At 27.2% G+C, this 72089-nt stretch overlaps 2 protein-coding genes and 1 long non-coding RNA gene across 5 annotated transcripts; 2 read left to right on the top strand and 1 right to left on the bottom strand.

The window, feature by feature from the left end:
* Positions 1 to 12966: 12966 nt before the first annotated feature.
* Positions 12967 to 30846, bottom strand: LOC135924773 (exosome complex component RRP43-like). 2 transcript variants are annotated; one of them, XM_065459880.1, is made up of 9 exons: positions 30818 to 30846; positions 30735 to 30771; positions 30610 to 30673; positions 30281 to 30412; positions 30129 to 30237; positions 29913 to 30055; positions 29344 to 29569; positions 15246 to 15349; positions 12967 to 13143 (listed from the first exon to the last, which is right to left on the bottom strand). In XM_065459880.1, the coding sequence occupies exons 1-9, from the start codon at positions 30823 to 30825 to the stop codon at positions 13043 to 13045; spliced, it is 924 nt and encodes a 307-aa protein (XP_065315952.1). In that variant the 5' UTR covers positions 30826 to 30846; the 3' UTR covers positions 12967 to 13042. The 2 variants fall into 2 exon arrangements, with proteins under 2 accessions (XP_065315952.1, XP_065315953.1); XM_065459881.1 differs by having other exon boundaries at positions 12981 to 13143; positions 15268 to 15349.
* Positions 30847 to 46845: 15999 nt separating this feature from the next.
* Positions 46846 to 57343, top strand: LOC135923678 (polyadenylate-binding protein 2-B-like). Of its 2 annotated transcripts, none has more exons than XM_065458564.1 (8): positions 46846 to 46919; positions 47056 to 47214; positions 47263 to 47359; positions 47411 to 47484; positions 47526 to 47632; positions 47778 to 47865; positions 53959 to 54110; positions 57115 to 57340. In XM_065458564.1, the coding sequence occupies exons 2-8, from the start codon at positions 47062 to 47064 to the stop codon at positions 57143 to 57145; spliced, it is 702 nt and encodes a 233-aa protein (XP_065314636.1). In that variant the 5' UTR covers positions 46846 to 46919; positions 47056 to 47061; the 3' UTR covers positions 57146 to 57340. The 2 variants fall into 2 exon arrangements, with proteins under 2 accessions (XP_065314636.1, XP_065314637.1); XM_065458565.1 differs by having other exon boundaries at positions 46867 to 46919; positions 47059 to 47214; positions 57115 to 57343.
* A 5953-nt stretch (positions 57344 to 63296) lies between these two features.
* Positions 63297 to 63828, top strand: LOC135925018 (uncharacterized). Its single transcript, XR_010571498.1, has 4 exons — positions 63297 to 63381; positions 63422 to 63477; positions 63518 to 63605; positions 63647 to 63828. It is a non-coding gene; the product is annotated as an uncharacterized LOC135925018 (long non-coding RNA).
* Positions 63829 to 72089: the final 8261 nt, after the last annotated feature.

Here is a 72089-nt window from a genome sequence, read left to right as displayed (position 1 = left end):
TTGATTTTTGTATATAAATAAATAAATCTATTTTTGTTACAATCAAAAAGTCTTTTGATTTTTTCGAACATTTTTTCAAGTGGGTAAATGGTCCCACTGTTTTAAACTTTTAAACAGAAAATGATTAATTTTAAAAGAAAAATATTCACCATTTTTTTTAGGAAATATGAAAATTTTTGATAATTACCTTCGAAGGAATAATAAGGTGGAATGAAGATACAGAAAAAAATTAACACGAAATTTTAATAATATTATAGACAGCACTATTAACACATTAAATCTATCCGATAAAATATTTTTAAATTTGATAATCTCGTTGTTTAATTAAAATGATTCTAGGGCTATTCAGACTTTAGCCACCAGTGTTGTTAAAGTAGCGTGCTAATTTTCAGTAGTGATAGTTTTCGATTTTTTAAAAAAATGCGGTAGCTCACTACTAATTTAGAAAGTAGCGAAGTGCTACTTTCAATTTTATATAATAAATTACACATAAAAATTATTAAAATATATTTATAATTTATTCTAAAATCATAATATTTTTATTTAGCTTAATTTTGAAATTTATATTTGAAAATCTGTATTGATAAAATTTAAAATTTTATATGTCGACGATAGAGATTGATAAGGATAATTTTGGTACAGATCATTTCAACAAAGTAATTTCCCTTCAAAATGTTGATAATATGGAACTTCCTTTTCCTGAACTTGGAAAATATTTTAATCTCATTAAAAAAAATTAACACATGGTATAATTATAAGATTTGTCGGATTGAAGAAACATTTAGAAGTAATATATCAAACAGATATAATATCAATGGGTGGCCCAATCCATAATCTTTAAAATAAAAATTATTAAATCAAAGCTGTATCTATGATAGTTTTTGAGCTAGAAATTTATATGAAAGTTGATTTCCTAGCCCAATTCAAACATGGTATGTTTCATCTGTCTAAAAGATATTATTCAAGAATTATAGTATAAATCAAAAATTACAATAAATAATTAATATTAACATTTCATTTTATCATCAGACTCATCTATTTAAGGAAATAATTTATAAATTATTATCCGGATGTTAAACATTCTTAAAATTAACTACTCATTCATATATTTATAAATTTTACCAAAACATGCTAAATACTTGTTTCTATCCTTTCACATTTTGACCAATTTTAAGAGAAATTGATTTACTAGGTAAAAAGTTAAAGGGTGGTGGCCTGGCCAATCAGCAAATATGGCCATTTATACCACTTATCCCTTACATAGTTTTTATTGTAACTATTACTATCATAATTTTAGACTGACGTTAGCCAGATCAAAGACGCCATACTAGATGATTTTTTTGAAATAAATTATAAAATATTATTGTAAATCCTCTAGATTTTTTTAAATCTAAAAATACTCAAATGAAAATTTTTGATGATTTTTCTTATATAAAAAATATGTATAGTCAATTTAATACTGCATTGTCCTCAAGTGCTAGTGCTGAGCGATTACTTAGTCATGGATACTTTCTGATCGTCGCTCTAGACTTGAGATGACAGTATGGAAATTTTATTAATACTAAAAAATAATATATATTTGAAATATTAGTCATATTTTTTATTCGTGGAAATAGAGATACGTAAAATATATTTTAAATAAAATTCTAAAGTAGCGTAAGCGCGCTCTTCCGGGCAAATTCCCGAGCTAATCCTTCCGTCGTTGAGTGGGAACCCATCATGGAAATATTGTTACTATTTTCTAGCGGCATCCTTCCATTTCGCGATGGTAATTCGCACTGCCCAATGAGATGTTCGTCGACCTAGCAATTGAAACATCGCCTTTTTCTTGCGGCCGAAGATTGAATCATATTTTCCTTTTGCCGACCAGAACCGATGTTTAATCCATTGTTTTTTGGATTAGCGTGAGTTGGACATAGTACTCTCCAAAATCCACTAGTCGCGATTTGGTTTCCATTGACACCATTTAAATTACAAGATCTTTTTTACAAAACAAAGTTATGAAAGATTTTTTTCTTAATTAAAAATAAATTTATAAGAGTTCTTCTTTTTTTTTAACCGAAAATAAAATTATGAAAGTTTTTTTTGTAATTAAAAAAATATATATAATTCTGAGATTAAAAAAATATATAAAATTTGGTTGGGGAACAATGAAACAATCTATACCGTGAAAAAGAAAAAACTTTCCTCCCTGTTGTTTTATTTTTAAAAAATCTAAAAAGGACATGTGCATGTGCATCACCATGTTCAATTATTAATCAGTAATTAAACATTTAAAACGCACTTCCGTCTTCTCTTTCCCTTTACGGCACAATTCAAAATTATCAAAAAAAGGGAGAGAGGAAAAAATCTGCCTATTTATTGCCTTCACTGTAGTACCATCATAACGACATTATCACAAAGATGTTTTTCCTTCTAACAAATGCTATGGATAACCGTAATATACAAAGGTCATCTCCAAATCGAACTCATCAAAAGGGAGAGAAAAAAAATCTTCCTATTTAAGGCCTTCAAACTCATTATACCGACATTATCACAAAAATATTTTTCCTTCTAGCAAATGTTATGGAAAACGATAATATATATACAAAGGTCATTTCCCCATCAATTAACTCACCAAAATATCAAAAATACATCCTTCAATGGAGTTCATCAAACGCTCCTTTTTCTTTCCTTCGTTTTATTTACGATATCCACATCAGATTACCCTTTATCACTGGTTACTCCCGTGGTCTAATATGTTCATTATGTCTCAGGACACCGACCCCACTCTTCAAATTTATGAGATTTAACCTCGTTTCCCTATTCTCCAATATAATAACCTTAGCCCATTTTTTGCTCCTATGATCAAACAAGCGCGTCCACACCCTTTTTCCCACACCAAACCTAATTATTTGGTCTCTCTGGACTATATCACTTTTATTCCTTACTTTCAATAAATCTAACTGAACCTTGGTTCTTCGACCAAGAAATAATTCCGAAGTAGTAATACCTTCTCGATTTCAAGAATTAATATAATACAACTGAAATAATTAAGCCTCGTCCTTATTATTTCCTGATTTTCTAATCCAATTTTAATGGCTACCATCCTCTCAGCTTGTCCATTCGAGCTGGGATGATATGGCGGAGCCAGAATGTGTTGAGTCTGTGACTCCATACAAAACTGTTTAAAATTATCACTTACGAAGGCAGGACCTCCATAAGATACTATTGTATCAGGTAAACCGAACCGTGCATATACACGTAGTTTCCTAATAACAATCTTTGTGGTATAACCGTGAATCTCTGCATATTCTATCCACTTTGAATATGAATCTACCACTAAAAAGTAGGACTTTGTTTAGATCAAAGAAATCGATGTGGAGACGTTCCCACGGTTTCTTTTATCTGAGCCACATTTGACCTACTTCTTTACTGGGTATAGGTGCACAGGTGTTACATGGAACACATTTCCTTGTAATCTTTTCAATATCAATACCCATATCAGGCCACCATACATTTTCACGAGACCAAGATTTCATCTTATCCCTACCCTAATGTCCAGCATGTAATAAATTTATAATTTTACCACGTAATTTCAAGAGAATTACAGCTCTATGTCCCCGCATTAAACACTCATTCACCACGGATAATTCCTTTTCAATTTTTCTATAAACTATAGAATTATTTCACCACGATTTTTTACCCGTTAAAAATAATTTTAACTCAATTCTTTGTCCTTTAACGTACTGAATTTAAGATCCTCCCAATTCGTAGGAACACCCTTTAGCATATGCGAAAGAAAACAAATCAATGCTTTCTCATTATTTATTACTTGATTTTTATTAAATTCAAGGTCTTCTTATCCCGATCCCAACCTGGATAAAATATAAGGCAAACAATTTTCTTTGCCTTGAAGATATCTAATTTCCACATTAAAACTTCCCACGAATAACAACTAACGTTGTAATCGGGAAGATAACAATAATTACCGTTTATCCTTTTTGAAAATGAATCAATGGTTTGTGATCGGTATAAATTACAAATTTTTTCCTGATTAAATATTCCCTACATTTGGTTAAACCAAAAATAACGGCGAACGCTTCCTGTGCTCAATAACCGAATACCGCGTTTCCACTTCTCGGAAAACTCTTGAAAAGAATAAAATCGGTTTTTCTAAACCATCAAATAAATTCAATAATGCACTCCGAACATCTTTGTTAGATGCATCCACTGCTAATATTATTTCTAAATCGTTGTTAAAACATACTAAAAGAGATTCTTTCCCAATTTCTTTTTCAACGATTCAAATGCAATTTGTTTTCCCTGCCCATTCAAAAAGAAACCCATTTAAAAGGAACTCCCTTTTGTGATATTTTATATAAAGGAGATTACAACTCCGACCCATCATTAATTTGATGTCCTAAATAGATAACTTCGGTTACCCCAAGAACACTTTTTTCTCTGCTGGCCCTCAGACCTTTATCACGAATTCTCTTGAAAACTTCTTCCAATCCAGTGTACCGTAATCAACACATCATCTATATAATAAAAAAACTCCTTCTAGGCCCTTGAAAACAGATGCCATGGTACGTTGGGAAATAGGTGCCGGCACACTCAATCCAAACGGTATCCTACAAAAGACAAACATTCCTTTAGGAGTCATTATTGTTAATAATTTATGTATTTCCTCCCTCAAAGGTAACTGTAAATAAGCTGAAAAAAAATCAACTTTGGAAAAATATTTTGCAAACTCTAAATTGGCCAAAATTTCTTTAATTCTGGGTAATGAATACTTAACTTCCACAACCCAACGGTTTACAGTTAATCGAAAATCGGCACATAGCCTCAATTTTCCATTGGACTTCTTCACGGGAACCAATGGTATGGCCCAATCACTATATTCCACTGGAAAAATAATGTCATCTTCGACCCAGCGGTCTAATTCATCCTCGATCTCCTTTTTCCACTCAAAAGGAACTCGTCGACACACTAAAAAAATGGGCGAAGATCCCTCTTTTAATTTCATATCCCCTTAATGATCATTAAGACATCCCAGAGTGTCTTCAAAAATTACCCTTCACACATTTTATGTAATTTATTAACTTTGATAGCAACAATTTGCCTTTCATTAATTTCAATATTATTATCAACCATAATTCCGAGGAAATTTCACATATATCAGCATTAATGAGGGTGTTAAATCTGTCCTTTTATTTCACCAATTTTACTTCGGACATTTTCGACCATAATTTTTCGGTTAGCCTTATATATAGCCAAATTTATTGCAAAAATATTCCAATAATTATTGTGAAGACCGAGTTTGGTAATCCATCCCATCCCATAATAGTTTCAACATTTTTCTTTACCACTCATAAATTCAGGAAAAATGTTGTATCAATAAGAACTCCTCCCAATTTGGTTTTACCCAAAACCTCTATTTCAGACCCATCAAATTGTCTGACATATATAAACTCCTTTTCGAGTGTACCCTCAAGACAATATTTATAATTCCGTAGACATTATCGAAATACTAGCCCCTGTATCAAATATATCAATGTATATTTGATCAATCCTCACCCTAACCTGAGAACAAGGACATAGCTCATTCAGTTTTTTTTCAGTCATTAAAATTTCATGTTTTCAACGGCTGATGAATATCCATTCTATTTGAAATATCAATTTCATTAAAATCTACATGTGAACATAAATTCAACTCGGAATTTAGAGGTTTTTAAATAATATTGATATTTTTTTAACATTATGCACAGGTAGTGATGTTAAATGGCTCGTTTTGAGCCGATTGCCAATTCAATATTTTAGCCAGATAAATATTTCATAAGCCTCGAGATTTCGCTAATAGATGTCCAAACCTTTGTTCCTTCTGCAAAGAAAATCTTCAGGCTTGCGTAATACTATTCTGGATGAAATATTGAGTTAGCCGTTTTTAAAAATCGGCTCAAAACGAAGCGTTTAACAACACTAACCACAGGATTGAAATTATTATAATTCCTTTTACCTGGATATTTAACAATACCCATAGCATACTTTTCCCATTTGAAATTATTATAACTCCTTTTATTTGAATTATAATGATAGCTAACATTTTTAATTTTATCATCATGATAAAAAAAAATTTCTCTTCCCTCCTTTCGTGAGAATTATATCTCATTTTATCATGATTATATAATTTATTAAAATTTCGACTTCTCGGTCTCCTACCCACTATATGATTACATCGGCAATTATATAGTCATTGTAAATTACCTGACATTTCACCACAATGCATGGCTACATGTCCCGTCTTTTTACACTTAAAGCACACTCGAGAATCATCATAATTTAATTGTAGTATATCAAATTTATTTGTACTGATGCCCGAAATTTTTCTAATATTAGAATTTTCTAATATCGATTTTTAAACGGAAAACCTCCCCGAAAATTTTGTTCTTTAACAATATAAGTTTCTACCTTGTGTCCCTTATAATCACAGCGGGTACATTTACTAAAATCTTCACGAAATTTTTTGTTCTCTACCAGTTTTTTCATCTGAACCATTCTTTTGATTACTATTATTCCGGCCACATGTCTGGCACTTCACTGAACTTTTGCTCACATTCATTAACACATTGATGATTTCTGTTATTTCCTTCAATTCTTGGAGGAAAACCACCGATCTCTCCACACAATCAGAACTCTTGATTTCATTTATAACATCTTTTAAACTACTTTTCAAGTCTAATATTTTCTTAACATAATTATCCAGCACCACAGTGTCTTTCTTCAAATTACAATATACCACTGTCACTTCAACGGTACTTTTTTTTATTAAAAATTTCTAATACATAGTTTATATATTTCTAACAAAAATACTACCGTAAATAATTGATTACCTATATCCAGTTCAATAAGGTTTTTATGCAAAATTTTATGACCCAGATCCTTATATATGAAAATTTTATCAAAAAAACGAGGCTCATTATTATTAAAATATAGACCTATGTCATATGAAATAAATTATAGTTTATAAAAATCTTATATATAAAAAAAAATAAAATTTTTTTTAACCTTTATAAACCGAATTAATCAAAACTTTCGATCTGCTAGTTACGGGCACCACTAACAAAGACTTCGAACTTAGTCTGATATATAATTAACTAAATTAATTCCCGCTTAAAGATGCTTTATAATTGACACTTTAATTTGATTTTATTTGAAATTTTTTCATTAAAAAAAAATGAATTCCAAATCAGAAAAATCTAGTGTTGTTAAACGGATCGTTTTGAGCTGATTTTTAAAAACGGCTAACGCAATATTTCACCTAGAAAAACATTACGCAAGCCTGAAGATTTTGCTCATAGAAAGAACAAAGGTCCATACATATATTATCGAAATCTCAAGGCTTAGGCTATATGCTAAAATATTGAGTTAGGCGTTTTTAAAAATCGGCTCAAAACGAGCCCTTTAACACTAGAAAAATCATCGGAGATAACAAAAATAATCATTTCAAAAATAATAATTATTATTATTTTCATAACAATATTTTTTCTTTTAACATTTATGATTGACATTCCATATATATAAATACGTATAAGTATTAAAAAAATAAGAAAAGGCTATGACATTGGGGATACCAGTAGGAAATGTTATTATTGAGATGCAATAAAAAATTAATTATATTGTAAAAAAAATTTCGGCAGCACTTGTTTGGGACAGGTCTTACTAAAAATAAAACAAAAATAGGGCAGCACTTCCGTACTTCAGGTCTTACTGTAAAGATATTAGTGCGAAGGTCGCTTACAAATAAGAGGACTCTGGTTAACTCCCTTTTTATATTCCGCCTCACTTAAGAGGATTTTGGGTAATCCCTTTTTTAGATTCCGCCGCCTCACTTAAAAGGACTTTGGTAATCCCTTTTTTTATATTCCACCACTCAGTTAATATGACTTTGGCATTGGCGTACTCAGCGGGGGGGGGGGTATCACATTTATCTACTAAGTTATTTTATCAATTAATTTCGATTTCAAGTTTTCCGGCGTAATATTTACTTATTATTTTCAAATTTTTAGTGGCGTAATATTTATCTACCATTTTCAAATTTCTAGTCAAATAATTATTATTTCTGAAACTTCTTGTCCAACAGGGAAAAAGAAATTGCAACCTTGTCCAACGAGATAGAGTCTCTGCCATCAAGCAGTAACAGCTTTTAAGGAGTTAGAAGACCAATTATTTGCTATTACTGAAATATCACAATGGCTTGAAAGAAATATTTCCTCAGAAGCAAGAAAATTATTGGATTCAATGCTTATTCCGAATTTTATTTCTCATTAGAATGTATTATTTAATTATACAACTATTTTAAGTATTACTTTTCAAAAACATAACATTGACTTCAGGGGCCCCTACAACGGGGGGGGGGTCCGAAGCAACTGCTTCAGTAAATTTGAGTGGGGGTACTTTTTTTTTACATCCATCATGATCATGTGATTTCTGGTTTATAAATGTAACAATAAGACCCCCCCCCCCCACTTAATATTTAATTTAATATATTGAGGGAAATTTTGGTCGATGTTTAGTAAATTTGTTATCCGAAATTTCTTGTCATAAATTATTTTTCCAATTTTAAAATATGCCTAAAAATATTAACCAATATTGACAATAGCAAAATTCCTAGAAATTTGATTACTTATAGTATTAAAATGTATAAAGTTTTTTGCTTAACATGTCTCTTATTTGGTGGTCCACACGCAAAAAATGGACATGTGAAGGTCTAGATAAACGTGATATTATTCTGCATGAATCTTCACAGGCACATATGATGGCCGATTATGGAAGGCTTTCTCATAATAAAAATTCGATATTAAAATTCGATATTAAAATTTATAACACCTCAGAAAGAATGTGTAGATAATAACCGTTCTATTATAAGAATTATAATAAGATGTTTAGATTATTTAATATCTCGTAACCAAGCCTTCTGGGGTAACAGGCAACAAGAAGTCAATATGATGGCCCTTATTAAGTTTATTGCAGATTCTGAACCTATACTAAAAATGTATATACAGCAAAATGAAGAAAGAAAAAAGGATTAAAAACGAAATTATATTCAAACCTATTATCATATAATAACATAAACATTCACATTGAAACCATGAAAAATATGGTTATAAAAAAAATTCAAAATGAGATTACATTTAACAGGTGCTTTTCAATCATGCACATACGATGTTTCGAAATCAGAAGCAATAGCTTTGATAGTAAGATATGTTGAAAATAGTGAGATGCCGAAGCCTGTTGAAAGACTGATTGACATATATTGTAGGGGAAATACCACAGGTCTCCATAAAAAGCATAATATAATATCCAAACTTGGCTCGATGAATTTACCTCTTGAACAACTATTTGGGCAAAGTTATGATGGCGCCTCAAACATGAGTGGAAGAATCAATGGTGTGAAAGCCTTGATTAGAGCAGAGGCGCCAAAGGCAGATTTTATTTGGTGTTATTGTCATTGATTAAATTTAATCGTTGTTCAATTATGCCAATCAATTAAAGAACTTCGAAATGTTCTAGGAATACTAGATGAGATTTATGTCTATTTTAATGGTGTAAAAAGATATGAGGTACTCAAAAAATTTCAGTATAATGATCTGAAAAAATCGAACGATTTCTACGCATCAATAATACCACTCGGTAATAGTACCTTATTTATTTAGATTTAAAATGTTTTTTTATTTAGAAGCTGGTTATCCTCATATAAAGCTATTGTAAATTTTTTTCTACTTTATGATGCCTTGAGGGCAGAAGGATTCTGAAGATCCTGCCACTTCCACTATGGCTAGTGCTATAGTCTTTAGAATAGAAAAATTTGATTTTATCTTATCACTTTGTGTTTTGGATAAAATATTGTTGATAACAAGTTTGACTTGTACAAAATTGCAAACCATTTCGAAGGATATATGGTATGCAATAAATCAAATTCAATTGGCAAAAGATTGCTTGATTAATTTGAGAAGTATAATAAAAATTATTGTCTTAATTATTTTTTAATCTAATAGATAATAACACTGAATTTTTGGATGTTTTTTCAAAGGCGCAAGATTTTATGAAGGAGAGAAATCTACATTTTTGATTAGGTGTGTTTAATGCTGCACTCGATTTAATTATTATGCAGTTTAACGAAAGATTTAATAATGATTCCATGAAATCTCTACATCAAACATCATTTTTTACGCCAAAGGGAATGGCAGAAAAATCAATTATTAAAGAAGATATCGAGGATATCTGTGAATTTTACAATTTAAATTCAAGTAAAATTTTCGAAGAAATGTTGAAGTTTAGAAATATTTATAAGATGGCCAAAATGGGGAATGTAATTATTACTCATGACCTAGAGGTTCAAGAATCTAAAGATTTGTCAGATTCTGAGAATTGTAAAGTTATTTAATTAAAATATTTTTACCAATACATTATTTAGCTTCTTCTGATGATGATGATAATTCAGGGACTTACGATTCAGATTGGAAAAACTATTCATTTATTTTACCTTATCGTTTACTTTAAAATTTTTCTGCTTTCCCTAATTTAAAAATTTTATATAAATATTTATTAACCATTCTCACAACCTCATGTACTGCCGAAAGTCATGAGTAAAATTAAATTAATTAAAACAAGACTGCGCAGTACCATGAATGATTCTTTTCTCAATAATTTAACCATATTATCAATGGGAAAAATTTTATTTAAACAATTAAATACTGATGAAATTATAAATTCTTTCGCTTTCTCTTCCCCTAATTTATCTAAATTATTAATTTAAAATAATATTTATAAAGTTGTATTTTTTGCATGTTATTTATATTATATATTATAAATTGATGCAATAAAAATTATTTTTGAAATTTATGAGTGTCATAATTATCATTTTTTCGAAGGGGGGGGATACTTTTCAAGGGGGTACTTTTCATGGGGGTATTCTGCTTCATTCGCTCAAAAAGTGTAGGGGCCACTGATTGACTTGATTAAGAAGATGAGAATAGCGGAGAGCATTTTATCATAACTCAAGGAAATTAGGGCTAATGTTGATGAAGAATTTCATATTTTATTGTTGAGTCAAAAGCAGAGCTATACGTGTTTCTTGAGCAAGGCAAGCTCATCGTTAAAACATTAATATAGGATAAGTAGAAGAGTATATCTTAAATACAGATACATTTATAACCCAAATAAATGAATTTTTAATTCATCACGCAGCACTTACTAATCTGCAAATATTACTTCCACAAAAGCCTTCCCAACCTTTTTCAGATGGTGATAGAAAAAAAAATATTTGTTAGATTTTTATTAAGAAGATGTTAAAGTATCTTATAATGCCTTACTAGCTGAATAACTATGTTTATAAGATTAAAAATGGTTGATATAGTCCCAAAAAATGCTATGGATGCTCTGCATTATTTCAAACACATTTTAGAATAAATTCCCAATGTATTAAAAGGGTTTATAAACTCTTACCATTAGTAAACTAATGAGAGAACATTCTCTTTTTTAAGAAGAATAAAAGAGGCCTGCAGATATACCATTTGCAGGGCACGGCCCGGATTTTTTTTAAAGATTTTTTACGGCCCAGCCTGGTTTTTTTTTAAAATTATCAGGCCCGGTCCGGCTTTTTTTAAAAAATTTTTAGGCCCCTTTAAAAAAATTTCAAGCCCGGCTCGGCTTTTTTAAAAATAAAATTTTTAGGCCCGGCTTGGGTATTTTTTTAAAAAAATTTCGGGCCCGGCCAGGGTATATTTAAAAAAATTAAAATACTGTAAAAAACATACCAAGAAGTACATCTTAAAGTAGATTGAAAGGTTTGGATCTTTTGAATATTCATAGGCATTTGACGACAAGCAAGGATGAGATAATTGAAAAATTAGCTCAATCACAACGAAGATTGGATTTTACATTGTAAATATATAAAATATAAAATGCAATTATTCCTAAGAAACTTTTTGTGTAAAGGCTCAAAAAATTCAAATTTCTATTTTGGGTCATTTAAGTGATTCTTTAAATATAATTTTTTTATAATTCACATAAATTTAAAATTGTGTATTAGAAATAGTTATTAGTCCTAATAAATATATGCTTGATATTTTTAAAAAACAATATTTCTTAAAAAATTTTATTATCCCCCCCCCAGACCAAATTCCTGCGTAAGCGCCTGGACTTTGGTAATCCCTTTTTTATAATCAGCCGCCTCACTTACAGGGTTTCCTATTCAAAAAAAAAATCCCAATCTAAATAGGAAAGGTGTCGATCATAAAAGGAAAAGATGTCGATCATAAAAGGAAAAGATGTCGATCATAAAAGGAAAAGGTCCGATCAAAAAAGGAAAAATGTCAAACAAAAAAAGAAAAGGTTTAATCAAAAAGTAAAATTTATTGTCAATTTTCCTTAAATTTTTTTTTATTCCTTCCTATTTTATTTCTAACTTTTTGCGATTTCTTTAAGTTTTTTCTTATCTTATTTATTTTTTTTTCTCATTTTTAATAATTCATTTTTGTCTTTTTAAAAATAATTTATAAATTTTCTATTATTTTTCTTCATTTCTCTATTATTTTTTAACAATTTTTTCCTCTTTTTTCATCCTACATAATAATATTTTGACTTTTTATGATTTTTTCTCCTTATATTGTTATCTTTTAGACATTTCTAACTCTTTCAATCTCTTTAAGTTATTTTTAATCTTTATATTTCTTATCTTTTCTCAATTTTTTTATCTTCTTATTTTTTATCATTCTTTTTTGTAATTATTTTTAATTTTTATTTAATTTTTCTTTCTCATTGCCAGAAAATTTTTATTTTACCCAGATTGTCTAATAATGACTCAATGGAAAGTCACATATTCTTACTGAGCACGCCTAAATTTGATGATAAATGTCAAATAGAAAAGTTTTATAAATATTTTAGCACCTCTGTAAAATTGTGTACATATATTTTTTTATTTTTTTAAAAATTGTCAATAATAAATCCAAATTTTTTTTTATTAATCTATTGTACAAATTATGATTTAGAAAATTTAGTTTTAAATCTCCATATTTTCTAATTTTTCGGACATTGCTTCAAAATGTTGCTTTGCCATTTGTATACATTCCTTCCTAGTGGTTTCATTTAAAGGCGTGCTTCCTGTAAAAAAAATGGGTTTAATAATTTACATAACATAAATTTTCAAAAACTTTTTTTTGAAAACACAATCTATTCTATATACGACATTTTAAATAAACTGTTTGCCAACTAACCTTTCCCAGTTTTCCGAAAGTAAGGTAACTAAGGGATCAAATATGATTGTTTTTTTTAAAAGAATGAATTATACACATGGCATTAACTGTAAAAAATAAACTAAAACGATTTTTCGTCAAAACTATTAAACTTTCTCCATTTTAAGTTATTACGTGACTCGGTCTACAGGGGTTAAGAGTTCAAGAAACCTTAAAAAATGGATTTAGGCCTTTTCCTAATTATATAATTATATAAAGATGCAAAAAGCGCGATTTTTTTTACAGAATTACATTTCTTTCATTAATAGGTCAAAAATTACTAATTTTAGAAAAATATACACTATAATCAATTGTTTTATTTCAAAGCAAATTTATCTTGTATATTTGAAATTTCATTTTATTCCGGAAAATGGTTCAGAACCCCGCACCGAACCTATTTTTCAAGTCCGACCGATTGAATTCAATAATTTTCCTCAAGGATCCAAGTCCGATTTTGTTTTATTAGACTGTTAAAAAAATAAGACCTTTCAACTAAGACAGGAAAATTCTAAGACACTGAAAAGGCAATATAAAAATTTGGTAATATTCTTTAAAACGATCATAAAACTATTGGAAAAATAAAATAATTTAAAGTCCGAATTCGATCCGACTCGGGATTGGTTCGTGCAGAGCTCCAATATTAAAATTAATCCATATTTAAATCTAACAGGTAATATTTCTTATGTTGAAAGTAAGAGTGTATATAAAGAAAATTAAGATGGATAATTATTAATTGCTACCCTGAATGGTAATAAAAAATCAAAGACCTGCAGGCCCGGTTCTAAGCTCGGGTACACGGGGGTCGTGTTTTAATTTTTTTAAATATACTAGGACTGGGCCCAAAATTTTTTTAAAAAAATATCCGGACCGGGCTGGGCCGTATATTATAATTCCAACTATTTTAAATCGCAAAAAGAAATAAAATATATTTTAAAAAATCCAGGTCGGGCCTGAAAACTTTTTAAAAAAAAAATCCGGTCGGTTCTAAAAATATAAAACCAGGGCCGAGCCGATAAGAATCCGAACCAAGCCGGGGCGAATAATTTTTTTAAAAAAAATTTGAGCCGGGAAGTGCAAATGGCACCTATATAGGTATCTAAAAAAAATACGGCAGGAAAAACCCCATTAATTTTTTTTTACTGTGCAATAAAACAACTAAATTCCGAAAATAAATTAACTGGAAATAAAATTACCATGAAATTGAAAAAACTGGCTAATCAGTAAGATCAATCTATTATTAATTTTATTGACTCTTGATCCGAACTAAGGTCTGATTTGGAGTATAGCTTAAACAATATTTATTAAGTTTTGCTTAATTTTACCGAAAAAGGGATAAAACCTGGCAGGTAACTGAGTTGTTTTCTTTCCTTTCCTGTCATTCATTTTTTGCGCCTATTTCTCAAATTTTTAATTTTCTTTAGACCTGTCGTATTTTAAATATACCTTCTTAGGTCCCCAAGACACAATTTTTCAATATTTTAGGGGAAAAAATGTACAAATCAATGGGGATCATGGATCTTCACTTAAAATTATATGAGCAGCCCAAATCGCGATGTTCCAAGTCAACTTTTATAAATATCTTTTTTAAGGATATTGCATGATATTTTGTGTTTTTAAGTTTTGAAGAAAGTTGCCTTTATTATAAAAAAGATTTTTATATATATAAACGAGTTGTGTTTAATTTATAATGTTATTTTTATATAATTAGTATTTTAAAATATCAATTTTTTCTTTCTTTTTCCTATATTATATTATAGCAACGTTTTGGTTTTTTATTGATAATAATATAGATGGTAGTAATATTTAGGAAGTTTGCGACTAAAATCAATAACTAGTTTTATGCTCAAAATGTTGAAAGCATTTTGTTAAATAAAAATTAAAAGTGCGTGGGCTTTTTACATCGTAGGAAATTTTTCCTTGGGGGTTTTCCCCGAAACTCATCTTGATATATTACTCTTTTTTTTAAATAACCTGTTTTATAAAACCATATTACGTTCTGTGAATCTGAAAGTATGATAGAAATTTTCCCAGTGGCTAATTGCTCTTCTTGCGATGTAGGGTCGACAATTATTTGCCTTTTTTTAAAAAAAAAATTGTTATATTATTATATTACTAAAAGATAGCCCGTCAAAAATGACGGGGAATGAGAATTTTCTTCTTACTTTTATGATAATTGTTACCTCTTATTTGAAAATAATATCCAATTATTATTCTTTTAATCCCCCCCCCCCTTCATGTCAGATTTAATCATTAAAACTAAGTGTAAATACTATGGTTTGTAAAATTAAATTTAAAGCTTTTACTTGATAATAGCAATATTATTTGATAAATATTACTGATCATTTATACCTAATATTTAATATTAAAAAATTCCCAGGCAAAGTACAAAGCCATAATAATTTTGAAAAATTCTTCCAAGCCCAGTGAATATAATAATTTTGGTAGTTGAGAAATGAAATAAAATATTTAAATAATCATAATGTTAAAAATACAATCAAAATCAGATTTTCATGGGCCTAGGTTTTTTGATCAGGCCGAGCCCAGGCCTGCATAAAATTTTTTTTAGGCCAATGTCTGACTCATAGTTAATAATGAAAAAATTCTCAAGAATTCTAGCTCATAATATTTTTGAAAAATTTTCCCCAAGCCCAGCCTAATATATTTTATAAAAATATTTTTCAAACCCAGCCCAACCTATAAAAATTTTATAAAAAAAATTTTCCCAAGCCTGGCCAACCCATAGTAATTTTCAAAATTTTTTCCCAACCCAGGAGATAGGTAAATCTCTAAAAACCATATCTATTTTTTATTCTATTTTAACCCAGCTCACCCCTACTTTAGACAAAGGTCAACCCATTAAGACTGAAAATGAATACTATTTTTATAAAAATATATTTAAATTAGCTTTTACCTGAGGGCCATATAAATATTCTGTGTTAAATATTACACCTATGCTAATATTAAAAAAAATTCACAAGCCAGGTCCACGTACTTGGGAAAATTTTCTCAAAAAGATCATAATAATTTTGATAGTTGAGAACTGAAATAAAATATATAAAAAGTCACAATGCATTTAAAAATACAATCAGAATATGAAAGTTGCATGGGCCTTAATATTTCATCAGGCCTGGCCATGTTTCCAAAAGAAATTTTCAGGCCAATTTCTAACCCATATTTAAAATTAAAAAATTTTCAGGAATCTAAGACTATATTAATTTTAAAAAATGCTTCCCAAGCTACTTCCAAGTCCATATTAATTGTGAAAAATATTTCCCAAACCCAGGAAAACCCAGAATAATTTATTTTTTTCTTGGATCCAGAAAAATAGGTGTGATGTAGGAGATTATAAGAATCAAATCTGTCTAATATGTATATATTTTTTTTGCCATTTATATTATTGGGAAAATTTTTCAAAATTAAGATCAAATGAAGGGGAAATATCTGATTTACCTATCATTCTACTGGTTAGCTCCTGCCTGGTATTTATATGAAAATCATGAATACATATTAAAGTACCATGCTAAAAATATGTTCATTCTAATTTAAATTTTAAACAAACCACCACCCTTCCAAATGATTTATTACTTAGTTACAAAATATAAATTTAAATTTAAGATATTGTTATTAAATTACAATAGAAAAAATAAAAAGATATTCTAAGTTAACAAATAATAGGAGGTTAACTTTAATCATAGTCAAATTATATATAAGTTAAACAAAAAAGTTATACATTTAATCAAAAATGTTATAATAAGTTATGAAAAATATACATTCTACAATTAAATTATGAAGTTATGAGAAAATAAACAAAACTATGGAATGGATGTAGAAAGGCCAATTTCAGAAAAGATAAGAGAGATGCTACCTAATTAAGAGATATAAAGTTGTATAAAATTCAATGTGGAATGGATCCTTCTTAAGGGTTTTAACATAAAACTCTCACCTGCAAGAATAAATTTTTAGATTATAAAATACAAATGAATAAAAATTTATTTTAAAAGACTTTTTAATTGTACACATAAATTAAAATTATAAATATATACTTTATTAACATATTTTATAAAAATAATGGAAAATTTTAGAATAACCCTAAATAAATATAAACTTTTAAATAACACCTCATAAGAGAGGAAAATTTCTGATTCATCCCTCATCAAATAAAAGAGAAAATTCTGATTCCCCATATAATGGTTTAAATTTTAAATTATACATAAATTCAAGAAATAAAAAAGTATTTGAATAAATCTCGTACTCTTTGAATCGTATCTATTTGATTAATTTTGTCAGATTAAAAAAAAAAATATTTTACCAGATTAAGAAAAAAAACATTTGTCGGGATTCGAACCCAAGTCCAATAATCCAGCGAAGTTCTTGCCCGATTGGGCCACTGGCACTTTTCAAAATTAACGATTTTTGGAATATATATTATAAAGTGGGACATGAAAAGTGGGACATGAGAGCGTAAGCTATTTTTGTGACATTTTATATATTATAGATTATAAATAAAAATTGCCGTGTAAGAAGCTTTAATATAATATGAGTTGGTTAGATCCTCATAGTAATAAAATTAATTAAAATGAGGTTTCTATCACATCACAAGGTTGATTTTTGAAACTATTATCTATATCTATATAACGCGGGGATCGTTTATTGTCATTTCAGAATTCTAAAATAACGATTGTTAACAAATGCGATTTAAAAACCAAGAAGGACAATAGAGTAATAACTAATGTCTTGTATCCAGAATCAAAATCAGTGGAAAAAAATTTAGACTTCGTTTTTTTTTTAAAAAAATTATGAACTGCGTTCCTTTTATTTTTAACGAACTTTGAATGTAAACGCGTTCCTTTTTTGATGAACGCGTTTGTGTTTTACGTTGGTTTTCAATTTTAAAAAAACTTTCTTATTTTTATTCATTTGAAAATAAAAAATATTGATCCTAATTTTTTAATAATCTGTTTCCTTTATCACATTTGAATTTTTTAACGGGCCACTATTTCTGTCCTATAATAGTATAGTCAAGGTTGGGTTGTAACTAGTGTTGTTAAACGGCTCATTTTGAGCCGATTTTTAAAAACAGCTAACTAAATATTTTTATAGGAAAAATATTAAGCAAGCCTTAAGATTTTGCTCATAAGTGGGGAAAAGGTTTGAACATCTACTAACAAAATCTCGAGGCTTGGACAAGATTTTTCTGGCTAAAATATTGAGTTAGCCGTTTTTAAAAATCGGCTCAAATCGCGATTAACAAAACTAGTTGTAACGCGAATACTTGTATTTAATATACTAAATATAAATAGCTTTATGTATTTGTATTTCTTATTTGAATATTAACAAAATTTTAAATACTAAAATTAAAAGGTATTTTATATTTATTACGATATCAAACGAATACTAATACTTTTTAAACCGTGTTGTAAGGCAAAGCCTAAACTTATTTCCAGTTAATCTTCTAGCTTTATCATCCTTCTTTTATTTCTCTCTTTAGCTTTATCATCCTTCTTTTATTTCTCTCTTTAGCTTTATCATCCTTCTTTTATTTCTCTCTTTAGCTTTCACCTTTTCTGGTGGTAAGCTCCTTCAACATCTCTCTCCACTTTATGTTATTCATACAATCTCTTTTATCTAATTTATACTTCTTTATATTGGCTCTAACTTTATGGCCCCATTGAAGTTTTGGCCTTCCTCTTTTACGTTTGCCCATCACTTTCAAACTCTCAACCTTATTTCTTATGTAGTTCATAGGCCTTCTCATTGTATGCCCATACCACCTAAGTCTGTTTACCATTAACTTAGTCTTAATGGGCACTACCTTTAAACTACATAGTATTCTTGTACTGCGCACTTTATCCTTTCTTGTTACCCCAGCAATCATCCTCAGCACTCTCATCTCCATAGTTTGTAGACTTATCTCGTCTGATTCTTTGGTTGGCTATGTTTCCGAACTATATAGAATAGTTGGTTGTGCTATGGAAGTGTAAATTTTTTCCTTTAATTTGTGTGGTTGTCAAATAGCACTCCAGATAAAGATCTCCACTTAAACCACCCTTGATTAATTTTACTCTTTATCTCTTTTTCTATTGTGCCGTTTGATTGTATAGTCCCAAATATTTGCAGCTTTCAATTGCCGATATCTGCCATTCATTTATATTAATACTTTCTGTTTCATCTCCTCCTATCACCATATACTCCGTCTTTTCTCTATTTACTTTTAGTCCGTGCTTTTCTAGGATATTTATCCAACTCACTAATCTTTCTTTCATTTCATCCTTGGAATCGGCAAGTATCAAAATATCATCTAAAAATATCATATTTCACGGGACTGTTTGAGGTATAGACTGTGCTAATACATCTATTACTGTAATGAAGAGAAGTAGGCTGAGAGCCGACCCTTGATGAACTCCTTCGGCTATTGTGAAGCCTGCTGAAGTACCTGTTGTGCTACGGACCATTGTTGTATGGCCCATATACATATCCTGTATTATTCTTATATATTTTTCGGGAACCTTTTTGTGGCGTAGCGCCCACCAGATAAGTTTTCTTGGGATTCTATCGAAGGCCTTTTCTAGATCGAGAAAGACCATGTATAGCTTTCTGTTCTTTTCCCTGTATTTTTCACTCATTTGCCTAATTGCGTGGATAGCATCAGTTGATGATCTTCCAGACATAAAGCCAAACTGAGTCTCTCCTATTTCGATTATGTCTCTTAATCTTTTTTCTATTATTTTTTCGTATAGTTTTAGACAGTGTGACATTAGTTTTATGCCCCTGTAATTTTGACAATTGTGTGGATCCCCTTTATTTTTGAAGATAGGAACTAGATAGCTCTGCCTCCATTTTTGGGGAACCTCTTCATTTCCAAGTATTTTATTGCACAGTAGTGAGGAGATGTATTCCATCATCTCCTAGTGCTTTAAGGCTTTCTATTGGAATATCGTCTGGACCCCTAACTTTGTTGTTTTTCATATGCTTGAGGCATGTGATTATTTCTTTGTTATAGGTTGTACAAGGTTTTAACATGGGGAGTTGTTCGTCTAGATGTGATATGTGGGAATTAAAGTTGAGAAGCTCCTGAAAATATTCTTTCCATTTATTCATTATTTCTTTTTCCTTTATTATCAATTTTCCATCTTTATTCTTGATTACTTTCGGAGCTCCGTTTATATCGCTAGAATTCTTTTCTCGCTGTTTGGATAATCTGTATATTTTATTTTGCCCTTCTTTGGTATGTAGTTCTTCATACATGTCATTGTATGCCATAGATTTGGCCCTAGCCACCGCCTTTGTAGCTAATCTCTTGGATTTTTTGTATCTTGTCTTGTCATCTGGGTTTTTGAATTTGTACCATATTTTATAAAGAGCTTTTTTCTCCTGTATAGTGGTTTGTACCTCTTCATTACACCACCATAGTTCTTTGTATGATTTGTTGCCTCCCCTTGTCAAGCCTAATGTCGATTTGGCAGTGTCTATTAAACTGGATGAAAGGTCTGTCCACATTTTTTCACTGACTTGTGAGGAATCTATTGTTTCAATGTTTGCATTGATTGCAAAGGCATCTGTCATTGTTTTTAATTTGCCCCATTTGATGCATTGTTCCAGTTTTATCTTGTTTTGAGTGGATTTATTTGAGATGTGTAAATCCATGACTAGTAGCTTGTGTTGCGCGGCGATATCTTCTCCTGGGATGACTTTGCAGTCTATTACATCTTTTAATCTTCTGCGAGAGATTAGCATGTAATCTATCTGTGTTTTCCTTGTACCACTTTCATATGTTATTAGATGACTGTCTTTTTTCCTATAGTAGGTGTTAGTTAAGGCAAGGTCGAAGGCTTGCATAAATTTCAGTACATGCTCTTATTCATCATTTTTTTCTCCATATCCAAAACCACCATGATGCCTTTTGTAGCTATCTCTTGCTTTCCCCACATGCGCATTTAAGTCACCATCAATTATGACTAGGTCATCCTTAGGGATTTCCATTACAGCTTCCTCAAGGATAGCTCTAAAGTCATCTTTCTCTTCTTCCTTGCAACCCGTTTGAGGAGCATATACTAAAAGGATGTGTAGTATTGATTCAATGCAGAGTTTTATCTTCATTAGTCTATCAGAGATCCTGTTGACTTCTACTACTGAGGAGGTTAGATCTTGACTGAGGATGATGCCGACACCGTTCTTATTGCTAACAATTCCATTGTAGTACGATTTATACCCATCTCCAATCATAAAAGTTTTCTGTCCCTTCCATTTCGTCTCTTGTATGCACGCTATATCAACTTTTCTCTTGTTCAACATTGATGCCAATTCTCTCGTCTTACCTTTAAGCATCCCAATATTCAACCTTGCTAATCTTGTCTTCTTTGCTTTGACCTTTATTTTAATTTTCACAGGATGGAGGTCTACACCCTGCGCGTTGCTTGGAGGGAACTCCCTAGCTTTCATACTCATATTTCCATTTGTTTCCTTCATTTTTGTTTATTGGACAGGTATCCTTAGCACCCGGCTGTCCAGGCCTGTCGGTGACCGTGGTGTCATCTCTAAGCTCCGAAATTCATCTTACCATATGTCTTTACACATCAGTCATCGAAGAAAAACTTGAAAGTATTTATGCTCCTTACCAGGATTGAACCTGCGTCCTTCTGTTTCTAAGCATATACCTAACCCATTAGGCCACCCCGGCTATTAGCTTTATCGTCCTTATATCCAGATTAATAAAAACTATATAATCTCAAGCTTCATACCCACCCCCCACCGACTATTGAATGGCGCAACAAACAGACGGGAAGCCAACACACCCCCAAACACTCCTTTCCCATCAATCAATACCCACAAATTCCTTTTCACACCCTTAATATTCAACCTCTAATCAACTTTATCAGTCAATCCATTGAGAAACTATATACAATTTCTTCAATTAGAAGACAGATTTGGTGGTCAAGAATTGCTAGAAGTCCTCTCTAGTCGTAACTTTGGTTGGTAATCTCTTATCGATGAATTATTGAGTCGCCATCGGTTTACGCCTTGGTGTGACATCGTACAGTCTCACAATTTACTCCAGTAGATTCGAAAGGCAGACTGCCTGAATTGTTTATATAGTCATGTCATCAATACTTGACAGTCGCTCACTTATCTAACCACCTAGAGCCCACCAACCTAACCCCCTCATACGGATTAAGACCTGATGGAATGACTACAATTCATTAGACTCTCATAAATTGTTAATATAAGATTTTTCATTATTTCTCCTAACACAAACATATATTAACCCAAGTCAAATCAAAAAAAAGATTAAAAATACAAAGATCTCAACAATTTTATATTTATTCAAATACATATCTCCACAAACGGCAACTTTCCCCTTAAACTTAAAAATTTTTAAAAACCATAGGCCTCAAAATCAGACATTTTCACTAACTAGGCTAGGGAATTCCTTTTTATCCGACAAAATATTTAACTTGAAATATCGACATAACTACAGTTTCATTTTGGGAGCTCAAATAGTCGATATTTTTAATTAATTATAATATATTCTTTTAAATATATTTTTATTTTAATTTTTAAAACTTTTTCAATAATTTTATATTAATAAAGATTTATTATAATAAAATATATAATAATAATACGGAAAAAAAATTCAACAATAAAAATTTAATAAATAAAAAAAAATGAAGAACTTTAGTGGTTGATCTATTTATAAAATTTTAAAAAATATAATATATAATAAAGTAAAAAATATTTTTCCCATATTTTATTAACAAAAAAATTGCCTTTTTCTGTGAGTGTCTATATTCATTAATTTAATGAATGATTAAAATGCGACTATATATAATAAATCTAGTTTTAAAAAAATGATTATTACACTTTATCTTCAGAAAATATAAGCAAAAAATTAAAAGGTTATTTTTAAAAATTTCTAGACCTCTTATTCCAGAATAAAATTTGAAATCCTGATAACAAAAATTGTAAAATCGATTTTTATGAAACTTTAGATAAACATTATTATTACCATTCTAAATGTGTATGAAAAAAAATATGGAGCCGATATGACTTCATAAACAAAATCGATAAAAACCAGTAAAAAGTGTAAAATATATTTTTACGCTTATAGATCACGTTTAATTTTTGTGAGTCTAAAATTCCTATTTTATTTCAATATAATAACTTCTCTAATTTCTATTAAACAGGAGAAGTATTTTTATAATATACTATATTTTATTATGAATTTATTATTTATATTTTAATTATATTTTTATATAATATCATATTAACCTATGTAATATAAATATGGGTATTAATTAATTATTCATTCCTTGTTTTATAATATAAAACTTATTACATATGAATTAGAATACAGATATATCTAAATAATCAATTAATGCTTACTTATGTCGCATGCAAACTTTCCTGATAGGAAGATGTGTTTAAATAGTCGACGTTGATGGTGAAACTGTAATTAAAATTTGCACCCTAGAGAGGTAAAGAGTGTTATCTATTCCTGGAAATGTAAAAGACTCTTTCATTCTTTTCCATGATCAAAGTCAACCACCAATTTGAATCATATATGCAAGTCACATTAGCTTGGTATATTTTCAAATGTAATATTTCCGCCTCTGTACCCCAAATTTTCTAATATAGTTTCTGCATGCATCTTTTATGTTCTTGGGATTTGTCTTTCCTTCAAAAATGGCTATTTTAGGATAATTTCCTCTGCATTATACTCACTTTGTGTCATGAATTCAAACTTGATGCCCTTTATATTATGTTTTGCATATTCGTACAACTCCATTGGGTATGTTATTTGATCAGTATACAACCTCTGTAAACTGGCTCTCATGATAGCTCACTGTGTCTCCAACATTATTACATAATTTTTCCATGCACAGTGGCTGAAAAGTGACATTCTAATGGAATGCTAAAATCTTTCGCGTGATGACATATATTTGAAAAGTTTTTTCGATTTTTGACTGAGCTACCGACCTGTCAGAAAAATTAAAAAAAAATTGGGTATTTTTAATGAAATTTACAAGACAAGTTTGAAAAAAGTACAATTCAACATATCATAACAAACAATAGTGTGATATCTATATTATATATATAACAAACGGATGAATTGTTGCCACAGTGTTGGTCTAGTAATAACTTTGTGCTGCATCCTGAATAACAAGGCTATAATTCACTGCAAAATTATACAATTAATAATTCATTGTCTGCCAATAGCTTAGTTTTTGCAAACTTTGATTGCCAGCTATTGAAAAACTTTCCATTCATATTGAATTTTCTTTTTTTAGCCATTGATGGTTAGGAATATTGACTAGATTACAGAACTTAGTGTTGAATTAGGAAAGAAGTAGAGAAGTTATTATATAAAATTAATCGTAAAAATACATTATTAAAAATAATTAGAAAAATTAAATGCCATCTAGAGTATAAAATTTATTTTTATTTTTTACTGGTTTTTATCGATTTTGACAAGTCGATCGGCTCCATTGTTTTATAAACTCATATAGAATGGTGATAGTAATGTTTATCTTAAGTTTTATATAAATCTATGTTACTCAATTTTCGTTATCAGGATTTGAATTTTTATTCTGAGAATAAGAGGTCTAGAAATTTTTTAAAATAATTTTTATTTTTTTACTTATATTTACTAAAGATAAAAAGTATATTCTTTATGTTATATTTATGTGTTTTATTTCATTTTTATAATTACGCGGTAATTTGAATATTTGAACCAGAATTATGTTGTAAAATTATTTTTGTTTTGAATATTGTTAATCGAGTTTTCGACGGTTGTAATTTAATATTTAGACATATTTGAATATTTAAGTTTTTGAAATATATTATTATATGATGAACTTTAATTTACTTTCAATTTTTTTTTGCACATTAAAAATTTATATATATACACAAAAAAATTTAAATAAAGTAGTGTTTTTTGATTTAGTAAATTTTTAGTGTAAATTGTTGAAATCTCGTTGATAAAATCTTTTTGGTAAGTCGTAAGAATTATTATTTAATTAACTAATTATATAAGCTTTTTCTTATAATTTATACAAATTAATTAAAAGTTTCATTTTTATTTTTAGATATAATAAGCTTGGTAATTTGTCTTGGAGCTTTTAGTTAGTCTCCCTTAAATCCTTCGATAAAACTGTTACAATTCTGTTGTAGTTGTGAATTTAGAATACAAATAAATAGCATAAATAAATTAACTACTAATACTTTATTAATTAATATAAATTGTATTTAAATAAATCAAAAATAAAACAGCAAAATAAAATCATATAAGAAAAATTAAAATTAAAAGATCAAAAATTATGTTCGCAAATTCATAATATCTTTTACAAGTAAAATATCCTCGATTATATATACTTTTCTATACTATTCATTTACATAGTCTGTACTCAAATAATATAATAATTCGTTTCGTTTTTCTGTTTAAAGGTCGATTTGAATATTACTTCCTTTTTCTCGATTTTATTTCTTACATATCACAACACACTGTTACAATTCCTTATAATTGTTATATATTTATCGAAGGATTTAAGGGAGACTAATTAAAAGCTCCAAGGCAAATTACTGAGCTTATTATATCTAAAAATAAAAATGCAACTTTTAATAATTTGTATAAATTATAAGAAAAAGACTAATATAATTAATTAATTTAATAATAATTTTTACGACTTTATTCACGAGAGATTTCAACAATTTACACCAAAAAGATTTTATTCACGAGATTTCAACAATTTACACTAAAAATTTACTAAATCAAAAAACACTACTTTATTTAAAATTTTTTGTGTATTTATATAAATTTTTACTATGCAAAAAAAAATTGAAAGTAAATTAAAGTTCATCATATGACAATATATTCCTAAAACTAAATATTCAAATCTATCTAAATATTAAATTACAAACGTCGAAAACTCGATTAACAATATTCAAAACGAAAATACATATAACAACATAATTCTGGTTCAAATATTCAAATTAACGCGTAATTATAAAAAATGAAATAAACACATAAATATAACATCTCCTCCCTTGAAAACTAACTTTCTACAGCGTTTTTTGTCTTCTCCCCATTTTCTCGCACTGGTAAAGCTGCGTTATTATCCGACGTTTCCACTGCGATGGGAAATCATAACTTGTGCATCCCTCCACAAGATCAACATTCTAAACGGCTTTTCTTTACCAAAAATTGTTCAGTTTTACGTTCATATCATTGTCTCCTAGGCACCTCCTGCAGTAATTCTGGATAGATTGTCAACAGGTTTCAGGTTTAACAACAAAAATAGCTTTGACGAAAATAAAAGATTTTGCAGGTAAATATGGATTAATGGAAACTTTGGTATCGGATGGAGGCCCAGCGTTTAAAGGTAGAGTTTTTGACCAATTTTGTGATAGGTAGAATATTAAGCATTTATTGTCTCCACTACATTACCCGTGAAGTAATGGGCAAGCCGAGAGAATGGTAGCTATTGTTAAAAGTTGGCTAAAGAAAGAAAAATATGGAGAAGGAAAATGGTGGTTATTATTATTAGATTACAACAACTCTAAAATAGCCAAAGGAAAGTCACCCGCTTAGATATTTTTAGGTAGGAAAACAAGAACTGAATTAGAATTTTTAAAGGAAAAATTAGAGAAGCAAGAAAGCCCATATAATAATAAATTTAAAATTGGAAGCTTAGTGTGGATACTGATGATTGATGGTCCAATAAAATGGGGAAAGGGTGTAGTAAAAAAAATGTAGGAATAAATAGAGTAGAGGTAGAAATTGAAGGACAAAGGGGAACCTGTACTAGACACCTTAAACAAGTAAGACTTAGAAGCTTAGGGCAATAAAGGGATATTAGATATAATTATATTAGAATTATTAGAAGAAATAAATTGATGATAGACCTATCGACCTAATTATGAGAATCATATTTTCTGATGAAATGAAATTGATGATAGGACATAATTATGAGAATCATAACTTATGAAGGAATAAATTGATGATAGACCTAATTATGAGAATCATAATTTCTGATGAAATGAGATAGATGATAGACATAATTATGAGAATCATAATTTATAAAGGAATAGTGATGATAGACCTAATTAGGAGAATCATAATTTTTGATGAAATAAAATTGATGATAGACCTAATTATGAGAATCATAATTTATAAAGGAATAAAACGGTTACGAGAATAATAATGTTGATGGAATACCATGGATTATAAAGGATCATTAGAAGAATGAAGAATATAGATATATTTATATAGTAATTTTTTTTAGATGGCTTCCTACTTCCGAATAGGAAATAAAATCATAAAAATTGAAATTAGAGAGGTGGATGGGTCGTTAGAATCAAACAAATGGATGGAAGCTGCAAGAACAGAAGCCCAACAAAATCACTGCAGGAGGTGCCCAGGAGACAACGATATGAACGTAGGACTGCACAATTTTGGGTAAAGAAAAGCCGTTTAGAATGTTGGTCTTGTGGAGGGATGCACAAGTTAAGATTTCCCATCGCATTGGAAACGTCGGATAATAACGCAGCTTTACCAGTGTGAGAAAATGGGGAGCAGACGAAAAACGCTGTAGAAAGTTAGTTTTCAAGGGGGAGGGGATGCTATATTTATGTGTTTTATTCCATTTTTATAATTACGCGGTAATTTGATATGTTGTAAAATAATTATTTTCGTTTTGAATATTGTTAATCGAGTTTTGACGATTGTAATTTAATATTTAGACATATTTGAATATTTAGGTTTTTGGAATATATTATTATATGATGAACTTTAATTTACTTTCAATTTTTTTTTACATATTAAAAATTTATATAAAAAACATAAAAATTTTTAAATAAAGTAGTTTTTTTTTTGATTTAGTAAATTTTTAGTGTAAATTGTTGAAATCTCGTGAATAAAATCTTTTTGGTGAAAATTGTTGAAATCTCTCGTGAATAAAGTCGTAAGAATTATTATTAAATTAATTAATTATATTAGTCTTTTTCTTATAATTTATACAAATTATTAAAAGTTTCATTTTTATTTTCAGATATAATAAGCTCGGTAATTTGCCTTGGAGCTTTTAGTTGTCTCCCTTAAATCCTTCGATAAATATGATACAATTATACGGAATTGTAACACTTTATTTTAATACTAGATTTATTATAAATAATTGCGTAATTTTTAATCAATCCTTAAATTAATGAATATAGCCACGAACAAAAAAAAGGCATCTTTTCATGTACAGTAAATATCTTCAAAAATATAACAGCTAGGAAGCTAAAATTTTGCCCAAGTATAGATTACCAGAATTTTAGTTTTGTATACGAATTTTCATCAAAATTGAAAGGGGTCGGCCAAACCATGATCGGTTTGGCATGACCCAAGGGCGATTTTAAAATATTGATTTGACCGGAAATGTATTAAATGTTTATAAATTTCAAGCAATCTTGGCTAGAACTTTTGAAGATTCTAAATTTATATCAATTTTTATATAAATTAAAAAATACACAAAATTGCTAAAATTTGTAGGGTAGGTATTATACGTATGCTAGAATACATTTATGGTCAAATCAGATTTTTAGCCTTTTAAAAATCTCCCTCAGTAAATGGTCATAAATTGAGATTTTGAATCCCCATGGAAACATAATTATTGATTTTTACAATAAATATAAAATAAAGTTTTTTATAAAAATTAAATTGATTTTATGATTTTATAAAATATTTTCATTCTATATATAATTTCCTATTAATGCTATGTGAATAAATCAAAATTATATTTTTTTTTAATGTTTAATTAAGTTATAATATTTGCAACAATAAATTGATTTTATTATATTTAGCAAGTCAAATTCAGCTAAATATTGCCCATATTTTATGAGATTAACTTTTAAGGAGTTCAAGTTATTTGATCAAATATTTCACAAATTAAATTTTATAAATTTCATTTAGTTTAAGCCTGTTTTTTTTAAACAGATATTTTAGCATGGCCATTAATATATGTGTATTAATTAAACTTAATTCATTAAAATAAAGGTTTCAAAAAAAAATAAAACAATTCTATCATTAATTAACTTGTCAAAGTATACAAATGTCACTGATATGGGTGCCGATTTAAGTATCAAATTTTGTGTAGGGCAATCATCTGGAATATTAAAATTAACATTTTTAGATATATCCTCTTTTTTATTGTCAGTATTAAAATTTTGATTATTGGCATTTTCTATAATCATGTTTTCATCTGTATTAACTATGTTTTCTTTTGTAGATACAGTTGTTTCATTGATAATGGGAATCTTTGCTATTACAAATTTAATTTTTTTTAATATAAATAAATATTATAAAGTATAATAGTTATAACTTAACAAAAAATATATCAACAAACTAATAAATATAATGTAAAAAGGGTAAGAAATATTAGTGTTGTTAGATGATATACGATTTATGCAATTTTAAATTAAGAGTTTAGCCAAAATAATATTATACAAGCTTCGAGATTTTGTTTATAGATGTCCAAACCATTTTGCCATCTATGAGATAAATCTCTAGACTTGTGTAATAATTTTTGGCAAAATATTTGGCTAGCCATTTTAAAAAATTGAGCCAATTAATAATAGTAAAAGATATAGGCAACAATATAATACTATTCTTAAGCGCGGCTACCAAGCTGAGCAACAAGGCATCTTGCAAATTTCCATCATCATTTATGCACATTATATCACAAATTATTTCCCAAATATATTTTTCTTTCATGGTTAAAAAGTCCTTATAATCAATTATATTAGAGCTTAAATGAATAAAACAAATATAATATATAAATAATCATTTATTCTCAATAAATACATTATTTTGGGGTTTACCTTTCAAAGGCCTCTATTACAAATTGTCTAAGATATAAAATGTAATCAGATAAAATCATATCATTTTTAAATTGTAAATGACAAATGGCAGGAATATGAACCCTAATATCTAATGAAGAAAATAAATCATTTTTTAATATAAACCATATTACTAAATATTTCTTCAATTTTAATTTCATATGGATTAATTTTATCAAATGGATTGAGCTTGGCTTGAACACCACACGTAACAATTGTATTGCCAATTTTAATCAAGGATGAACCATTTGCACAAGTAATTGAACCTACAAATTTATAATTATTATAAAATATAGGTAAATTTATTGATAAAAAAATATATTTCATGATAAATATAAAATACCTATAAAAGTTATAACTTATAAACTGTCTTTATTATTTGATAATATTATCAAAAAAAAGTAGATAAATTTTATCAATTTCAAAAAAATATCGCCTTTTAGTTATAAACAATGTTATTTACCTCCAGATAAATTTATATTTCTGTATTCATTATATTTTCTATAATCAGGTCTTAAATTTGCTTCCTTTAAATAATTATTACGAAAATATAATATATATATATATATATATTAAATAAAAACTTACTAAACATTTTTCATAAAATTCCTTTGGTAGAAAATTCCTAGGATTATATAAATTCAAAAATATAAAATTGATTTTTTTTTTACTTGAGCATATTTTATGAACGAATGGTTTGAATATTTTTAATTATTTTGTTCTTGTAGCGTTTAGGTGTTTGTGCGCAAATTATGTATTCGCAGAAAAATACGTGATATAAGAGTATGCTTTCTAGTGTTGTGGATGGTGAGGGGAAAATAATTCACCAAAAAAATTCCATCGAGAAATACACAAAAAATAAATCACAAGAAAATATTTACCTGGAAAAATCTCCCCGGTAAAAAAATTTCCCTGAAAATAGATCCCCTAATTTTCAAAATTTAAATTTATAATGCAAAGATAAATTCCCTGGGAAAAAATTCCCCTAATAGGTTTTTTTAATTATCATAAATAACACCGCCGACAGAAAAAAAGGAAAATATTTCTTAAAAATTATTATCTCAGTGAAGAAGTTAAGTGGCAATTTTTTCTAATTTTTTTAATTAATTGGTAAAATAAAAAGATATATTATAAATTTTGTTAATTTTTTGAAAACGTATTTAATTAATTAACTTTTTTCAGTGAAATTTTTTCCTAAGATTTTTTTCCGGGGAATTATTTTCCGATAAATTTCTTTCTGGGGAATTACTTTCTAGAAAATTTCATTTATGGTTTAATGGAGATTTTTTCCAGGGAGTATTTCTGGGGTATTATTTTCCTGGGAATTTTTTTTCAGGGTTGGGTGATTCCTTGTGGACAAATAAGCTTAAGCTAGGTATTTATTGTGCTTTCATCTAGCTCGTGGTAGCCACAAATGATGAAACGGGGGAGAGATCGATTACAGGATGGTCCGGAAATTTCTGGGGGAGGGGTGAATAGGGACCTGTTTCTTCTAAATCTGAGTTATCGGTTGCTAATCTAAATCTAAAGAAAAGCAAATTGAAAACTGACACCTTAAACATTTACTAAATAAATGGACTTTCACCTCTCCACTTTATTTATCGTAGGACGGTTTATATAGCATCAATATAACTCTATAAAAATGAATTTAAAATATATCTTATAATCTAAGTTATTTGAAAAGTGACGGTTTATACCACACCACCGTATAAGGGTAGATAGAGTTAATTTAAAACCATTGCATAAGTGTGGATTTAAGGCTAAGTTATTTTTAATGTGATGGTTAATATCGCACAAATGTATAGAATTGGATTTAAGACAGTTTTTTTAATAGGACGGTTTACACTACTTCACTTCATAAATACAGGAGAAAGGCTGGCAAGAATAACATATTGCACAACTAAAATTATCTACATGGGTGATTAATCACTATCCAATTTTGATGATATCTATATTATAATTTTCCGATGTCCTCACTACGTCACATCGCTACGTCATGTCATCTGTACGTATTTTTTTATATTTTATTTGTTTATTTATTTATTTATTTTTCAACATCTATACTAACAGATGAGCCTATAACTTCAGTTAACCATGCAACTGTAGGATGCCAAAGTAAAACCATAAATATAATAAGGTTCAAATGAATTAAATTATTAAATAGCACAGAGCACATTAACTATTAATTAATAAATCAATAAAATATCCAATAATTTGTAAATGAATAATTACTAATTTAATCAATATGGTGCTATTGTTAAAAACTTTAATTGATTTATTTAATTTAATTAGCCGGTCTTAAACCGTCTAACTCATTTAAAGGATTTGATCTAAATTACTTTATTCTATTCGACTTGCTTAAATAAAATACACTAAATTTTTACAAAGAAATTTTACAAATTACTTAGATGAAAAAAAAAGTAAGCGTTACTCCCCATTTACGTTACTCGTTGCTTATACTAAATATTATATATAAATTTATTATTATTTATTTTTTCCCCATTATAGATAAGATTTTGTAATGATTTTTTATTATATTTTTAACAATTGATTTTCATATCCTTTTTTCGATAAAAATATGATATGGCACTTAGAACTTAGCATAGCTTTTGCAGAGTTAAACCCTCATAACTGGATCACAGGATGAGAGTTTTGTATAATTGTATTTAATAAAAAAAATTAATTGGGGTAATTTATTTGTTAAATATTGTTTCTTATTTTATTGTATAATGGGTTTTTTTACCTTATTTTGTTTAGGTTTAAATATATAAAAATTCAAATAGTTTTTTTCACGACTCTCTTTTGTTTTGGTTAAAATACATGAAAATTAAAACATATGGCTTTTATGTTTTCTTATAATCGATCGTGAGTTTTTCATACTTGAATTTCTTTGTAGGTATACATGAATTAAAAATTAAATAGTTAGCTCTCAGAGATCGTTCTGAATCCGTGGGTAACATCCCGAGAAGTATATTGGGGTTGGTATCATTAAAACGAACACCTCCTCTTTCATCTTTTTTCACTATGCGCCAATTTTTTTTTAATTTTATGGTTACGATATCATATATTTCTAAAGCCTAACTTTTTATATTTGTAATTAGTGCTCTAAACGTTACTTCAAAAAGGAGCGTTACTTGTTACGTCAAAAAAAAGGAATACATTACTATTACTTGTTACTTTGTGAAAAAGGAACGCGCGTTACCGGCTATTCATAAAGTCGTTAATCGCTACTTGAGAAATTAAATATTATATATAAAAAATTATTATATATTATATAAATAATTATGTAGCAATAATATATTATAAGATGAAATTTTTTTATAATAATTTTTTTTATCTATTTTTAACAGCATAATAAATAACATTTTGATCAGATATACAAGAGGGTGCTAAACCAGGCAAGTACGCAGCGGAATTGGGGGGGGGAAATCCCCCCCCCCCCCAAAAAAAAAAGAAGCTAAAAAATGCAGATTCCGGATATATTATTCAAAAATATTATTGTTTATATTAATTTATATTTGTTAATATTTATTCCAATTTTATATTCAATATATTTAATTACATTTATTATCACATTCATCTACTAAGTTATTTTAGAAATTAATTTCGATTTTAAGTTTTCCGTCGTAATATTTACTTAATTTTCAAATTTTTAGTGGCGTAATATTTGTCTACCATTTTTAAATTTAAGTCAAATAATAATTATTTCTGAAACTTCTTGTCCAACAGGGAGAAAAAATTGCAACCTTGTTGAGATAGACTATCCGCCATCAAGCAGTAACAGCTTTTATGGAGTTAGAAGAGCCAATTATTTGCTCTTACTGAAATATCACAATGGCCTGAAAGAAATATATCAGAAGCAAGAAAATTATTGGATTCAATGCTTATTCCAAATTTTTTTTCTATTAGAATGTATTATTTAATTATACAGCTATTTTATGTATTACTTTTCAAAAACATGACATTGATTTGATTAAGAAGATGAGAATAGCGGAGAGCATTTTATTAGAACTCAAGGATATTAGGGCTAATGTTGATGAAGAATTTCATATTTTATATATAATTGTTGTCAAAAGCAGAGCTATATGTGTTTAATATTTGTCTCCCTCGACAAGCAAGCTCATCGTTAAAACATTAATATAGGACCAGTAGAAGAGTATATCTTAGATATATTTATAACCCAAATAAATGATCATCATGCAACACTTACCAATCTGAAAATATTACTTCCCAAAAGCTTTCCCAACCTTTTTTAGATGGTGATAGAAAAAAAATATTTGTTAGATTTTTATCATGAGAAGATGTTAAAGTATCTTAAGATGCCTTATTAGTTGAATAACTATGCTTACAAGATTAACTATGGATGATATATATTAGCGTTGTGCCGTACAAGTCCGGGTAGAAAACAATAATTTTATTTCAATCCAAATTTATATAATTTTATAATAATTTCATAATAATTCTAATCGAAAAAAAATTAATTGTTAAAAAAAAATTAATTAAAAAAAAAATGAATTCAAAAAAAGAAATGAATTGATTATTTATAATTTTCGCTTCCCTTTTATAGGGAAGCAATAATCATCACAAATAAATAATTAAATCCTATCATCATGATGAATTTACAATAATTAACTTTTATAAATCTAAAAATAAAATGTTAACGCGATTAAACTAAAACATAAAATTATAAAAATAACAATGACTCACCAATTTAACTAAAACATAAAATTATAAAAATAAAAATGACTCATCAAACGCAATACATACTGACTTTACCAAAAATCAAATTTTACAAATCAAAGTCTCCCAATTATGACACCTCCCCCCTTTAACCAATCCTTGAGACCCCAATCCCTTTGATCACCCCTAGGAATTCTTCTGTTATTGTTGTAAGTGGACACCTTTGACCATCGATTATTCGAAAATATTTCCATAATTATTATTCCTCCATCGTCTTCTTCTAAGAGTAACTACAACCTAAAATCCTTTTAATTTATTTCATTACTAAAAAAATTTCGGACTCCCACTTTTGCATACACGCTGAAAAGACTCCACCACTCCAGTAACACGCTGCAAATACTCATCCACCTCCAACCTTCGATTTTTCTGCTCTAGAGTAACCCCTGTTATTTTTACATCATGGTATAATAAAACACTCCCTCTAATCCCTGAAAAACTACCGCCATCGTCCGTCGAAACATAGGTGCCGATACGCTCAACCCTAACGGCAACCTTCTAAAAGCAAATAAGCCCTTTGGCGTTGTTATAGTCAACAACCTCTGCCTCTCCTTTTTTACCCGTAATTGCAAATACGCGTTCGAAAAATCCACTTTCGAAAAATATCTGCTCCCCTTTAAACTGGCCAATATCTCCTCTATCCTGGGTAACGGATACTTCACCTCTACTACACATGGATTCAACGCTACCTGGAAATCCGCACACAACCTCAAACTCCCATTGGCCTTCTTTACGGGTACCAAAGGCGTCGCCCATTCGCTGTATTCAACCGGACTCACGATAACCTCTTTTACCCAACGATCCAACTCCTTCCCTACCTCCTGCCTCCATTCAAAAGGTACTCTACGAACAGCACAAAATTTTGGTACGCATCCATCCTTCATCCGAATCTCCACTTCATAACCCTTTAGTCAACCCAACTCTTCCCCAAATATTTCTCCATACCTCTCCACTAACTTCTCCACCTCCTTTTGGACATCCTTTATTCCCTCTCCACACTCCCACAAATTTTCCACAACTTCCTGTTCTACAAAATTCTCCCTCCTCTCACTAACCAGCGGCCTCAATACTCCATATCTACTGTCTCGGATATTTCCTATTTCTCCATCTACATAAATCGGACCTCTCCCCAACATATCTTCCCTCGCATTTCCTTCGCTTTCTCCCCAAAACACGGATCTTCCCTCGTCTACTTCAATATTATCTCGGCCCTCCATTCCAAATTTCCTCCCGACATTCTCTCCTCCTCATTCTCTCGGACCATATTTATCAAGTCTTCCCGAATATCTTCTTCGATCGCCACAAATACTCCCCATCGCGCAAATACTCCCCAAAATCCATACTCCGGCCCCACATTTGTTATCCAATCCCATCCCATCACCGGCTCAACGTCTCGGTTAATTATCCATAAGTCCAACATTTTACATCCTTCTCTCCCTACATCCCCAATATGCACTCTTCCCATCATCTCCATCTCCGATCCATCAAACTGCCTCACTTGCATAACGTCTCTAATTATTTTACTACCCGGCCAAAGTCTTGTAAAATCCTCTTATCCTATCACCGAAATAGCTGCTCCGGTATCAAATAACATAGATACCATCTTCCCGTTTATATCGAACCATACCCTTGGACTCGGCAGATACGTTAACTCCCTTTGAACCTCCTGCTGCAACATTTTAACTCTCAACTCTTTCTTGCCTCCTCCTAACGCCACGGTCATCATTTTACTCTCCTTCCCATCATATAGTCAATCTCTATCACAATCTCTGCCCAATGTCCCCTTTTTCGGCACCTGAAACATGTCATCTCCTCTTCAATATCCTTTCCTCCTTTCCCAGCTATCTCCGTATACTCCTCATATTCACGGCCCCCGAAGTCTATCCTCTCTGTGGAAAACCTGCCCTTGTTTCTACCTTTCCCACGCGGCAATCTTTTAACACATGTCCAAATCTTCCACAACCCGCGCAACGTATTCTCTCTGCTCTGCCCGGACAATATGTCGAAATATGTTCTATCTCCCCACACGCAAAACATTTGACATCTCTACAATTCACCGCAATATGACCCATCCCCACATTTATAACATCTACCATTCCGACCTCTCTGTCCCCCACTGCTGAACGGCCTCGGCATGTCCTGACGTCCCCGGTATACGTCCAAATGTCTGTCATCTATCCTCTCGTTCTTTAACCGGTCAATTTCTTCATTATTGACCCAACCCTTCATTATTTCTTGAACCGGTAACCACGTCACTCTCCACAATCTATCATCCTCTCCATTATTCCCTTCTACCAACAACAATTGCCCACGAATCCTAATACTCCTTTCTCTTCGCATTCTCCTTCCAAAATATAAACTACACAACCATATTATCAATACTACCACCGCTCCCAATACATTATATTGCAACTCCACATATTTTGTAATTTTAAAACCCTTCATAAAAATATTTACGTATTTAAATTTTTTATAATTTATTTCTCTAGCAACACTATATTTTATAAAATATTCACAAAAAATTAATAATTAACTTCACCAAAAATATCTTAACTACTTGTAACGTCAAACAATAAGATAAAATCAATAAGGTAAAAACTCCAATAATACACATATACATTCATCAATTTCAAAAAAAAAAAAATCAATACTTTCAGCAAATCTTTAACCTTTTCCGTGCATTGACGTCTTTTGAAAAAAAAATTGGCAGCACTTCCGTGTAACTTGCCTTCTAATAAACTTTTTCGAATTTTCTTCTAATAGATTTATATAGTCAAAAATTTGGGCAGCACTTCCGTGTACTCTACCTTTTTAGTAAATTTTCGGATTTTCGTCTAATAGATTTATATAGGCAAAAATTTGGGCAGCACTTCCGTGTACTTTACGTCTTTTGAAAATTTTCACTTGACGGTCACCTCTTTTGACGGTACTTGTTCTTGACGGTACTTGCTCTTGACGGTACTTGCTCTTGACGGTACTTGCTCTTGACGGTTCTTGCTCTTGACGGTACTTGTTCTCACAAATTGACGGTCTTATCCACCACAGCGCTCCACAAAAATATTTTCCCAAAAATAATTTATAAAAATAATTGTTTTTACCTTAGTTATTTAGTCACGGCACCAACTATTACGTTGTGCCGTACAAGTCCGGGTAGAAAGCAATAATCTTATTTCAATCCAAATTTATATAATTTTATAATAATTTCATAATAATTCTAATCGAAAAAAAATTAATTGTTAAAAAAAATTAATTTAAAAAAAAATGAATTCAAAAAAAGAAATGAATTGATTATTTACAATTTTCGCTTCCCTTTTATAGGGAAGCAATAATCATCACAAATAAATAATTAAATCCTATCATCATAATGACTTTACAATAATTAACTTTTATAAATCTAAAAATAAAATGTTAACGCGATTAAACTAAAACATAAAATTATAAAAATAACAATGACTCACCAATTTAACTAAAACATAAAATTATAAAAATAAAAATGACTCATCAAACGCAATACATACTGACTTTACCAAAAATCAAATTTTACAAATCAAAGTCTCCCAATTATGACAATATAGTCCCAAAAAATGCTATGGATGCTCTGCATTATTTCAAACACTTATATTATATCCTCAATGTATTAAAAGGGTTTATATATCTTAGCAACTCTTCCCATTATTAAACTAATTAGAGAACATTCTTTTTTTTAAGAAGAATAACAGAGTCTTGTAGAGGTAATATTTTAAGGGCACGGCCCGTTTTTTTAAAATTTTTTACGGTCGGGTTTTCTCAAAAAAATTAATAATAACGATTTCAAATATAGGCTGTTTTAAAATATATAGCCCGGCCCGGATATTTTAAAAAAAAAATTCAGGCCAGGCCTGGGTGTTCTTTAAATAAACCCCTGGAGCAGGGCTTGCAGGTCTCTGAAAAACATTCCAAGAAGTACAACTTCTGAAAGTAGATTGAAAGGTTTGGATCTTTTGAATATTCATATGCATTTGACGACAAGCAAGGATGAGATAATTGAAAAATTAGCACAATCCCAACGAAAATTGGATTTTACATTGTAAATATATAACATACGAAATACAATTATTTCTAATAAACTTTTCGTGTATTAATTTATATTTCTAACATTTAAATTTTTTATACTTTATGTATAAATTTTAAAGGCTCAAAAAATTCAAATTTTTATTTTAGGTCATTTAAGTGATTCTTATTAGTTGTTATATTGACTTTATATTTTATCATTCACATTTATTTTATATTTTTTCACATACTTTCAGTTATATCCGTTTAATATTTTTTAATTCACATTTATTTTATAGTTTTTTATATGCCGGTTTATACATATAATTTTTTTATAATTCACATTAATTTAAATTGTGTATTAGTAATAGTAATAAATTTATGCTTGATATTTTTAAAAAACAATAATATTTCTTAAAAAATTTTATTATCCGCCCCCCCCCAAACCAAATTCCCGCGTACGCGCCTGTGCTCAACACATCTTCTGCCGTGCTAAACACACGTCAACTGGCCACAGTGGGTGAGAGGGTTGTATTCTATTTAATAAGTAAAAATGTTAATTGGGGGAATTTTTTAAAAATTAAAAATAATCCCTATTTTGAAAAACCTTAATAGATCATATTCAAAAGAATCTTCATTCAGATACTCATCAAATTTTTTTAAATCTTTATCAAAAAATAATCTGATATGTGTATTGTTTTTTAAAGGAACAAAAGTTTGCCATCTTTGACAATATTTTCTCAAACTAGAAATAAATTCACGCTTCCTATATTAGTTGACCTATATTTTTGTCCAGGGCTAATCAAATTTAATAAGCGAGTGGATTATTGGTGATGGTATGGTATATATCCATCTTTATAGGTGGGTTTATGAATATAATCAAAAAGTAAATTGTGAACAATATTCCATCTATATACCTTTTATCTATGTCTTGCAGGATTGCATTAATAAGTACATACTAAATTTGAAATTATTTAAAGCAAATTTTTAAGTTTTAATATTATAAAACTTATCATGGGAGAGATATCCCAAATTTTAAAATTGAAAGAGCCGTAGCAACAGGTCCATATAAAATGATATATTTACATATATTATTTTTTATTTAACATTAACCTGAAAGACTTGTCATTATCTAAAAATCTCAGTAATTGGATTTATCAAAAGATTTGTCAAATTTACCAATCTCCTTAATAAGAATATTAATTTCATGGTGTTATAAAAAGAGTTGCATCTTGTTATAATCGGGGTAATCAGATATCTTCCTATTTTTTCTTTTAGAATGGCTATATTTTCGAGATTGCCCATATTTATTCCATGGAAAAATATCTGGATTGGGATACAATTTTACAAAATGTAGAATTTGGACTATAATTTTCTTTATTGAAAATAAAAATCATTTATATTAGGGCTAGAGCAGGTTAAATATTCTTCATCTGAAGGAATATATACAATTGACAAAATACACTTTATAAAATATAATTATAATATTAGTGAAAACATATCTTGATTAATTCAATATTAATTAGATACCTTAAGAACGAATATTTAAAATAAAAATCAAGGAATTTTGTGGTTAATCTAACATAGTTTAAATTATTTATAAAATGTAAAATTTAAATAAAAATAATTTTATAATACAATCATATATTTTTTTCCATATTTTATAAGAAAAAGTTTAAAGTAAAGAGTAACGCTTCCATAATCGTAAATCAAAAAAAAATAAAGGGTTACCCGTTACCAGGGTTGGGCAAATTTTCAGAAAATTGTATTTGGATACAGATACTTTATAAAATTTTGTATTTAAGATACAAGATACTAGATACTTTAGAAAAATTTCAATAAGATATAAGATACAAGATACTTGTATTTTTTTTAAAAAAAAGTATCTAAGATACAAGATACTTTTTTAAAAAACTTTAAATAGTCAAAATCAAAATGTATAAAGCTTTATTTTCTTATCTATAATATAAATTTATAAAAAAATATTTAAAATAAATTGTAGAAAATAACAAATTTATTATAAAAGATAATGCGATATTCCATTTAATAATTATATAATTAGTAAATAATAATAAATCAGCATTATTTTTTAATATTATTAATTTTTCAAATGATTTATTGTTCAATCTTTGACGATTTGGTCTATTAACCATATTAGCAAAGCTAAATAATCTTTCAACGAGGGCTGAGGATGGTAATATTGTGTTATATTTAATAAATATTTCTTTATTTATAACTATTTAACATATTTATACTCCGCCTGTCATCTTTCATATAATTGAGGACCTCTACGCCTGTCATCTTTCATATAATTGAGGACCTCTATTTATATATCATTTATTGAATTATTAGAATTGGATGTGGTACTTTTAAGGCAAAAGTAATCATCATCTTCATCAAATGAGATTTTGTTGATGTATTCATTTTAATATTATTTTTAAAAACGATTAAACCTTCATGTAATAACAAATCCTGAAGGTATTTTTTTTCTTTTTCACCATCAATCCAACGATTTTTAAAATAAGGATGAGAAATAGTTGCCAAAAATGCACTTTTAAAATTGTTATCAAAATCATATATATTTTTAAATCTTTTATTTAAATAATTTTCTATGGCAATAGCTAATGGTTTGCAAAATTGTAGAATGGTTTGAATTAAATTTGTAATTTTTTTTAACGACATTTAAAATTAGAGCTGATTCTCCATAATAGCAGTTGATTTCACTCTGTATTTTGTCAATCGCTATAGCCAATGAGGCCATTATATTGCAATATTCTTCTAAATATTGAATTTCAATATCTCTTAATTTAGGAAATTCTAATTTTTGACATAATTTAGGAAGTTCGCCTTTAAATTTTAATAAACTATGAAGACTATCATACAAATTATTCCATCTAGTGCAACAAGGTGTAACTAATTGTTTTCCTAAAACTGCTTTGATAAGTTCTGCAGTTTTAGGCCTATTATTTGCATTCCATAGCTTAGTACATTTAGCTATTGCAGGATGATGAATTTTAGAAATGTTAGGAGAATCCTTAATAGCTCTCTCGACATCTGTTGTGGCAATTAGACTTATCGTATGGCACAAATAACGAATGTGTTGAGGCAATGTTATTGAGGCTTCTTTAGACCCTTAAATAAACAAATAAATAATTTTATTTGAATAAAATTTTTTACTAAATTTACAATATCATAATAAATTTTAAGGAAGTATTAAATAATACTTTCAATGATTTCGAATTCTATACATTCATCATCATTGATGTCAAAGTCATTCTCTACAGCTTCCATAGAATATCCAAACTTAATGAAAGCTTTCTTAAAGTTAGAGCCGCTATCTGTAACAGTTGCTATAACTTTTTCGTCAATACCAAAGTCACGATGAATTTCTTTATTATGATCATCTTGAAGTACTTCAAAAAATTTGCCATTAAGTATGCTTAGTTTAGATTTATTGTTATAATTTTCGGTTGAAGAATCATCTGAAGACGAAGATAAACATATTATTCTATTTTCTTCTTCCATAATTTTAAAATAGACAGATATAAAACGATTCAAATATGGTAGTTATAATTGTTAGCAAATTGCTATATGACGACCAACGTCATATATCAAAAATTATCTTAAAATATCTAAATTTTGATTAAATTTTTCATTTAAATCTTAAAACAATTTCATTTTAAATTTTAATACTATTTAAATTAATCAATAAAATTTTTTTTAAAGTATCTATATCTTTTTGATTACAAAGTTGGTTAAGATACAAATACTTTTAAATAATATGTATCTTAGATACTGGATACTAGATACTTTCCAAAATTTTAAAAAAGATACAATTATCCGCGATACTGCCCAACCCTGCCCGTTACCTTGAGTTCCTTTACTTTAAAAAAGGTATAGCAGTTAGTAACGACGTTATTTTTTTGAAGTATCTTTACAGCACTATTTGTAATTAATTAATTTTTTAATAAAAGTTATATAAATATATTTTTTTTTGGTATTAAATAAATTGAGGTTCAAACTTATATATTCTTTTAGTTATTTTACTTTTAATAAAAGTCTATTTCAAATTATTTTTGTGGTTTATTAAATTTTGCTGGTAAAACAATCTTGATTATTTGTATATGGTAAATTCTAATGACACTGACTTGATCTCAAACGTATCTGGATGAAATGTCTCCTACTTCTGATATTCTACCTGTATAAGATCGCTACTTTAATATTAAAAATAAAAAATTATTTTATCACCACAAAACAAGTATCGTTCAAACCCTTATTGAATTTTTTTTAAAATCTTTAGCAAAAGTTATCTGATAAGTGCGTTATTTAAAGAAATCATATCTAATTTTTGTTTATATTTGTCAAGATCTTTTTCATGATTGAAATATTTGAATTAGGACCAGATAATATAGAACTAGTTCCCTTAACTTTCTCTATTGGTGAAGAAAACAAATTATTTTTTTAGTTTTAAATTAACTTTATTTCTTCTTTTAAAAAGTCAAATAATAATAATAATGATATGTATAACAATCAACTGGTATATATACTAAAACATTTCAATAGATATTCAAATTAATACTCAATTAACATTAAAATAAATTATTTCAACTGATCACAAATTTGAATAAACAACACAATTAACATTAAAATAAATTATTTCAACTGATCACAAATTTGAATAAACAACACAATTAACATTAAAATAAATTATTTCAACTGATCACAAATTTGAATAAACAACATAATTAACATTCCCCTCCTCGATAAAGTATCAAGTTGCTGTTCGGTGGACGCATAAGTCTGTTTGAGTCGCGTGAGTCCATACGTTTTCGTAGGTTTGTTAAAATTGTACGTTATCATTATCATAAGGGATAATTGATCAAATTTGAATATATGGAATACGGAATAAAATTTTAAATTTAGAAAAAAGAATTTGGAATAAAAATTTTGGAATATGGAATGATAAATATGTAGAATTCCGTAAGAATGATAAATCAAAAAAAATTATTATATGATATTTCGCGTTTTATATATTTTATTTTAATAATTTAAGTTACGTTTTAATATTTTATTTTAATAATTTAAGTTGCGTTTTAATATTTTATTTTAATAATTTAAGTTGCGTTTTAATATTTTATTTTAATAATTTAAGTTACGTTTTAATATTTTATTTTAATAATTTAAGTTACGTTTTAATATTTAATTTATTTTCAATCTCCGAGGTTAAAATATGCAAATAAAATATTATGCACATTTCCCTCTCTTAAAAAAAAATTTAAATTTCAAACAATATTTTTCTAAAATAATGATGTTTAATTTTTACATAACCTTTTATCTTCAAAGCTTTATTTCAAAAACATTTTTATCATATTAAGTATTACTTATAAGGGTTATTTAAATCAATCATATGATTTAAACCTTTTAATTCATGTTTTAATTACATTTTAATATATTTAAAATTAAAGTTTTATCTTCTTGTTTAGGATTTTTAATGGTTTATTTTTCATTATATCTAAAAATTCATCTTTAAGTTTAGTTAATTTACAACAATTGGTCATCATACAAGAAATCAAAAATATCAATATTTCACTAAGAAATTAAGTAAATAATTTTTTTTAAGGCTTTTTATGTGTTCAAATATATCCATTATGATTTTACATTTTAGTTATTTTAATGATTTATAACATGCCTTTATCCCGGCATAAAATCTTAATTTATAATAACTTTTTTTCTTATGTGGAGTAGAATAATAAGTAATCATCATTGGTCTCACAATATAGAATTCATAACCTAACTCCAACTTCCATATTGGTACTTTTTAGGTTGTCACATTAGGTTAGGTGCTGGTTATCATATTCCAGTCCAACATCCAGTGCCAGGACACCATGAAGAAAGAAGCTTTTTGCATGAAAGAACGTGCTAAGGTATGATTCTTGGTCATATCAATAGATTAGGTAGTTATCTCAATAGATTAGGCATTGGTCATATCAATAGATTAGGTAGTCATCTCAATAGATTAGGCATTGGTCATATCAATAGATTAGGTAGTCATCTCAATAGATTAGGTAGTCATCAATAGATTAAGCAGTCATCTCAATAGGTAGTCATCTCAATAGATTAGGTAGTCATCTCAATAGATTAGGCAGTCATATCAATTAATTAGGTAGTCATCACAATAGGTAGTCATATCAATAGATAAGGTAGTCATCTCACTAGGTAATCATCTCAATAGGTTAAGCAGTCATCTCAATAGATTAGGTAGTCATCACAATAGGTAGTCATATCCATAGATAAGGTAGGCATCTCAATAGGTAGTCATCTCAATCGGTAGTCATCTCAATAGGTAGTCATCTCAATAGGTAGTCATCTCAATAGGTAGTCATCTCAATAGGTAGTCATCACAATAGGTAGTCATATCAATAGATAAGGTAGTCATCTCAATAGGTTTAGGTAGTCATCTCTATAGATTAAGCAATCATCACAATAGGTAGTCATATCAATAGATAAGGTAGTCATCTCAATAGGGAGTCAAATAGGTTAAGCAGTCATCACAATAGGTAGTCATATCAATAGATAAGGTAGTCATCTCAATAGGGAGTCAAATAGGTTAAGCAGTCATCACAATAGGTAGTCATATCAATAAATAAGGTAGTCATCTCAATAGGTAGTCATCTCAATAGATTAAGCAATCATCACAATAGGTAGTCATCACAATAGGTAGTCATCACAATAGGTAGTCATCGCAATAGGTCATCACAATAGGTAGTCATCACAATAGGTAGTCATCACAATAGGTAGTCATCACAATAGGTAGTCATCACAATAGGTAGTCATCACGATAGGTAGTCATATCAATAGATAAGGTAGTCATCTCAATAGGTAGCTCACTTTTGTATATGTATATATCAGAATAATATTTGACTATATATATTTTTTTTAAAAAAAACAAGTCATGTCCTTCGAATTTAATTTAATTTAATTATTACTTTTTTTTTAATTTTAGGCAAATTTTATATATTTTCTTCTTTTTTTTTACAAAAACGTACCGGAACGCCATGAAGAAAACAAGTTATAATTTGTGTTTTATATTAAATTTTATTTCTTCTTTTAAAAAATCAAATAATAATAATAATGATATGTATAACAATCAACTGGTATATATACTAAAACATTTCAATAGATATTCAAATTAATACTCAATTAACATTAAAATAAATTATTTCAACTGATCACAAATTTGAATAAACAACACAACTAACATTAAAATAAATTATTTCAACTGATCACAAATTTGAATAAACAACACAATTAACAATTGGTGTAATAAAATTTCATACTGAGACCGAGTTAAATTATCTTCATCTGAAGAAATATATATAAATGACATATAAATGACATATATTCATTATATAAATTATAATATTATAGAATATAAATCACCCTGATTGATTGAAATTAAATTAACAATCTTGACTGACTCTAATATTAGACAACATAAATGTAATAAATAAAATAGAAATGAAGAACTTTGGTGGTTGATCTAAATTATCTTTAATTATTTATAAAATTCAAAAAAATATAATATGAATAGTAAAATATATATATTATTTTTTATAAGAAAAAATTTAAAGTAACACGCAATGTTTTGCTTTACAGATTAAAAAAATAGAAATGTATTACACGTTGCCTTTTGAAACAAGTAACTAATGGCGTTCTTTTCCTCAAAAGAGGTAACGCCGTTAATAATGACTATTTAGACGTTACTTTACAGAATAAATAAATATAAATATAATCGACTTTTTTTTATAAAATGACATCATAAAAATTTATTAATAAATAAATATAGTTTATATTAACAATTATAATTTTTGATATATTATTACCTAATGGTATTACCATATAATAATAATATATTGTCAAATTTTTAATTTAGATATTACTCCAAACTATTCACCATACATAGTTAGTTTGTTGCTGCGTCCACCCTCAATTGCTCATAGAAAAAACGTGAGGAATATACGATATTATATACCATTTTTATTTTAAAAGATGTTAGTTAAACTGAATATACTTATGCTTATTAAAAAAATAAAATTATATTAAGTATTTATTAAAATTATAATAATATTTATAAAAATTTAAGTAGATTATGAGTGGCTTCAATGAAAATGAAATGAATGGAGATAGCCGATTATTGACCATGCCTGATGAACAAGATGAAAATGATACATTAGACGTTTTAGAAGATCCAAATTTAGATGGCACGGGGGATTCAAATCTTGATTTGCAAATAGAAGACCCAGTAATAAATATATAATACCTATATAAAAATATGTAAATATATCATAAGGAATTAGAGGATATCAAGGCTAGAGTTAGAGAAATGGAAGAAGAAGCTGCAAAATTAAAACAAATGCAAAATGAAGTTGAAAAACAAATGAATTTAGGTTATTATAAATATTACAATGATTTTATTGTAAATATATCCTGTTAAACAGCAAGCCCCTCTTTAAATTTTCCATCAGTTGAAGAGAAAATTGAAGCTGATGCCAGATCTATATATGTTGGAAATGTCAGTTTAAATTTTATTCAATATTTAATTAATATGAAAAGGTTGATTATGGAGCGACTGCTGAAGAATTAGAGTATCATTTTCATGGCTGTGGTCCAGTTAATAGAGTTACTATTTTAGTTGATAAATTTACTGGAAAACCAAAAGGGTACTTTTTATATTTAAGATATAAACAATATTTTATTATATTGTGCTAATACTCAATATATGTTTTTACATAAGTTTTTAAATTTAATTAAATGAGAAAAATATATTTAATTGAAATATTATATAATTGACAATATTATAAATAGGTTTGCATATATTGAGTTTGCTGACAAAGAATCAATGAATCCTGCTATTGCTTTAGATGAATCCTTATTTCGTGGCAGGCAAATCAAAGTATATATTTAAAATTAAGAAGTAACCTTGCCAACTATACTCTAATAAATATGTTTAGACCCCTCCTAAAAAATATTCTCTCATAGCTAATGTTAAATGGTTTGATTTAGCATTTTTGCCAAAATAATATGCGCCTTGAGATTTTATTAATAGGTGTTCAAATCTTTCTGCCATTCTATGAGCAAAATCTCTAGGATGTGATAATTGTTAATTGAAATATTGGGGTTACTATTTTAAAAAATCAAGCTGTTTAACATTGCTATCTATAGATATTAATGACAATTTCTGTAGGGGAAATTTTAAGGTAAACTAAAGCTTACTAGAAAAAGATACATTCATCAAATTTTTCGCTACTCATCAATTTTTTTGCAAACTTTTTGATTATAAATATATTTAAACAAATCTAATTTTAACATAAGCCTTATTTATTAAATTGTATTCTAATTTACAAATGCTGATTTTGGAAAATATTTACAATCTTTAGATATAAATTCAATAAAAATCATTAAATTTTTTATTTAGCAAATCTTATTGATACAAAAAAATCTTATGCCTATGATAATTCAAATTTTTATGCCATAATGAATTTTGCTTGTTAGAATTCCCCACATAGAATAAAAAAAACTTTAATAGAAATTATAAAAATGAGTCAAACTTATAGAAAGAGGGACTAATGAAGTCCCTAAAATCAGATATTTGAAATGTTAATTTATTATTTAAAAATAGCACTTATTATTAATTTTATTTTAATTGAGAGAATTATTATGGATAAATAAACTATGCCAATAATAATACTTTATTCATTAAGATTAATTTTTGGTATATGAAATTTATGTAATGAATCTACTATTAAAATAATGAATATACTCTTTATCTTCAGAAAATATAAGTAAAAAATTATTTTCTAAAATTTTTATACCTCTTATACCCAGAATAAATTAAAATCCTGATGACAAAAATTGGGTAAAATCGATTTTTATGAAATAGTAGATAAACATTACTATTACCATTCTATATGAACAGGGATCTGGAATAAACTGTAATGAACCGTTAAACCATTATAAATATATGAACCATAACTGTAACTGAACCAATATAATTATTTTTTGAAGGAGTATAAAAACTGGTTCCAGTTCAGTTTTTATATTTTAGAAATGGAAATAATTTGAATATCCAGAATTATATAAACTTGCTCTTATAGTACTGGCAGTTCCTGCAACACAAGTTTCTGTGGAAAGGGCTTTTTCGGGGCTAAAATTTGTGTTATCGTTACAACAAAATAAAGGGAACCCTTTATATTAGAAAAATATTACCTATACTATACGTTCAAATAATATATTTAAAAAGAGTTATTTTGAATCTTATAAAAATTTTTTATATACAAGTCATAGATTCCTATATAAAAATAAATTAGAAGATAGTGTTGCTTCAATAAAAAAGAAATTTCTAACTATAATGAATCATAAACCTTTATTAGCTAAAACGAACCTATAAATTTCTTCTTAAGAACCGTAACCAAAACGTAACCATTATAATTTTTTGCATATTAGATTGGAGCATAGCATATTCAACTTCATAAGCAAAATTAATAAAAACCAGTAAAAAAATATGATAAATATATTTTTACAATATAGATGGCGTTTAATTATATAAGCCTAATATTATAAATATTGTATTTTTACGATCATAACTTCTCTACCAAGTTTTTATTAAAAGAACTGCTTTTATACTATGTATCCTATATTTTATTATTAATTATATTTTATAATATCATTAACATTTATGTTTCTATATTTATCACGATATATTTTTTTATAAAATGAATTATAATATATGCAATGATCGATTAAATTTTTAACTTTTTAATTTTCTGTTTCCCCAAATAAAACAAAATATTATGTGTATTCTTAATAAACAAACTAGATGCTGTAATCTGCTCAATATTTCTAACCATCAATGAAAAGATTTGCAATAACTGTCAATTGAAGTTCGAAAAAAACTAAAACTTTTGGCATAAATGCCTATATTATTGAATCAATCAACACAACAATTAATACACTGAAGAATCTCCCATAAAAATAGACTGAAAAACTATCAGAAAATTTGATAAAATAGCCAAAGCCATTGCAACTAGCTTAATTATTGAGGAGACAGTATGGAATTCAAAAGAAAATATAGATAATATATCAGTACCCTAAAGATAAAATCAAACAATTATCATATTTTAATAAATGGAAAATTGTAACCTCGATGTTAGATAGCTGGTCTATTTAAAGATTTAAAAGGAATTTTAAGTATCATATATGGTAATAACAGCAAAAATACTTATATGGGAAAGGATATTGTATGAACCCTTTATCCTAAACATGGGAGAAGTGTTGATGAAAGTATAGTGAATGCTGTGATTCTATAACAGCGAATATACCATCAGAGGAATACCTGGCACGACATTATTATTTAGAAAAAACAAAAATACGGAAAAGGTTAATTCTTGGTAATCTAAAAGAAATATTTATTCTGTTCAAAGAAACAAATTAATATTTCAGTAAGATTTTCTAAATTTGACTGTTTAAGGCCGAAAAATTGTATATTATTGGGAGATTGTGATACACATAATGTATGTGTATGTACTTGCCACCAAAATTTTATATTGTAATTCGTTCAAATTTTCTATTTTCAACAAAAGATCATGAGAGTAATTCCATACCATATCGATAACTTTTTGGCCCGACCTTTTTGATTTTGATAAAATCTTATGAGAGAACATCATTAGAGAGCATTGAATCCAAAATTTTAACCTCCAAATACTAATAGTTTCTGAATAGCAATGGTCAAAAGTGCCAAATGATCTTTTTTCGAAAAATACCATTTATGACAAATGCACACACAACAATTCTCCCGTTTATTGTATACAATAAAAATATCATACTATCATTTGTTATGATATCGATTGCTTACAGCATGATACAGTCGCATTGCACTTTTTTCAAACTCGCCTTGTAAATTTCATTAAAAATAAATTCGACGCGATACCTTCAATTTTTTTATTTTTCTGACTGGTCATGGCTCAATACAAAAATCGAAAATTCAAATATATTTCAACACAGATTTGGTATTCCAGCAGAATAAAACTTTTCAGCTACTGCACATGGAATGGGATTTGAACTTTTTATTTCAAAAATGTATTCGAGTTCGACAGAAACTTGGTGTACTGAGTCGAATGGATTACATTTGAGAATATATCATGCTTTGTGACATGCATATATGTTTTAAATTGGTGGTTGGCTTTGGTCATGGAAAAGAATGAAAAAACGGAGGAAGTGTTTTTTGAAATTTTTACACCCCCTTGCAGGCTGTCGAAATCTTTTACATTTCCAGGAATAGATGACGCTCTACCTAATTAAGTCGCAAACCACAGCTGTATTCTAGCCATATTCAATTTTTTAGGAAGACGTATGCCAATGTAACAAGTGTTATATTATGAATCATTAAATATTAACACCCATATCATTTATATTAATATAAACATAAATGTTATATTATATAAAAATATGATAATATATTTTAAAATAAATTCATAATAAAATATAGTATACATTAGGGCTATGCCGATCCACATATTTTTCACCTATCCGATCCGATATTTTCCGATATTGGTTAAAATCAGATACCGATACAGATCCGATATTTTTATTGATTTTTCACCCCCCCCCCTTTCGAACCAAATGTAATTAAGAAATCAATATTTTTTATGCAAAAAATCGAATTATTCAATTAATTTAATTTTTTTATTTCTAAAATAATTTTAAAAAGAGGATATTGGTAGTATTAAATGAATTTTTCATTATTCCTCCCCGTGAAATTAGAATTCCGCAGATAACGCATTTTGCAAAATTATCTTTGTCTTTTGTAAAATATTTCCGTAATTCAGATAACATATTTAAAAAAATTCTTTTATTTAAATAAATAATAAAATTTGCATTATTTAAAAAGATTTAAAATAAATAATTGGGTGTTCCTTTCTATTTTTATAAAAAAACTTTTAAAATACTATAAATCTATTTTAAAAAATAAATAAAATTTGGTGTTATGCATTTGCATTGTTTATAAAAAAATATTTAGGAAATATTATTAATGTAAAATAAATATACATAAAATAACAAAAAAAGAAAAATAAAAAGATCGGATCGGGTTTTTTATATGTATCGGCCCGATTCGATATTTTTGGAAAACTCGAGATATCGGTGCCGATCCGATGCGATATTTAATATCGACACAGCCCTAAGTATAAAATAGTTCTCATGTTTAAAAGGAATGTCATTGAGAAATTTATTAGAAAATTGTAAAAATACATTAAGAATGTAAGCCTGACCATTTAGCCCCATCTCTAGTTTTATAATATATTTTTTACTGTTTTATTGATTTTGTCTATGAAGTAGTATAAGTTCCACCCTATTTTTTTTACTCATATAGAATGATAATAGCAATTATTTTAATACTAGATTTATTTCATATATTTTTCATAATTTTTAAGCAACCATTAAATATAGGAACTAGCCTGTAAGACAATTTTTCATGTTTTATGCTTTAACCGTAAATATCTTCAAAAGTATAAAAGCTAGATAGCTAAAATTTTTCTCAAATATAGATTACAAGAATCTTAGTTTATAAATGGATTTTTAACAAAATTATAAAGGGTCGGCCGAGAATCATGTTTTTTTTGATCGATTTTGACATGGAATGAATGACCCATTGCTCTTTTATGTTGTAAAAAAACAACAATTCTTGATTTTTCTCATGCCCATCAAATTATGGAAATTTTTGAGGGTTAAATTTAAATGAGAAGAATTATCCACCAACTTTGAGCTGGCTAAAGGATTTTGGCTAGGTTAATTTAAGTTTATTTAGAATTATGACGCACAAAAGAATACCTGCAAAAAAATAATGATTAATTAAGCAATAGTACTAAACTAAAAAATATAAGCTTCAAAAAATATAATTCACATAATAACTGATCGATGAGTTATATATTATCTTTGTCAAGAACTATTTATTTAGCATTGTGATGTTAAAAAAGAATAACGGAAAAATATTATTAAATAAGATCAAAATGTAACATATGCACTTCAATAAATTTAATTCATATAATTTTTCTTCATGGAATCAGGCTAAAAACTGTTCTAATGAATTATAAATTGTCTTTGCTAAAAGTTTTTGAATATTTTACCAGAAAACTTAGTCCTTTCAGTTATCAATACTTACATTTCATTTAAGTTTTTAAAAATATTCTAAATATGGAGGAGATATCATAAATATTACTAAATTTTCTGAGAATGTTTATTCAAAATAACTAAAAAAAAATCCACTGTATTAAATTACTTACCATAGATTGGGGGATTCATACATCCAAAGAAATGATGGTAATTGTTTACTGCTTATTTATTATGAATGTTTCTATTTGAATATGTTTATTTGTGGTTGCCAAATGTGATGTTACGATTGTCTTTACTTTATTATCCGAATATACGATACATTGAATACATTGTATTTTTTTCTAGAATATATATCAAATATGCCTACCCTTTTTCCTTCGTATTTCCTACCAAAATCGATTTTTTGAAATTTGTGATTTATTTTTAAATAACAATACCTTATTGATTAATACAAATTGCTGACATTATTTTAAATTTGACCCTTCAGAACATGATGCCAACAGTTAAGGCTAGAGGCGGCTTACCACAAGCCTCGAAAAATAATAACTACATTTGTTTAAAAATTATTTTGGATGGTTTAATCTTTATTTATTTGGTTAATTTAATATAATATATTTATACTTAAACTTAGAAATTAAAATATTGAACTTATTATTAGTAAATATAACCCAATCCTATCTTCCCACCTAATAAGACTTTTAATTGAGATAAAACAAAATAACCTTTACATGAAGTGAATTTTAATAAAGATAATTTAAGAAAAGGAAAATCATACTAAGATATTATTCATATTTCTTCATACAAAAAAATTCATCAAATTATTATGTATTAATTTGATTCATATTGCTCAAATTATTATTTTACCTTTGTATGATCTCAGGTAAATGCCAAAAGAACAAATCAACCTGGTATAAGCACAACGAATCGGCGACCCAGAGGATTTGGAGGTAGGGTAATGAGAAGGCCTTCTTATTCTCACTTTGGAGCCAGTCCTTATGCACCATACGCCCCTAGGAGAGCAACACGTTTCAGGTATGTTTGGCATTTATAGTATTATGCAATTAATTAAATGCTCGAGTAATTTTATTTTTTTTACATTATTTAAACAATCAAATGACAGTAAATTTATGATTATCTAAAATTTTGTCAAAACTTAGCTCTAGCTTAAGATATTTATAAAAATATATTTTTGAGTCAGCCTAGATAGGATTACATTTATTTAGTATTAATTAATATTCTATATTTAAACACTTAATTACTACCTGATAATTATGGGGTTCTTTGTCTACTCAGATCTATTTTTCTCCAGTGTGATTTAAAAAAATACAATGCGCATTAACTAATATTAAGACAAAAAAAATTAAATTTAACATATATTAAACTATGTCAAATCTATTTTTTAGAATTTTTTATAAAATATAGCCTTTTTGCCAAAAAATGATATTATTAACCCTCAAATCTCTAAATTTCAACAAATTTATTTTGTAGATAAATGTTTTAGTACCTTATACTAAGTGTTAAACCCTGAAAAAATATATTCGGTCTCCCACCAATTTATTTACTATTTTAGTTTTAATTTTAGCCAATTTTTTTATTATCATATTTTAAGTTTGACGCATTTTGGTTCAAAAATCGCATATAACTATAATAATAATAATTAGTCATACTATATAGGGATATATTTTTGACAAAATTATCGTGGTTAAGGGTAATTGGGTCATTCCATGTCAAATCAATCACTTTTCGGCCGACCCCTTTCGATAAAAAATCGTAGGGTGGTTATATATGTTCCTATTAGATTATAAACAAAATTTTAGCACATTAGCAACTATATTAGCGGAGATAATCGGGGTTAAAGGTCCAAAAAACGTCTTTTTTTGCTTTTTACTGATGTCAAAAAATTAGTTTTAAATTTAAAACTAAATATGATCAAATATTGAATCTAATATCAATAGCTAAGTTAATAATTGATAATTATGGCGAAAACATCAAAATTAATTTTTGATAAAATATGGGTCATCTTATGATCAGTTGAAAACTTGAAATTAATATTTCGAAATGTATATGATCTCCGATTTTTAATTTTTTTTAAGAAATATTATTCGTTTACTATTTTTTTAATAATTTCTTCAACAATTAGCATGGCTGGATATTTATTTAAAAAAATATTGCGATTTTTATACTTTTAAAAAATACTAAATTGCACTAGTAATCATTACTTATTAAGTAAAAAAAAATTACTTGATTTATTTTGATTTTTCATTGTTTCAATTTTTAACAAAATATATAAAATAGTTTTTAATTATATAACTAATCTCAATAGGGTGAAAATATTTAATATGCTAAATATAAAACCTAAACTAATAATAAACTTAAAATTTAAATTTTTTTTATTTTGTCAATCCAGTGCTATCAGTTTTTCTTTATAATGAAAGAAATAATTCACTTGTTAAATTAAAAAATTTTAATAATAAATTAAATGTCGCTATTAATATTCATGTCCTCGACATTGGTATTGTTTAAAAGAAAACAGTTTTCCTAAACGTGCTTGGAATACACTTCAATGATGAAAATACTCTCTCTACTACTGTTGATTACTTTACTATGATTTTATCCTGAATTATGGCCCAGCTAACCATCAGTCAATTTTTTAAACTTAATTATTTCCCCTAAAAATATAATATTTTTATACAGATCAGATGTAACTTGGAATTTTCCCATGATAGGCATGAGATTAGTGTTAAGATATAATATTAGCCTCGATCCATTGTCACTTCGGTCTCATTGTTTGTTAATTTGAAACATATTTGGATGGGGGTCACAATAACAACCATATAATAATTAAATATTTAACTAATTTAGATATAATTATAAAAAATTTTGTCAAATAACTAAACATTTTAAAAATGATTAGATTGCTTATTTAATTTATATAATATTTTGTTATTAGCAATTGATTTATTTAATGTTAATTAATTAAAACTATCTTAATATAATTTAAAAACTAACGTCTAATAAAAAAAGGAGGAGTTTTTGGGGCATACCAAATAATTGACACAAAATTAATAATCAAAATTATTTTAAATATACGAGTATTAACGAATGAATGAATATTACCTTAGCATTTTAAATTGGGCTAATGCATCAGGACACCCAATTTAGAAATAACAGTAGCTAAATTAAAAATAATAAAACCACCGTTATTATATTAGTCAAAAAAATATTGTTTTAAATTTGGTTTGACAGTTTTATTTGAGATCATTCATAATAGTTTTAGAAAATATGGAATGATTTTCTTTTTGACAGACTGTTATCGACTAGTTATATTTTTTTAAATTTGTATCTGGCTCAGTTCGGTTTTTTAAATACAAGACTTAACCTGAAATATATTTAGTTGAACACCAAAATAAGCAAATATTTATTTAAAAAAATTTTTTTGGAAGGGAGGGGGAGGGTTTAAATTAAAAACACCACGCTTTATAGATTATCTTTTCTATCAAATATCAGAATTCATCAATAATTCATCTCAAAATTTTTTTGCCTATCCTGACCCAAATAATTTTTTTCAGATATTGCCTGGTCTTGCAATTTTTGATTTACAGGCATTTTATTTGACAAAATAAATATTAAATTAGCTTATGACTTATCAATATATATTTTTTCGACATTTTCCTGACCGGGTCTCCTGAAGCATTAACTTTTTACTTGCAAGGTATTATTATACTAAATTAATTTTTTATGGTGTATGATATTTTTCAATCTAAATCAGTACTACTCTGATTAAAATATTAGTATACGATTGAAATTGCGATTTTTTTAAAAAAATCACAAATTTTGACAACCCTAATGAGGGTACATCTTAATTATTCAATCAAATATTATTATTGATAGTAGAATCATTGAAAATTTATAAAAAGTTAGAGTATATATTAGTTTTTTTAAGAGGTCTCAATTTATCCAACTATTTTCACTAAATTTAAATCAGAGTGATCATTTTTGTTTATATAATGTTATTAATTTTTTAAATATACTACAGAGGTCGTAGACCGCCTTACTGGGGCTATTAACAAGTTTTATCAGACTAGGAAGAATGAAAAAATAATAAATTGTGATATATTTGCATGCTGTGCATAAATGTAGTTTAGATGCGATATTAAATGTAATATAATATTGGTATAATTTGTCTCCTCCATATATTTTAATTTCAAACTTGTAAATATTGTATATAATGATTAATTAATTGTATGTACAATTCCAAAAAATGATAAAATTCACATAAAAAAATATATAAAATAAACATTATACATGACTTAATTACTCATTCTGATATCACCATATACGATTTTTAATAATAATGACATAATTAAAATATGAGAAATGGAATTAATAGTAAAATATCATAAAGCAAGAGGGATATTCCCATTTCAAAGAATTATAATTGTATATTTTTAAATTTCCATGATTTAATATATAGATAAATATTATTTATCCGCCATTTATATATATCAGATTGGTGAATATAACTTTTGGATAATAATAATATATTTGGTATAATTTAATAATTGTAAAAATTTATGTCAGCTTTTTAGCTAACGCTAATCTGATTATTTGTTTTTTTTATTAATTTGGGAGATGATATCTAAATAGATTTAATATTCAGCCCGTGAATTTTTGGAAGTAGCGCGATACAAGATCGGACGCTTCCTAACATAAATTTTAAGAGAAAACACGAGCAAATTTCTTTCTTCAATTATTAGACAAATATAGTTTTGATAAATCTGGATCAAAAATTTTTTCTTCAATTAATAGACAAATATAGTTTTGAAGTTGAGTCCTAAGAATTATTCCAAAAATAAAGTCTATTCTCTATTTTAGCTTCTTCTATTAATTTTTGGAATATTAAAAATATTTATTTTTTGTAAATAATAACTTATTTAATTATAAAATGCAAGTCGGGAGTTTTTACTTAGAATTATTCCCAAAATAAAGTTCATTCTCAGTTTAATCATTATTTAAATATTATAATTTAAAATTTTTTACATAATTTAAAGCAAGAAAAATTTGAGGTTTCCATAATTCACTCGAGAAATATGCCTAGAATAAAAGTAAATTCTCAGTTTAGCTATTATTTTAAAAAAATTTACATTTTTTACTTTTATAAAATTATTGTAGATATTAACTTATTAAATCATAGCGCAAAAAATTTGGGGTTTCCATCATTTCTTTAAGAATTATACTGAAAATAAAAGCCCATTCTCAGTTTAATCTTTTCTAGATTTTTTTGGAATATTAAAAGTATTGGTTTTTTGAATGAATTTTGTAGATACTAACTTATTTAAACGAATAAAATCCGGGCCCTATTTTATAGTTGAATAAGTTAGTATCTACAAAATTAGTACAAAGAAAATATTTTTAATATTCTAAAAATCTAAATAATAGAAAGGACTAAACTGAATGAACTTTTATTTTCGGCAGAATTCTTAGAATAATGATGGAAACATCAAATTTCTTCCTCTTTATGATTAAATAAGTTAGTGTCTTCAATATTATATAGTAATATAAAATTTTACTATTTAAAAAATGACAACTAAAAATGGAGTTTTATTTTCGGAATAATTTATTAAGTAATGACGGAACTCCGATATTTTTTGTATTTTTAAATTAAATAATTTAGTATTACAAAATTCGTACAATAAATAAATACTTATAGCGAAAATCTAAAAAATAGGAAAGGCTAAACTGCGAATGGACTTTTATTTTCGGTCAATGATATATATCATTGTTTTCGATATAATTCTTAAGTAAATAATGGAAAATTCAAATTCTTTGCACTATGCGATTAAATAAGTTAGAATATATAATATTACGTAAAAATATAATATTTTACTCTTTTAAAAAAATAACAAATGAGGAACTTTTATTTTCAGAATTATTCATAGGGTAATGATGGAACCCGGGGTATTTTGCATTTTATAATTAAATAAATTATATACTTGGTATATTCCAAAAATTTAAAAAATAGAAAAGACTAAAATTCGAATGCACTTTTATTTTCGGTATTCTTAACTAAACTGGATACCTCAAATATTTTGCGCTTTAACAAGTTAGTATTTATAACATTATTTAAACTAATAAAAATTTAATTTATTTTAAAAAATTACTAAACTGTGAATAGTCTTATATTTACGGCATAATTCTTAGACACATGATGGAAACCTCAGATTTTTTACTTTGTAAATAAGCATCTTAGCACAGCGTCTACATGAGTAGTGGTGGAGGGGGGTCCTACAATTTGAAGGGGGCAGGTAGGCGCCTTTAAGGGATAGGAAAATATACTGGGGAGTTATCTATTAAATTTTTAGATGTAAAGGGGAGTTTTTGAGAAGAGTTCGCATCTAATGGAAATTTTGTCATGTAGACGCTCTCTTAGGAGAGTTTATATTAACCCTTCAATACCTCGGTGAAATAAGTGACGTTAGTACTCGTGTGGGGTTTAATATACCCCAATTTCAAATGTATATATTGCCAGTTATATTCATTATTTTTATTTAGTGCTGTAAACATTTTTAAAAAATCGAACGCGTTCAACGTTCATTGACAAAAATCGAACACGTTCATGAACCGTTCAAAATTATGATAAATTTTTTTAAAAATTTTCTAATATAAATAAATATCTTATTGATTAACACAATATTAGCCATGTTAAAAAATAATATAGTTTTATTTTGATATATAATTATAAATTCAAAATAATATATAAAATAAAAGGATATTTTTATTTAAAAAAATTTTTCTTATTAATTTTTCAAAATTTTCATGCAAGAACGCTTGGCAGTTAATACGGCATTAGCTAATAGCTATACTAAAAACGCGCTCACAGGTAGATGATTGCGGTATTATACTTAATAAATAACTTAACGTGGGAAATTTATTAGAAACATTTATTGTTTTGTTATTTGCTTCCAAGAATTAAGATAAGTTATCCTCCAATCCATTCTCTACTTCCTCGACAAAAAATAGGATATCTCGAAATTAACACTTCTTGTATTATCATTTCTAGGGTTTTTAAAGCATTTTTGTCAATAACGCTATAAGTTTATTTTTAATAGGTTCGTTCTGTGGAAGTTTTATCCATAGCCATTGAAGCTTGAATACTGGATGTATAATTGCAGAAAGAACATATTGATCTTCATATATATGTTTAAATCTTTAAAAAAAAATAAAATATATGTAATTAATTGAGAGTGATAAGTTTAATACCTTTTATTAATCCCATTTAATACGGCGTGTATCAATGGTTGACTGACTATATTTGAGGCCACTAAATTTTTAATTTTGAAATAACTATCGTTATTGTTGGGGTCAAATATCTCAAATGCATTTTTTCTTCATAATGATTTTACTTAGTTATATTATATAAAATAAAATAATTAATATTACAATCAAATGTCGTTTTAAATTGGAACCTGAAGATTTTGACAATATAATACTTTTTGGGCACATTTTACACTTGGTAAGCATTGAATTAGTTCCTTTAATATAGGATGTTACTTTAAAGCATTTATCATATTTGGCCATGTTAATGATAATTCATCTGATTTTGGATTTTCAGAATCAGATGATGAGGATTAAATAATAATATCCAAGTTTATGCTAATCTATTAAATTAAAATATAAACAATAATATTCAACTTAATAAACTATGTGTTAAAAAAATTGAAATGTAAAAAGGAAATACGCAGCCGATTAAAAAAATATAAATAATACCTTTTTTAAAAAAATTCGGAAATATTAAATTTTTCAAATAAATAAAAATGAAAAGTATCTTTAAAATTGAACGCTCTAAATTCGAACGCGTTCATCATAAAAAAGGAACGCGTTCACGTTCAAAGTTCGTCAAAAATAAAAGGAATGCCGTTCATCATTTTTTTCAAAAAAACGAACTTCGTACAACACTATTTTTATTTAATATTTGTATATAAGATAAAACTAACCTTAAACTTGATAAAATATTTATTTATTTTTATTTCTTAAGTTTAGATTAAAGATGATGACATATAATAATACCTAGACTGACGATTCATTCATTAAAATGCATTTTTAAGCGTCGTTAAAAGCAAATCAGCTGGACCCGCCATTTTGGTAACCTTTATAATAATTATTTTCATGTTAAAAACTAATATTAAATTGATAACTTACTTTCTTATTATCTCGATGAACAGGCAATTCTTTAATAAAGTTTGCATCAGATATAATATAAAATTAGGCTCTCGTTTAAAATTTTAATATTTATTACAGTAACCAAGATGGCGTCTCTAGCTGATTTGTATTGATGTACACTTTTAATGAATGAATCGTCAGTCTAGGTATTATTATATGTCATTGAATGATGAGGATAAATATAATTTGTGCCAAAATTTTCTAAAAAAAAATTTAAATTAAAAAAAAAACGTATCTACCATAAAATCATGATAATTCATAATATGGATCTTTTTTTTCAATATATAAAAAATTACATTAATACATTCAAACATAAAAAAAATATAGAACATTGAAATATGTTAAATTTGACATGTAAAACATTTTTTACATAAAACATTAATGTGTTCTAAACACAAATTTATTTTACATATTTGAAAAAAAATATTTTGTTTTTTTATTATGATGGTTAGATTTAAAAATTCCAGCTAAATAAAGATTTACCAATTGTAGTTTTGTATTATTGTTATATATTTATTTATATAACAAAATGATATATATGAAATGTCAATCAAAAGTGATCTTTGTAATTAGTTTTTGCTAGAGGATGAATGTAAAAAAGAGAAGATCAGATGTTCTTTGGTTGATGGATTTTTGTATATACTTAAATATATGTTTATGTGATGACTGATGTGTATGATTATAAGATTAATATAATTTATGGGAAATAAAGTTAATTTTTATTATACATATATTCATATGTATATTTTAAAGTATGTGTTAGTGATAGTTGTTCAAAACCAATGATGCCTTAAATTGTGTTACATCAACTTCTTTAGTAGAATTTTCTTACTGGTGAGTATAGTTAATACATATAATTTTCTTCTTTTCATTGGTATGAAAACTAATCTCTTCAATCATTTTTGGTGTTATAAACACGCCAAAACATTTTTCTGGAGTGTCAGCTTCTTTCCAATTTCTTTTACTCCTGGAAGATGAATAACTAAATTTTGTTGACAAGTTCTAATTCGTTAATTAGGAAGATCCTTTTTTCATTTAATAAACTTATATTTTTAGTTAATTTTAAAGAGGGATATTCTATGATAGATGATTCCATATTTATTTAAATAATATTAAGTTTATTTTCTTCAACTAACATTTTTTCTTCATCTAATTCAGATTGTGTATCATGATCACTATCATATATAAAATCTTCATTCACTATTAATTACATTGTCATAATCACCTCAAATAAAATGATATTACATCTTAAATAATTATATATATAGTTTCAAAATCTGCAAAATTCATTATAAATGATAAAAATAATTTGAGATATGAGTCAGCTGGTGAAAAATAAAAATAAAATAACTCCTCCAGAGAAAATGTTTTCTTTTTGAAATATCTCATTCAAAATATAAGTTATTTAAATTTTGTTTTAATAAATTTTATAATAAGTAGAATATATTAATAATTTTAAAAATTAAAATAATAAAATTTCTGAAAAAATTACAAATTTACTCTGGTGGAGTGGGTTTCACAAACCCCAATCAGGCACAAAATATTTATATCCTAAAAACTACTAACCGAAATATATGAAATTTGGAATATAGGTTCTAAGATATATTTTTTAAAGCTACTGAAGAATCTAGATCATAATATTTAGCCGTTATTATATAATACCATATCTAGCATGCCTGCGGTTTCATATACCCCACCGGAGTATTGAAGGGTTAACGCTAAACAAACATCACTTATAATTATATATGATTTAAAAAAGTCTACTATATGCCCTCTAATGAAGATTATCCTATCATTTTATAAATTTATAATTATGTATATATGTTCTTTTAAAAAGTTAAATCATATCTATAAACTATTTTCTTTCCATTTACTATTTTATTTAATATAAATCTAAATTAAAATTATTTTTGATTATATTATAAAACAATTTTAATTCTAATTTTAACCTATAATTGAATAACTATAAACTATGATATTTTTTTTTACCTTTCTATACACATTTTAGTAAAACCGTAATTTTTTCAAACTTTCATACACCTCTCTTATTTATAATTTACCGCTCAAATGTCTGGACGAGAAGGTAAATACATTAATATAAAATTTGATAACTATTTATAAAGGAGGTAAAAAAAAACCTTTAAAACAACCCAAAAAAGAATCTAAGGATATGGATGAAGTAAATTATTAACTAATTTTTAAAATACTCTATTTTCAAGCAAGATAAAGCCTTTCAAGATAAGAAAAAGCAAGAGGAAAAATTATTGAAAGAAGCAGCAGTTAAAGCTTCCCAGAAGGGACCATTAGGTTATTACTTATTATAAATACTTTTATTTAATTAAATATAGTTGGCGGTGGAATAAAAAAATCTGGGAAAAAATAGTGTATAAATATCTATTTAACATTAATGCTATTGGTATGCATGCAAAATATATTGTATAATACCTTTTATAAATCATTTAAATATATATTGCTATGAAAAATTTGTAATTTCCATGAATACAACATTTACTTTTAAACTGTTTTGATTAATAGTGTAAATTTAATGATATAAGGTTATGCTAAATATATATGTCAAATTCTAGAATAAGATTGATGTTTTTGTTTAGTATATGATGTTTTAATTTTATACTTTTAAATAAGACAAATTATATTTTAAAAAACATGCATAACTGGGATTAACACATTATTAATATTAAAAAAAAACACTACAAATGTTCATTAAATGTTTAGGGTTGGGCAATTTTTCAAAAAAATTATTTAATTGATGAAAACTTTTTGCACAAATAAATACCTTTTGCAAGTCAATTTTATAGAACCACTATCAATTTTCTTTACTTATATAATATTTGATTTAACCATTTTCTAAAATTAGAATACATTATTTTTTAATATTAGCTTTTAAATAAAATATTTAATTTATGCTTAGTAGGCCTATTAATTAAATTTGCAAAATACAATAATTACAGCATAGCAGGAGATGGTATAATAGAAATATAAAAAATTTCCAAAATTATTTAGCATATATATAGATATCTTAGTGCAGAGATAGCATATCATAATCTAAACATCTAGACTTATTTTTTAAAGATAGTTTTGGGCTCTGCAAAGTTTAGTTTTTTAAAATATGATATCACTTAATTTTATGGAATAAATTGAAGTATTTTAAAATTCTTGGAAGAAACAAGTTCTATATTTAATATATTTGTATTTTGTGGACAAATAATTTTTTTATATTTAGTGTCATGCCTTATAGGACAAAATATTTTTTGTTCAGTATTGGGCTAGACCAGTTTTTTAAAAAAAATTTGAGTCAGGTTATGCTTGAAAAATTATGCATCCTGATGCAGATCATTATCTTGGTACTCATCTTTTAAATAATTTAATACTTCTAATTCTGCATTGTTAGAAGTTTTATTAACATTAATATATTTATCAAAACTAAAATAATCATATTCCTTAACTTATAAAGTTTGAATATTTTTGTTCCATTTTTTCAATCAACTCAACCCAAAAGCATATCAAATATTTTCAACCCTCCCATCATTCTAGTTTAATGTATGTTTAGCACAGCCAATATGGGTGTGGGTGACACTTTCCATCAAAATTGTTTATATACATGTAAAGGATATGGACATTGTTTTGTAATAACTTAATAAAAACACTCAATAGTAGTTTTATATCAATATATTCAAAAAAATTTATATTTTTGATTTCACTTTTGTAAATATTTATTTGCTAGCCTTACAAATTTAATTTTGTATTTACATTTAAAATCAACTTATAATAAAAACAACTTTTTGTATTATCCAAAATATTTTTTAGTATATGAAATACTAAATTATATAAAAAATATTTAAATACTATATTAAAAAAACCAGGGATTCAAACCGAACCGTTACACCACTAAAAACTGGTATTTTTTATCGAACCTGAACCTAATCTAAACCGCTAAAAAAATTCCAGCCGAACCGCTAAAATGCTTCTGAACCGGTTCGAGTCTCATGATTTTATGCTTATAAAATAATATGCAGTGGTCCCTACACTTTCTGAGCGAATAAAGTAGAATACCCACGTAAAAAGTACCCACCCCCCCTCGAAAAAAATGTAATTATTTTATGACACCCATAAATTTCAAAAATAATTTTTATTGCATCAATTTTTAATATATAATATAAATAAAATGGAAAAAATATATACTTTATAAATATTATTTTTAAATTAATAATTTAGATAAATTAGGGGAAGAGAAAGCCAAAGATTTTATAATTTCATCAATATTTAATTGTTTAAAAAAATTTTTCCCATTGACAATATGGTTAAATTATTGAGAAATGAATCTTTCATGGTACTACAAGTCTTGTTTTATTTAACTTAATTTTACTCATGACTCTTTCGGCAGTACATGAGGTTGTAAGAATGGTTAATAAATATTTATATAAAATTGTTAAATTAGGGAACAGAAAAATTTAAAAGTAGACCATAAGGTAAAATAAATGAATAATTTTTCCAATCTGAATCGTAAGTCCCTGAATTATCATCATCAGAAGAAGCTAAATAATGTATTGGTAAAAATTTTTTAATTAAATAAATTTACGATTCTCAGAATCCGATAAATCTTTAGATTCTTTAACCTCTACGTTATGAGTTATAATTACATTCCCCATTTTGGCCATCTTATAAATATTTCTAAACTTCAACATTTCTTCAAAAATTTGACTTGAATTTAAATTGTAAAATTCACGGATATCCTCGATATCTTCCTTAATTGATTTTTCTGCTACATTATTTGGCGTAAAAATGATGTTTGATGTAAAAATTTCATCGAATCATCATTAAATTTTTCGTTAAACTGCAATAATTAAATCGAGTGCAGCATAAAACACACCATTATAAAGCTAAAAAAAATTCTATATTTAATGATGAAAGTATATATACCTCTCCTTTTTGGATTGTAAAGTTTGAAGTCTAGAACTTTCAAAATCAAAAGGTAGATTTCTCTCCTTTATAAAATCTTGTGCCTTTGAAAAAACATCCAAAAATTCAGTGTTATTATCTATTAGATTAAAAAATAATTTATATTATACTTATCAAATTAATCAAGCAATCTTTTGCCAATTGAATTTGATTTATTGCAAACCCTATATCCTTCGAAATGGTTTGCAATTTTGTACACGCCAAACTTGTTATCAACAATATTTTATCCAAAACACAAAGTGATAAGATAAGATCAAATTTTTCTATTCTAAATACTAGCATTAGCCATAGTGGAAGTGGCAGGATCTTCAGAATCCTTTAAATTTGTTAAAGCTGCCCTCAAGGCATCATAAAGTAGAAAAATTTTTACAATAGCTTTATATGACGATAGCCAGCTTCTAAATAAAAAAACAAAATTTAAATAAATAAGGTACTATTACCGAGTGGTATTCTTGATGCGTAGAAATCGTTGCGATTTTTTTCAGATCATTACACTGACATTTTTTGAGTACCTTATATCTTTTTACACCATTAAAATAGATATAAATCTCATCTATTATTCCTAGAACATTTCGAAGTTCTTTAATTGATTGGCATAATTGAACAATGATTAAATTTAATCGATGACAATAACACCAAATAAAATCTGCCTTTGGCGCCTCTGCTCTATCAAAGCCTGCACACCATTGATTCTTCCACTCATGTTTGAGGCGCCATCATAACTTTGCCCAATTCAAGGGGTAAATTCATCGAGCCAAATTTGGATATTATATTATGCCTAATGTCGAGACCTGTGGTATTTCCCGTACAATATATGTCAATCAGTCTTTCAACAGGCTTCGGCGTCTCTCTATTTTCAACATATCTTACTATCAAAGCTATTGCTTCTGGTTTCGAAACATCATATGTGCCATCAACTATGATTGAAAAGTACCTGTTAAATGTAATCTGGGGGGGGGCAGAAATCACTTGATCATGATGGATGTAACAAAACAGTAAAAGAATTAAATAATAAAAAAAATTGGTACCCCCACTCAAATTTACTGATTGCTTCGGACACCCCCCCTATTCCCCCCCCCCCGTTGTAGAGGCCACTGATAATATGTAAGTTATTATTAGATTTCAATTATATTCGAATTATTTTAAAGATTATCATCAATCACATTTGATTGATAAGTGTAGGTCATAATTTTTTTAAACTTTAGTATATTGTCATTTTACAACATTTTTTAAATATTTTAAGATTATAAATTATAATGCTTAGAAAAAAATTAAATTTAAAATATTATTATAAATGACATATCAAATCTGATATCATATTGGCAGTGCCGGCTACCCAAGTTAGTGTGGAAAGATGTTTCAACAATTAAATTTATACTATCTCATTATAGTTGTAATTTGAGTAAGCCGAATTTTGAAAATATATTAATTGTGCGGCTTAATAAAAAAAATTTAAGTAAAAAAAGGAAAATATTGTTCATATTAAAATTAATCATTAATATATATTTTTATATTTATAAATTTAAATTCGACTTTTTTATTATTTAAAAAAAAAATATTATAAAATAAATTATATAATTTACAGAGGATTAAAAAATATATATTAAAATGGATACTATAAAAAAAATATATATATATTTTTAAAAAAAAGGTGGATATATATCATCCAAGAGAAGAGTGAATGCTTAAAAAATTAGACCGGCAAATTTCCAGGGAAATCTGCCGGCAAAGGTAAAATCCTTCATTGGGGTCCCCTGAGATCTGTCTCATTTTTTTTCCTATGATTTTGATGAAATTGAGGGCCTCGTTGCAATTAATAAAAATGAAAGTTTTATACATGTGTTTTTTAAATTAATAAAATATTTTCCCTATACATAATTAGAATGTAGGTTTGAATACAAAACTGTTCAACCTGGTTTTTAGAGGTTCGAACCGAACCAATATTTTAATTTTTTACGAACCGAACCTGAACCTTAAACCGTTATCTTTATCCGAACCCGAACCGATATTCGTTTTGGTTTGGATCCCTGCAAAAAACTATTTTAAATAGAAACATTTGTGTTAGTGCTAACCCTGATGAATGCTAACTTTTTTAAGTATTTGACAATTGAATATTTTTATCCAAAAAATTTTCATATATATTTTTCCCCATAATTAAGCGCTAATAAATAAAATTTGCAACCCCTATTACTTATTTTTTTACAATAAAATTTTTAGTAAAATTTGAAATTTAATAATATATAAAATTTAATTAAGAAAATTATATTTGCTTTTAATAAGGTATCTCAAAGTTTTCATATAGCAAAGAAGATCCTTTTTCATCAAAAACATAAATTGCTAAACTATATAATCACAGCTGGAGAACTGGGTGGAAGAGAGATATTGTATTTTATGAAGAATGGGTAATGGGGTTAATTTTTTAAGTCCGGTCCAAAATTTTTTATAAAAACTTACAGGCCTGGCCCAAATTTATTTAAATAAAGAAATTCATTTTTATAATTCAAAATAAAAGATATATGTTATATAAATTAAATATTTTTATTTATATAAAAAATTTAACATAAAATTGATATATTTAAAAAAAATTCCAAGATCTGACCTAGAATTTTTTAAAAAAAATATTAGGCTCGGTCTACTCATGCAGATCTCTAATATATACTAATAGTTTGACTATTCATTTATTAATGTAGGTCCATTTCTGATTTACATGCAGGGATCCGGAGTGAACCGTATTATAAACTTATAAATATTTGAACCGTAACCGAAGCTATATAATTATTTTTTGAATGAGTAAAAAGAACCTTTATAAAAAAGGTTAAACCGGTTCAGTTTTTATATTTTAGAAATGGAAATAATTTGAATATTCAGAATTATATAAACTTGCTCTTTTAGTACTGGCTGTTCCCGCAACATAAAATTTCTATAGAAAGGGCCTTTTCGAGGCTAAAATTTGTGTTATTATCACAACAAACAAAAATCTATTTTTATTAGAAAATATATTACTTATACGTTCAAATAATATATATTTTTTTTATATATAATTCATTAAAAATAAATTAGACGATGGTGTTGCTTCAATTAAAAAAATTTTTTACCGTAATGAACCTTTATAATTAGCTAAACCGAACCTTTATAAATTTTTTCTTAAGAACCGTAACCAAAATGAAACCATTATAATTTTTTACATACTGAACCGTTATAAATAACGACGTCCCTGTTTACATGTCGATTTCTTATCATTAACCCACAAAATGTCTCTAGAGCTCACATGTATGTACCGTTTTAAAGCATAAATCAGCAATAAACTAATTCTATTTAATTTTGTCCAATCTTATAATTGATTAATTTTTAGCGATATATATAACGTTAGCCAAATAATCTCGGATGATACGGTGTAGTTTTTATATGTTGTATATTCTTGTTTTACAACATTTACCAAATTCATTTGAAATAATTGTGAAGCATTGTCTATTACGATTTAACGTGGAATACTATATCGAGTTACCCATTTTTCTAATCTATTGAGTATGCATCGATTCCTATCAGCCAAAAAGCCGTCTAATGGTCGAGCAAATTCTAAATTACCACTACCATTGGAGTACTCCTGGTTACTCTTGTTGATGAATCTATTTTCTTTATTATGTTATTTTTTTCCAAATGTTTCAGTTCATATTCAATTTCTACATATAAAGGCAATGGTACTCTTCTAGCTGGTAGTGCAATTGGTTTTGTATTTTCTTCCAATTGTAGTTTTACTTTTCGACGTTTTTTATTAATCCTAATTTATTATCAAACACCGTAGAAAATTATTTATATAGTTTTTTAATATTTACGTTCCATTATTATTATTTTTATTGCTAATCATATTGACATTTACCTTTGTTGGTAGCGATAGATCAAATTCTATAATCCATGGAAATCCAAATAGGGCTGCATCATTTGTTTTTATAACTAATAACAGAGGCCGATTAGTTTTCTCTTAATTGCACTTTTACATAAGCTTCTCCTATAATTTTTATATCATCGTTTCCATATGATGTTGAAGCTTTAGCCATTCTAAGTTTTGGCCACCCAATTTTGTTCCATATTGTTGCATTAATGATGGTTACTGCTGAACCTGTATCATATTATTCAAATTTGTAGACTTTTTACTAATATATCTAATCATCATAGTCACTATTGTAATTTATACAGTAAACTTTTCCTCCATTTTTACAGCATATGTGGTTTAATTAATCTCATACGTATGCTGCACGTTTTTGCTTATGATGGACAATTACGAATAGCATGAAAACGATTACAAAAATAGCACGGTTTTCTTGTACTTTTTACGTATGTTTAATTATCATTTTGATACTGCCGATTATCATTATCAATATACTACCTTTTATTATTATTTATTTTTAACACTAATGTCTTTTCTATAACCTTGTTTAAGCTTAACGGTTGCTCTTTCTCTCTAATATCTGGGTATCAAAATCATAGTTCCTTATCTAGTTGCGACATCTTTAATCCAACGTAATTAATCACGAATTCGTAGTTCTATATCTTCAAATTAACATCTACGAGCTAGTTACTTTATATCTTTTAAGTAACTCATTACTGATTCTGTTGGTATGCAACTTAATATAATAAAATCAATTTATGATGCCAAGACAGTTCTTTCGTCTTTAAAAAGTTATTTTGCAATTTTATAAAAATCTGCCACCACATCATCAATTTTTATTGGAAATAGTAATTTTTTTATATCTGTTATTATATTTATTCCTCCATATATGCTATAAATTATTTTTTCAAAATTGCGCTTGTTTGAGAAATATTCTTTACATTCAAAATATATTTAATATAATCCAAATAATCATCTAAAGAAGTTTCCTCTTTACAAAAATTGTTTAATGTAATTTTTGAAATATCACCCATAATTTCTAAAATTATATATTATTTTTTTTAAAACAAAAAATTTTCTATACAATTCTAATTAATATTTAACTTGACCAAAGATGACGTCTTTTTTTTTTACCTCGTCGTCAATTTTATAATTGAAGAAACCTCATAATATATGGTCAATGGTAACTATTTATTCTTAATTTTTGTATATATATCAGGGACCTTGGGTCGGGCCGTATTTCAATTTTTTATATACCCAGGCCAGGTCTGAGATTTTAAAAAGATACGCGGGCCTGGCCTAAAAATATTTCAAACCAAATATTTGAAATCGCCATTATTAGCTATAAAAATAAATATAATATATTTAAAAAAAATCCTGGCATGGCCTGAAAATATAAGATCAGGACTGGGCCGAAAATTTTTTTTGAAAAAGGCCATAGTGACAATGCTACCCATATAGGTCATATAAATACACTATAATATTGTATAACAAATATATTATTCAAATAACGTTGTTATAACCTTTTAAAATATATTAAATAGAAGAATGTTGTATTTTTTAGGATACAAACAAAGTCTGCTTTTTTGTCAAGATAGTTTTTACTGGAAATAAATTTAAGCTTTCTACCTTCCTTGATTTATAATTTTATTAAGTGCTAATCTAAATTAAATTATGGGTTAATTATTGCTGAGAGTATATATTCATCTTTATAGATAATTCGAATCTCTTCAAATAAATATAATCAAAATATAAATTGTAAGCAATATTACAACTGTATGTCTTGCAAAATTGCATTAATAGGCTTACGAAACTTAAAATTATTTAAGTAATTTTTTAAAATTTTAATAATATAATAGTTATAATGGGAGTGAGATTTCCCAAATGTTCCAAAATCGAAAGAACCGTAGCAACAGGTTCCATAATAT

Source organism: Gordionus sp. m RMFG-2023, chromosome 2 (assembly GCF_954871325.1).
Source record: "Gordionus sp. m RMFG-2023 chromosome 2, tfGorSpeb1-WG-v2, whole genome shotgun sequence".
NCBI classification, from domain to species: domain Eukaryota; kingdom Metazoa; phylum Nematomorpha; class Gordioida; order Chordodea; family Parachordodidae; genus Gordionus; species Gordionus sp. m RMFG-2023.
Note: the sequence above shows the minus strand (reverse complement) of the source record. Positions and strands in the feature narration are given on the sequence as shown.

Coding starts and splice junctions, on each gene's coding strand:
- LOC135923678 (XM_065458565.1), top strand. CDS start 47,062: ATGAGTGGCTTCAATGAAAATGAAATGAATGGAGATAGCCGATTATTG. Junction 47,485..47,525: donor GATCTATATATGTTGGAAAT/GTCAGTTTAAAT, acceptor TAATATGAAAAG/GTTGATTATGGAGCGACTGC. Junction 54,111..57,114: donor AGGAGAGCAACACGTTTCAG/GTATGTTTGGCA, acceptor AATATACTACAG/AGGTCGTAGACCGCCTTACT.
- LOC135924773 (XM_065459880.1), bottom strand. Junction 30,238..30,280: donor TAAAATTGAAGAAATATTTA/GTAATATGGTTT, acceptor TTTCTTCATTAG/ATATTAGGGTTCATATTCCT. Junction 29,570..29,912: donor GGTAGCCGCGCTTAAGAATA/GTATTATATTGT, acceptor AATTTGTAATAG/CAAAGATTCCCATTATCAAT.